We start from the raw sequence: 72,089 nt of genomic DNA, 5'->3' as shown, positions 1-72,089 counted from the left end.
TTGAAAAGGTTGGTTCTTGGAGGATCTAGAAAGGTATTTGGGTATCTAGGAGTTGAGATAACACACTATAACTTCTTTACTACTTGTATGTCATATACATGAGTTTGCATGTTTGTAAGGGGTGGAAGAGCATATGAGGGTTTGGGTTCTTGATTTGTTGATATGGACGTTTCTAGTGTTAAATTGGTGTAAAAATGATGTATAATTACCCCTAATGACTTTTATAATATTTAATAATAAACTTAGACCTTAAAACAAGTGTTTCAGATGAGTTTGGGGTGGTTCCCGAGCAAAACATTGTGTTTCTGGTAATGATATCAATTTTGGAAGAATTGGTATTAGTCATATTCTGGGTGAAAACTAAGTTTTCTGAATGTTGATATCGATACTGGATGAACTGGTATCAGTATGGGTCTCTTAGTATCGATACTGAAGGTTGTAGTATCGATACTGGAAGCTCGGTATCGATATCAGATGCTTGGTATCGATATCGGTGGACTGGTATCCATACCGGAGGGTTGACATCCATACCGAAATTTGGTATCAATATCTAAAGTGATTGAGTAACTTAAAGATGCCAAATAGATGCGGGAGTGAGGGGTTTAATATCGATTGAGATCGTGCATTTACCTTGAGTGTGGGAGATTACTAAAATGCCCTTAGGGGCTAAAATTACCAAATTACCCTTAAGGGTCTAAGTGAATGAAATAACTCATACGAGTAAAAGTTTGAGTTACATTCGAGTTTAATAAGGTTATGAGACATTTAGCTCAATAATAATAATGTGCTCATCATAGAGTAACATCAAGATTTTTGGTTGGGTAGTATCGATACTCTATTTATAGAGTATCAATAATGTTTGTCAGGTGTTGATACCTAAAGATGAGATATCAACACCATCGTTGAATTATAAATTTCAATAGCCAAAATTGGTATCAGTACTCGAGGAGTATCAATATCGATTAAAGAAGAAGTATTGATACTCCACATATAGGTATCGATATTGTAAGGCTTTTTTAAATTTCAGTAGCTTGATTTGGTATCGATACCAAGGGTGGGTACTAATACTAAGGGGTCAATATCGATACTGAAGGGGATTTAGTGTAACACCCTCAACCCGTATCCGACCCGGATCTGAGTCCGATGTGTCACATTGACTTTTCAAAAAGTTTTCTTTACAAATTGGTAAAAGTTTAAATCCATAATTCAGGAAGATAAACAATTTTCATTAATTAAAACATTTTATTTTACAAAACCTATCAGAGCATATTCAATACAATTCTCTTAGTACATGCCAGCTAAATATAACAAGGTACACTTGATTAATATTCTTTTCTGATCTGAACTTCATAAAGGAGTGGCTGACCTGTCTCGCTCCTTTTAGCTTCTCTTCTCGATTTTCAGAACCTACGTGTGAAATAATCACACGCTAAGTCTAGGACTTAGTGAGGCATAAAAACACATCTAATGTAATTTATATTCACTAACCATGCATGACTATTTTATGCTATCATAATCGTGCAACTCATATACTTTTCATGTAACAAATACATACATACATACATGTCATCATTTATGTTTCTATCATAGTCATACACTATTATCATTCATATTTCTTATCTCTTGTTCGTATAGTCTCTTATGTTCATATCATTTATCTTATAACTCATTTTTATAACAGATGCAATAACTCATAACACACATATATCATTTCATACAATTCATATCACACATCATATATATTACATACATTGTATTCAGGGTTATCTCTTTATTAGCCCATGTACACATATGAGAACTAAAGATATGCGAGTACATTGAGGTTATGCGCATATGCTGTCACCCCACTGAGTGGCATGTGAAATATGTCCTGAAGGAACTATGCATGTGTCCCGAAGGACCTATCCATATGTTCCGAAGAACATATGTAACTGTCCATATGTCCCAAAGGACATAGGTAATCCTGTCCATATATCCCGAAAGATATAGGTAAATTGTCCATATGTCTCGAAAGACATAGGTAACCCTCGACTCTTGGCATGTCAACTATACCTCTAGATCTCATTTCACATAACATGAGCATTCTCTTTCATATCATTTCCCATATTCATATAGACATATGATTCACTTTCACGTATCACATATACTTTCTCTTTCATATATCTCATGTCTTGTGATCATGTAAGCTCATTACATATTTTCATATGATTTCACATTCATATGTCACATATCACATATATTTATACTCATAGGGTTCAATATCATTGTACTTAGTTCAGTTTTTCATATTATCACACATACATATAAATCTTTCTTATATCTCTTATCTTATAGTTTGATATCATCATTTATACTCAAGTCTCCTCACTAATATACTATTCTCATATTACTCTATAGTATAATCTTATTTAACTCATCTCACTTCTCATTTAGTCATATAATTCTCTTATATCGATTCCTGTAATTGATCACATATATTATGTAACATGTATGTTCACCTATCATATGTTCATACAGCTCCTAATGTCTTTATCATATAACTTATTTCATATTCTTATATGATCATATAGATCATTTGTACTGTTTACATGATTTATCACACTAACATGTATTTATACAAATAACTTACATAATAACATGTCATCACATATACTCATGCACACATATAAGTCATAACAACACATACTTATATCTATGAATTCATGCATTTTACTATTGGAAATAGACTTCTCGCAAGTCTTATTTCCCATTAAACATCATATACTAAATAATGTGCACTCACCTGTCCTCACTAGTCAATATCGTTCTCTTATCTTTTCTTCGATGCCCAATACTTGTCGACTGATATGGACTTGCTTTCGATTGATATCTACATAATCATACATTATACATATCAGTATTCCTCTTGGCATACTCAAATCTTTCATTTCTTAAACTAAAGAAAAGACGGAATTCATTTTCTATCTAAAGTAGGTATCGGTACACTCTATAGGGTATTGATACATCCCTTAACTGGTGTATCGATACATACCCTAGGTATCGATACCCAAATTATATTCGATAATTTCCATTTCAAGGGGGTATCAATACACTCTTTAAGGTATCGATACCCTTTAAACGTCTTCCTAGATTTTACTCTTGAGGTATCGGTTCCTGTTGAATGGGTACCGATACACCCTTGTCCAGAAATCAATTTTAAGCCCGAAAATCACTTCATTTCCACTCAAATACTTTATATTTCATCTCCTTTCATATTCCTAATTCACATGCACATGCTCAAACTCATTAATACCCATTTCTCACATCTCTAATATCAAAATCCTACAATCTACATGGATTTCAAGAATTATACAAATTTACCCACTTGTTCTGAATTTACTTCTATCACTCCATATCTCTTAATTTAACCATTGACAAGTCAAATTTAGCCTCCAATTTAACTTATCAACTCTTCTTCAAAATTTCATTTAAAAACTCCTTAATCTTAATCTCTCCTAACTGTTTCATTCTTTGTTTTGAAGCTAACTTAAGCCTTCCTTAGGCTTAATTAGCTCTCAATAATCATAAACCCAACTTGAATTCAAGGAATAATTAACTAACCAAAGAACTCACCTTATCAAGCTTGGTTCCACGTTTGGAAGAAAGAAGAAGATGAAGAGAATTCTGGAACTCCTCTTTTTCCCTTATACTCACCCCACGTGTAACATATATATCCCATAAAAAATTATCTTGGTGGTCAAATAACCATTTTGCCCCTTTAATCTTTTCATATTTACCAATCAATCCTCTTGAATAAAATTCTCAATTAAGTCCTTAAATTTTTAACTTGTTTCGAAATCAAGCACATAGTTTTTCAAATTTATAATTTAGCCACAAGCCCTGTTTGGGATGTTACAAATGTCCCATTCTTTAAGAAAATTCATCCTCGAATTTTCACTGCATTTATAGGTGAAGATAATGTTTACACATATCCTATTCATATTCTCAGGTGACCTTCTCACCTTAATCTTCATCATAGACGATTAAAACATACACTTTGCATAATCCAATAATCTCTCGTATCACCCGACGTACCTTTCTTATTTCTAGTCAAACTTATAATCTATACCTTAACATAACCTTTATCATATCTGATCCTTTAAACTTCAGCCTTTTATTTCCTTATTCCATTATTCATTCAAAAAACAAAATCTCATTATACACAAATTATATATTTTCTTTCATGCTAACATACTATTTTCCTATCACTTATACTCATCTCTGATTATTGATCTTTATTACCTCTTCATAACTTTGATAATCAACTTCACTTATATAGAATCTCATTCTTTACCATCTCTTGTACTTGTATTTTCATTCCTCAAAGCTCCCTTTAAAATATATAAATACTTATCTCATTGCCTACATCATATCTATATGATCAAAATACACAACCACATCCAAATTCATATCATACTTGATTAACTTAACTTTATCTTTCCTTCAAATCTTATAACTCTATCACCTTTACTATTACAGTTAGTTAATAGCAACTGTTCAATCTAGGGCACAAGCCCTAATCAACCAATCATATACATCATTTTTAGTTCGAATTATCCCAACAATAGCTTACTTAACTTATCAAATCCACATTTATTCTCATACACCATGTAGTTTTCATTGTTCAAACTTAACATTCTGACTTCCTTTGTCTTATAAACTGATCACTGATGTATCCATTCTTAAACTCTTCTTATCAATCTTAGCTTTACTCAAACAAACAAATTCTCACTTCCTTCACTATACCACATTACTATGATCTAAATATAAAACTGTATCCATATCCACTTCATATTTGGTTATCTTAACCTGACAATATCTTAAAATCTTATAACTCCAATACATTTTCATCCAATAATCTTGTTCACGCTAACTCTTTCCATCTAAAATACAAACCCTTATCATATACACACTCTTACTTATACACCGTACTATCCCTTTGTTACAAATTCATAACTCTGGTTTCATTGATCTTATAAACTTGTCAATGATGCATCTTGAACTCTTATACAAAATCTAACCACACCCTTTGATCTTTTAACTTTCTTATGGTGACGCTTGTTCACCATATTCTATCATATCCACGAAATAACAAAAATACTCTACATCACTTTTCTGATTCAAAATAATAAAGATCTTCTATCACTATTCTGATATGATTTCAACTTTTCGAAATCAATCTTTATTCTTACAAGGCACTTCCTGAGGTGACCACTCTTCATCCTGTCTGGCCAGGGCAGGTGAATTGCTACCACCATCAGGTTCATCTCTCATTTTTCTTCAGAAATTCTCATAATCAAATTTCTACTATATCATACTAATCTTATTCTATTAGCAAGACAACATACTCCTTATTCTATAAGATCATAAATTTTCTACTTTAAGTTAGCCTGTACACATTTCAAAACTCATTTAACTTCAGTTTAAGCCTAGTATCGGCTAAATATTAGCTCCGATACCATTAAATGTAATACCCTCAACTCGTATCCGACCCTGATTTGAATCCGAGGTCTCACATTAACTTTTCAAAAAGTTTTCTTTACAAATTGGTAAAAGTTTAAATCCATAATTCAGGAAGATAAACAATTTTCATTAATTAAAACATTTGTTTTTACAAAACTTATCAGATCATATTCAATACAATTCTCTTAGTACATGCCAACTAAATATAACAAGGTACACATGATTAATATTTTTTTCTGATCTAAACTTCATAAAGGAGTGACTGACCTGTCTTGTTCCTCTTAGCTTCACTTCTCGATTTCTGGAACCTATGTGTGAAACAATCACACGCTAAGTCTAGGACTTAGTGAGGCATAAAAACACATCTAATGTAATTTATATTCACTAACCATGTATGACTATTTTATGCTATCATAATTGTGCAACTCATATACTTTTCATGTAACAAATACATACATACATACATGTCATCATTTATGTTTCTATCATACTCATACACTATTATCATTCATATTTCTTATCTCTTTTCTGTATAGTCTCTTATGTTCATATCATATATCTTATAACTCATTCTTATAACAGATACAATAACTCATAACATACATATATCATTTTATACAATTCATATCACACATCATATATATATTATATACATTATATTCAGGGTTATCTCTTTATTAGCCCATGTACACATATGAGAACTAAAGATAAGTGAGTACATTGAGGTTGTGCACATATGCTGTCACCACAACTCGCATAAGGGTCAACTGAGTGGCATGTGAAATATGTCCCGAAGGACCTATGCATGTGTCTCGAAGGACCTATGCATGTGTCCCGAATGACCTATCCATATGTTTCGAAGAACATAGGTAACTGTCCATATGTCCCAAAGGACATAGGTAATCCTATCCATATGTCCTGAAGGACATAGGTAAACTATTCATATGTCTCGAAAGACATAGGTAACCCTCGACTCTTGGCATGTCAACTGTACCTCTAGATCTCATTTCACATAACATGTGCATTCTCTTTCATATCATTTATCATATTCATATAGACATATGATTCACTTTCACGTATCACATATACTTTCTCTTTCATATATCTCATGTCTTGTTATCATGTAAGCTCATTACTTATTTTCATATGATTTCACATTCATATGTCATATATAATATATATTTATACTCATAGGGTTCAATATCATTGTATTTAATTCACTTTTCCATATTATCACACATGCATATAAATCTTCCTTATATCTCTTATCTTATAGTTTGATATCATCATTTATACTCAAGTCTCCTCACTAATATACTGTTCTCATATTACTCTATAGTCTAATCTTATTTAACTCATCTCACTTCTCATTTAGTCATATAATTCTCTTATATTGATTCCTGTAATTGATCACATATATTGTGTAACATGTATGGTCACCTATCATATGTTCATACAACTCCTTATGTCCCTATCATATAACTTATTTCATATTCTTATATGATCATATAGATCATTTGTACTGTTTACATGATTTATCACACCAACATGTATTTATACAAATAATGTAACTTACATAATAACATGTCATCACATATACTTATGCACACATATAAATCATAACAACAATACTTTTATCTATGAATTCATGCATTTTACTATTGGAAATAGTCTTGTCGCAAGTCTTATTTCCCATTAAACATCATATACTAAATAATGTGCACTCAACTGTCCTCACTAGTCAATATCATTCTCTTATCTTTTCTTCGATGCCCAAAACTTGTCGACTGATCTGGACTTGCTTTCGATTGATATCTACATAATCATACATTATACATATCAGTATTCCGCTTGGCATACTCAAATTTTTCATTTCTTAAACTAAAGAAAAGGCGAAATTCATTTTCTATCTAAAGTAGGTATCAGTACACTCTATAGGTATCGATACATCCCTCAACTAGTGTATCAATACACACCCTAGGTATCGATACCCAAATTACATTCGATAATTTCCGTTTCAAGGGGGTAACTCCTTAAGGTATCGATACCCTTTAAACGTCTTTCCAGATTTTACTCTTGATGTATCAGTACTTGTTGAATGGGTACCGATACACCCATGTGCATAAATCAATTTTAAGCCCGAAAATCACTTCATTTCCACTCAAATACTTTATATTTCATTTCATATTCCTAATTCACGTACACATGCCCAAACTCATTAATACCCATTTCTCACATCTCTAATCTCAAAATCCTATCATCTACATGGATTTCAAGAATCATACAAATTTTCCCACTTGTTCTAAATTTACTTCTATCACTTCAAATCTCTTAATTTAACCATTGACAAGTCAAATTTATCCTCCAATTTAACTTATAAACTCTTCTTCAAAATTTCATTTAAATTTTAATCTCATAACTCTTTCATTCTTTGTTTTAAAGCTAACTTAAGCGTTCCTTGGGCTTAATTAGCACTCAATAATCATAAACCCAACTTGAATTCAAGGAATAATTAACTAACCAAAGAACTCACATTATCAAGCTTGGTTCCACGTTTGGAAGAAAGAAGAAGATGAAGAGAATTATGGAACTCCTCTTTTTCCCTTATACCCACCTCACGTGTAACATATATATCCCATAAAAAATTATCTTGGTGGTCAAATGACCATTTTTCCCTTTAATATTTTCATATTTACCAATCAATCCTCTTGAATAAAATTCTCAATTAAGTCCTTAAACTTTTAACTTGTTTCAAAATCAAGCACATAGTTTTCCAAATTTATAATTTAGTCATAAGCCCTGATTTAGGATGTTACATTTAGTATTAGTACCATCGTACTAATTTGGATAGAAACCTAATCTTGAGTTAAGGATTCGGGAAAGGGTCTAAGATAACCAAAACCTCTAAATTAATCTTAGAAGTGAAAACATTGAATAAATCATGTGATAATAATAATAGCCTTATGAAGTAAGATTCTTTTAGACTTATACCTTTGTTTGATACTTAAGAAACAACAAGATCACTCAAATTACTTGTATATTATGATAACATGCAAGTCGCCCTTTGATTCAAGGGTGAATCGAGGGAAGATATGATAAGAGCGATTAGAGAGTCGTTATCGATTAACCAACCCCCGAGTAAAGTGTTGGGCTAGTAATAATAATATACAAATGTGTATAGATGAATATTAATTACCTTAAGGGCATAAAAACTAAAATATTTATTATCCCTTACATAACGTTCTAGATGAGAGATCGAGTGAGATGGTAATGGGTAAGAGGATGACCTCATCCATTGTGATGAACTAAGTGAGTAGTCGAGCTACCTTGACTACCCTTGTGTGATATTGAATGGGGTGATTGGCCTATGGGAACCCTTATATGTTTGCGTCTATACGATGATCGTCTTATTTTGATATATCCAAGTTAATTCTTATGCACTTAAAAGCACTAGTTGGACGCAGGCTTCGATGTCATGTGACCTCGAAGGTGTCCCAAGTACTTTGAGAAGTAGACTACCATGACGTAGGCTTCGATGCTATGTGACTCCATAGTTATCCTAGGTATTGGGAAATAAAGGCCTTTATATATGAAGATTCTAATGATGTGACCTGAATCTTATCTATGGTACCTTGGGTAGGATAGAGGGGTGTGAGTCCTGAGATGCTATATGACCCTCCGACTACACCATTATATCTACCCTTGTTTGTGTGTGTGATGAATGTGTGTTGTATATGATGATGCAAAATTGCACAATATTATGGTTAGAGACCCAATATACATATACCCATGGCGAGGCCCTTAGCGGTAGACTAAGGGAAGTATAAGACTTATACCATTTTGATAGTGGATATACTTTTAGATAGATGACTAGGTACCATCGATGACATTGTTAGTATTTCTTCCTTGATTATACTAGTTAGTATGCTTATGTTATGAGTACATGTTGTATAGTAAAGGTATTGTGTAGTGAGGGGCTTGTGAGTTCAACGTTCGGAATGTGTTTCAGTTCACAGATTATAGGTCACATGAAGTGCGATGGAATAACGATATCATTGGAGGAGTCCTAGCGGAGTACCATTTTGATAGTTTTAGATAGATGACTAGGTACCATCTATGACATTGTTAGTATTGCTTCCTTGACTATACTAGTTAGTATGCTTATGTTATGAGTACATGTCGTATAGTAAAGGTATCGTATGGTGCGGGGCTTGTGAGCTCAGCGTTCGGAATGTGTTTCCGTTCACAGATTATAGGTCACGTTAAGTGCGATGGAATAACAATATCATCGGAGGAGTCTCAGCGGAGTACCAGAGTACAATGATGATGACTTAGTTAACCTCTAGAGGTAATGATTTGAAACGAGTCGACTTGTAATGTTTTAATTATTTATTTTATTTATCAAGTTTTTAAATTTGTGTCCACTTTTGTAAATTGTTATGTTTTACATCTTGTGTTAATATTTTAAAAGTGTGTATGATGTTATTATAAAAAAAATTAATCGATTCGATAATTCCGTGTGGTACTTGAATCTATTAGATTTGAGTGTTATATCAATCATTGAACTGAACGAGAAAGAAAATATAAACATAAAATTTAATATCAAATCAATATAAATTTTATCTATTTACATTACAACAGAACTACTAAGCTTTTTAAGAGGTGAATTTTTAAAAGAATGGATAAAATAATTTTATTAAAATATATTACAGAAAATAGTTTTCTATTCATTAAACTAGTGTAATTTCTTGAAGAAAAGAATGATATAATTGGAGTCGATGACATTAAACTCAGTCAAGAATCCAATTATATTTACATGACAAACACTTATAATAGTTCATATCCCACCATTCATAATCTTTAACAAATAGTCCATTAACATACAAAACCCTTTGAACAAAAATATATGAATACTAAACCCTGCTTTTTCTGCTTCTGTGCATAACATATATAATGTTCTACCTTTGCCTCCGGATCAGCAAGACAGAGAACAGGCGGGGGGTGCTTTAGCTCTCCACGGCAAGGCTTGAAGCTGTCTTACCAGCATAAACCACTGCTTCTTCCTCTCTTTGACGTGATCCGAGAATACGGTTCTTTTTAGAATCCAGGTTCATCGTTATGTCACGGATAACAGTAGGACTGGGATGAAGAAGAAACGACGAACTAGGAAGAGCCTCAAAGGTAGAACAAGGAGAGTAAAATGGTGATGGTTCTCATCAAGCAGTTTCTCCGGAGAAAAATATTAACGCATGAAGCTGCACTGAAAGGTCAAGAATATAGCACAAGTTTCCCAACTTGATCGAATGGATGGATTGATAACGATACGCAAATTGCAATGCAACATGAAATTCTTACCTGTTAGAAGTCAGTTTTATTCCTTTACGGACTCTGCTGAACTGGAAATGGATTCGGGTTAAGTTCAGAATGGTGTCTTGTTAAACCGATTAGTAATCAAACAATTAGAAGTCAGCAGCAACAGAAGGGGGAAGTATTCTTATCTATCATGGACATTATCTATTAGATGCTTAAACAACCGACCATTTGAGCCTTTTATAAATCGGTGCTCTAATAACATGCTCGCAGAGGGTCTCTCTGCCGGATTTCTTTGGAAGCAGCAATGTAGGAAATCCTTCCCCTCGGGTGATAATGTTTCAGGTGTCGGAGGAGTATCCCTCATCACTTTAAACATAGCTGCAGCCTGCGTTAACAGTGACAATTTTGAGAAATTGGCAATGTCTTTTACTTGAAAACAAACTATACCGAGCAATTGAACCGTGTTGGTGCCGCTGAGACAATTAGTACAAACTTTACATTAGCAGCTTACCCCTTCATATTCACTCCACGGTGCTTTACCAGTGTACATTTCGATAATCGTGCAACCCAAGCTCCAAATATCAACTGCTAGAGCAAGTTCAGAAGAACGATTATTGTTCTGCATAACGGCTTGCAAGAGCTGCAGTTAAATGAACAATGTCAGCATGTTTAAATTACAGACCACTGTATCGAAATAGATTCGAGATGGTACCTCCGGAGCCATCCAATATGGGCTTCCCTTCAAAGATAGATTAGCTCTTTGTCCACTAAGCTGTGCATCAAACGTATCCAAAGTTATTTGATCGGAATCAGAATAAAAACAACTAACAGAAGTTACACCAAGCTAATCTACTCCAATTTATCATAATCCATCACTATTCATAAAAACAACTAACAAAAGTTACACCAATCTAATCTACTCGGATACGACTTTACAAGCCTTACTTGTGACTAGTACATATCCAAAGATAATGAAAACTTTACGGAACTTACATGTTTGGACATCCCAAAGTCAGCAAGCTTCACAACTCCAGATGCATCAACAAGCAAATTAGCTCCTTTAATATCTCTAAACAACATATAAACATCATATTAAGCCACCGATAACTCATGCAAGAATAATAAGATGCACTCGATTCTATTCTGTAACTGACTATTTTAGTGTGCATGTCAAGCCTTATTTTAACCCAGAAATCACTATATACCTGTGAATCGTCTTTGTGCTGTGCAGGTAAGCCAACCCTGAAAGAATATGGCGGGTAAAATTGCGAACAACAGATTCGGTTATGGCACCGTAGTGATCACGAACGTATTTATTAATTGAACCAGGATGAACATACTCCAAATATATATAGAACTTATCTTCAACCTGTGTATGAACAATCTGAATTCTTAATAGAAGTTACTGAGATAATAAGTCAGGCAAGAAGAAAGAGTAAAACCGTAAAAATTCAATTGGCATGTTGCTTACTATTTTACTACCATAGTACTGAACTATATTCGGATGCCTGAGCTGGCTAAGAACCTTAATCTCCTGCAATGAAAGAAAGTAGTTACGATGACCGTGGAAGAAATAAACAAGAAATGTTATATTTGCTGCAGACAGAAAAACCTGCTCTAGTTGTTTTATACACTCTGCAGATTTCGGGTCATCGGGAAATATCTCAACTTCCTTCATTGCACATAAAGCTCCAGTTTGTCTGTCCAAGACAAGAAGCCCCTTTAGTGTTTAGATAGCAAGAGCAAAGGAAACAAAGATACAGAGAACTTGAATACCTGTTACTGGCAACATAAACACTTCCGAATGTACCACGCCCAATAAGCTTGCCTTTTTTCCATTGACAATTAATCCGCAGCGGGTCTGGATTAGATGTAACTTGGGGGGGAATGGAAGCTGATGTTGAAGTCATTACTGCTCCTGGAGGACGAGGTAATGGATGGACATTGCTGCTCTGAGATGGTGAGCTGTCGAGTGAAATCCTTTGTTTTATCGGTGAAGGAGGTCCACTATGCCTTTGATGAGGACTTCTATTTGGTGGAGTATGAAATGGAGTATTATCAATGCTATATGCACCCAAATCATAATATCCCAGGGGAAAATGCCCTGGAACGTCTAAAGTTGGCATCTCCGGAGCAGACCAAGCATGGTTACCACCTGCAGGAGTCATGAAGTGTAGAAACCTGTTACTTGGATTCTTTCCAGTTGGGCTAATAACGGCACCGCTTAACGGGCTCCCAGGGGCACTACTAATCGAGACATTAGCACGAAAGTCATGCTCGAAGCTGTCCCCTCTAATCAGTTCTTGGTATAGTATTTTCTCAGATGATCTTCTTCTGGCACAATCCGCCCTCTTCGATGAGCCACGAGTAGCAAACCTGCTGCAATCAGAGAAATCAAGGAACTCTCAAATCTCAATTATAACAAAAACCAGCAAAATGCTTATCAGAATGTCTGCAATGACTATCAGAAATAAGCTTTAAGTTTAGATTTTCAGACCGTCAATACAAAACGACTGCATTTCACGAATAAATTCTCCTCAAACTCATAATTTGCTTGTTGAACATCCTATTATCAGCAAAAAGTTGGAATTTCAATCCCCTTAAACATATAATAATCAATTTTTCTTCATTTTAACATAAAATTAACGAATATTTGCAGAATCTTATATAAATTCCTAAAACCGCAACAAAATTTTAATCAAAACTAATATGTGAGAAGAAGAAAGTAAGCAAATTCACCTTGAATTGGCCGACAACCGTGGCTCAGCTTCCTTTTCTTTATCTCTACCCTCTAATCCCTTGCCAGACCCAACATCTTTCGGCGACAACCTTTGCTCCCAATCTCCTTCGGGAACCGGAACCGGAAGCGGGAGCGGCAACGGCACCGCCACTGCCACTGCAGGCGTTGGTATCCTCGCAGACGAACTCGGCGACAAAGATGGAGTATGGTAACAGCTGGGCTGCACCGACACCTGCACTTCCTTCGTCGGAGCAACGCCCTGATCCCTGACACGCCGCAGCTCCTTCGCCCTCGTCAGCCTAGATAAGCGAAACCCAAAACTGAAACGATGCTTGTTAGAATTACTATCATTATCTTTACAAGGTTTCTTGGGAGAGGTGGCCGAAGAAGAAGACGAGGAAGAAGAAGAAATACTCCGAAGCCAACGCATGGCTAAAAGATCATTCTAAACACAAGAAAAATCAGATTCTCAATTCCAATGATAAAGGATTCGAAATGGGAGTTTCGATAAAAAAAAACTAAAGGACAGAAAATCCCTAGGTTTGAGAAAGAACAAAGATTCTGGTTTTTAATTCCGTATGTCAGCAACTCCGTTTCCCCTACGTTCTGTCTGAAAAAACGTAACACCACCACAGTTCACAACAGAATTTAATACCCTTTTGTCGTTTCTTTTTTGCAATAATATTTTACTTAATTTATATATGTTAAAAAAAGCTGCATTAACGAATTCATGATTAGTAATGTGAATTTCGTGGTTTTAGATTCTATAATTAAGTAGAAAAACGAAATCAACAATTTGCATAGATTAGTTTACTCACGATGGCGACATTTTTGGGTTAAGATTTTTATATTAAAAAATATAATTTAAATTTTAAAAAATTAAATAAAATGTCAACTTATAATATACCGTTTCTGATAATTAAATAAACTGATCGGTTTTTTATGATATTGTTTTGAAGATTAGGTTATAATTTCTAGGGTGAATACACGGGTGACCATTAAACTATTGTCCATTTTTATTTTGATCACAAATATTTCGATTTGATCTATCATACTACCTAGCTATTTGAATGTTTTAGTCAAGCCACCCGTCGTTAATTTTTAACGTAGATAGTAACGTGACAGTTAACAAGATTCTTATAATTATATATTTGATCTTTAATATTTACATATTCTATCAATTTAGTCACTATTTTAATTCAATTAAGTAAATTCAATCATTCAATCCAGAGGTGCTACGAGTCACCAGATTATTATGACATGTTTTCAAGTGACAGGTGTCACTATATGATTGGAGGGTTAATTTAATTAATTTTCATTAAATAAATTTTTTCACCAATTAGGCGGTGACACATGTCCCCACATTTATAAAAGAAAACAAATTAGAATAGAAGTGTTAGTTGGGGATTCGAACCACGGACCAAGTGGCACCTCTTGATTGGATGATTTATTTTTAAAATTAAATTAGACCAAATATATAAGTATACTATAAGTGGCCATAAATTCCAATTGAGAACTGCCCACATCTATCCTCAGTGCAACCATAAACCAAACAAGGATAACAAAACACATTTACACACACTGCATGCTACACTTAAAGTAACCAATACCAGTAATCTTAGTTCACTAGCAGAAAAAGCGCCGCAAACACTATCAAAGCCACTCGTACCAATCGGAACAAGCATTTATACCCGTACTTGCTTGCTTACATATTATCAACGCTACCGTGCAAAATTTAACTTCCACTAAATGCAGACCGTCTCGACCCCAGCTTCGCTTAAAAAGTTCTTACTAGAACTGAGCAACGACAACCAGGTGTCCAGAGATAATGAGGACGCTCCCATGGGTCATGCTTAAGCTGAAAGGGTATAAACATGACCGCTACTGACCAGAAACTCCGCAACTCGTCTCGAGACCAATTGAAACTGACGAAAGCAATCAGCTGCAGAAAGAGAATGATCCAGACAGAGGAAAGCACTAATTCTGGCAGCATCTATGTAACAGAATCATAATACAAGATATAATCCACTTGACAGCATCATAAACACATCCAGGACCATCCTTTAGCTGCAGAATAAAAACGACAATTAGGGCGCCCAGCTTGACACCCCACCTTCACGATTTACCTCCTCCTTCTGCAGATCTGTGACACTGAATACGATAGCCTGAAACAATTTTCATGACACCACCTAGCTACACAGTTTTTACACCCCAAGTCATCCAAGTTTCAGCACCTGCACGATCACATGGAGCATCCTAAACCAGATGAGCTCATATCCTCGTTCTTGAATTGACCCAACGACACACACACTCACCCCTGTTATATCATAACGCAATCCCAGGCCATATCCAGTAAACCTTAGCTTAACTTGGATCAGACTGGAATAAAGGACCATGCCCATCAATCTGAACATATAAAAATTTCCTAGGCTTAACCACCAACATCAATTCGAGAAAGGAGATTTGCTTTAAATTGCATTCTACCATTAGATTTGTTTGAAATTGTGACCCAAAATTTATTTAGTAGGATCTTAAAAGTTCATAATGTGTCATGTTCTGCGAAAATAAATTAAAAGAAAAATAAAGATATATGGTGGATATAAAAACTCTCGGACTCTTATTTTTACAATTCATATTATTTTTTAAGGTTTTAATGTCCCGACAACTATAAATATATACTTAAGTCTCGTTTGATGTGGCTTTTAAAAAACACATTTAGCTAAAAAAACTGTTTTAATCGTAAAATCAATGTCAAATATGTAAAAATAAAACAAATTGTGGTTTCAAATCTTAGCTTTTTCATTTTCAACTTAACATTTGGAAGCAAATTATAATTTTATACTTACTAATTCGTGGGTTCCACTCAATTATGTATTTACATTTTATTTTAATAATTTAATACTAATATCCTTAAAAAATAATTTATTACTTAATAATTTATTTACTTAAAAGTAAATAAAATTTAAAGTTTATATATTAAAATATTAATAGTGAGTTATTATAAAATATTTTTTTATTTGTATTTTTATATATTTATTTTAGTTTAAATTGATATAATTCATGTGTAATAATTTTTTAATTTATTATAGTTTAAATTGATATGATTCATATATAAGTGCAAGAATAATTCTTGTGCGTTCAGCGAGCGGCAATGAGCACCGATAAATTAAATTATAAAACGATAATATTATAAGGTACTTAACATATAATTATATTTTAGTTAAAAATGTAATTGTAATTTTAAATAAATCATAAATTTTAATTAAATTGTTTTAAAATATTTTTTGTATAATTAGTTCAAATAGTAATCCCTAATTACATCACAACTTTTTTTTTTAAAAAAAAGTTGTGATTTTCTCATCACTACCGCCACCGCTACGGTTTCGTCTTCCTCCTTCGATTGAATCGTTGTCGTTCATCCCTCCCGACGTGGTCATCATTCACCGTTATTTGTGCAACCAACCCATTGAGGTAAGCTAGAATAATTTTATTTTGATTCAAACTTGGTGTTTCATCCAAGCCGTCACTGGAGGGTGGTGTCTGACTGGCTGTCGGTGCCTTTACCGACAATGGCCGTGGTTGTCGGTGTGAGAGTTCCCCCTCTCATTGTTTTTCCCAATCCTAAATTTCCTAAACCCTAACCTTAATTCTAAAATTCCTCTAATTGTATAACCTGAATTCTATTAAGATTTGAAGAGGCTTAATTGAACAGTCGAAAATGTGCAAAGGGGGTTAATTGGCAATACTTTAATTAGGGAGTAAGGAGAGCAAAAGATAGAAAAATTTGACACAAGAATTTATAGTGGTTCGACTTATCAACCAAGTCTACCTTAGCTGCTTACTAAGGATTTTCTAACAAATTTACTAATTTGTTCTTTCTTTTTCAAGGATAAAGAGATAACCTTTACAACTCCCTATCTTTTGAATTGGTTAAGATAGAACCAAAACCCCTTTATAAAAGGTAAAAAGAAGTAAACAAATAAATCTCTCAAAGGTAGGGTGTTTACAAGAATTTAGCTCACACAAACACAATATTTACAAGAGAAATGAAAATAAGAATGAAAAACTTCTCTTGTGTTTGATTGCTTGGATAGGTGTTTCTAACCCTTGTTCAAGTGTCCTCAACTTGTATTTATATGTTGGAATGTTGTTGTGGCTATTTCTAGCCGTTGGGAGTGTTTTAGAGCCGTTGGGGATCAAATTTCGTGCAAAATAAAGCTGCCTATAACAGAGGGTGTCGATACTCCTAAAGGAAGTATCAATACTACCTTTGTTATATTTAAATCAACTAGTTGTTACTAGCCGTTGGGGCCTGATGGTATTTGTTGAGTTAATTGATCGATGAAATTAGCCAAAACGGGGTTGAATTGACAATTAAAAATTTCGGTGGAAGCTATGTAGAAAATTGAAAGTAATTGCGCAGCGATTTAGAGTGGTTCGAATTTCTCAACCAAAGTCTACGTCCACTACCTTAGCTATCCACACTAAGGATTTTCCAACAAATTCACTAATTTGTTCTTTCTTTTGAGGACAAAGAGTAACCTTACAATTCCCTCAAGAATTATACCCCAATTCTTGAGCACACTCTTTTTCAAAGAGAAATACAAATTTGCAAACTTACAAGGAAATCCTCACAAGGTAGATTGTTTGCACAATTCTAGAACAAGATAAGAACAGTCAAAGATAATTACATTTGAGCACAAATTGTGTTCTTGAAAGCAAAATGAATATTGAAAGGAAATTTGGCTTGAATTGCTCAAACTTGAGGTTTGATGCTTTCTCTTTGATTCTCTCTTGATTCTAGTTGCTTGTTGTTTCTTGTTGTTGATCAATGGCTTCTAAGCTTGTTTAAATACACCTTCAAATGATTATAAACGTTGGGGATGATTAGTGGAGTCAATAGAGTCGTTTAAGTGTGAAAACAATTAATTAAAGCAGTTGGGAGCGTCAGTGCATCGATGCATACCCTAGGTGCATCAGTGTAAAATTCAAATATTTTGACCGTTGGACTCTCAGTGCATCGGTGCACTAAGAGTGCATCGATGCATAAAATGCATTCGATGTTTTGAAAAAGCCTGAGTGCATCGATGCATGGTCTTGTGCATCGATGCATCAAATGCATTCGATGTTTTCATAAAATCCTCAGTGCATCGATGCATGGTATGTGCATCGATGCATGAAATGCATTCGATGTTCAATTTAATTCATGGTGCATCGATGCATGGATTGGTGCATCGGTGCATCACTTTGAAAAAATGATTTTAGGCTTGATTTTGGTTCAAAATACTTTGTGAAAATTGTTTCAAAAATATATTAAGTATAAAACACAATTTTACACATTTAGTAAGGTTTGAATTTGAACTTGAAAGTCTTGGAGTAATAATTTTGATATTCAATTAATTAAATCGAATATACTTAGAAAATCTTTTGTAAAATCTTAAAATTTATTTAAACTTAATTTGTTATATCGAAATATCAAAATGTTTTCAACAATCTCCCCCTTTTTGATATAACAAAAACAATCCAAAACAAACAATCCAAAAACATCAAAACAATCCAAGATTGAAATACTAAGAAAGCATGGAGAAAAGTTCTAATCCTTCAAGAGTGAGCGCGTCCATACGTTCACGCATCTCCCGCTGAAACTCAGTAATCTGAGACTCCATGGAAGCAAACCGCAGATCAAACGACTCCAAGAAAGATCGAAAATATGTTGGCATTTGATCTTCTTGTCGTGCTGGTTCCGGTGCAGGCTCATCTTCTGGTACGTGATCGTCGATATCTTGCATAAGTTGTTAAAACTCAGGATCATCGTCAGCAGCCGGTGCCGGAGGAGGAGGAGGAGCACGAGAAGAACTAGGAGCAGCTCGTGAAGAGCTAGCTCCCGGGGTTTGCTTACCGGGTCGAAATACCCAAAGACCGGTTTCCTCGTCTTGTTTCCAATCCACTTTCTTCAAGGAAGTAAGATTGATTTGGTTTTGGAGTGGGATATGATTGTCGAGAGAGACGTCTAGACCAAGTTTGATAAAGAGGTTACTAAGAAGACATCCATAAACTAATGTTTCGACATGTTTTGAAGGAACAATGTTTATGACATCAACTAGTTGACTGAAGATAATGTGGGGTAGATTGATTTTGATTTTATTCTTGAGACAGTGCATCCACCACAAATCCCTAATACGAAGAGTGGAGTACCTACATCCGGATGGTCTAAACCACCAAGAGATCATCAAATAAAGAAAACGATCGTGATTAGATCGTAGAGTACTAACACTAGCGTTTGGAACATAGGGATAATCTACAGTTTCATTCTCATTATATAACCCATCATCATCTAATCCAAAACGTGAAGCTATAATCGCGGGGTCAATATTAATATATATTGGCCTAAAAGATATGATCTAATGGCTATAGTCCCACATTGAGTTTCGTTTTGAATACATACAGCATTGAAATAGAAACTGCGGACAAAATATTGATAAACGATAGGTTTGAGTTGAAACATTTTATCAAACTTCCAAGCTTTAAGAATCGGAAGGTATTCAAAGTTAATATCTATCATAGCTTGAAGAGAAGGAATACGCTCTTCCCGGATTCTATAAGTTTGAAAACAATTTATGTACCTAGAGTACAATTCGTCTCTACGACGCTCAGGCATGTTAAAACAATATCCTAATAGAGATGTAGGTGGAGGAGGAACAAGATTAGGAGGTTGGTTTGAAAGAGAACGACTCGACGAAGTCCTAGGGCGTTTGGGATTAGACATGGTTTAGGAATCGGAAAAAGGAATATAACCTGCAATTTGAAACACATGTATGCAATTTAATCAATCCCAAAACTCAATTGAGTCCTCAATAATTCAAGGTTCGCTAAATCAGATCCTAATGGGAAAGGTTTTGAAAACTATTTGAAAATAATCATAATATGTATAGTTTTCATGAAAACAACATAATTAAATCAAAAACATCAAATTAAATTCAGATTTTCGATATAATAATTTTTTTATTTCAAAAAATTCAGAAAAATCTTTGAAAATTTGTTAGTTTTTGATAAAATTAGTTGTAAAAACTAGTTTCTAATCATCAAATGTTCATTGCCCTATATAATGTTCATCCTAGAACTAATTAAAACTAGTCATAAGATCAAAAATCAATAAAATAGAAGTTTTTGAAATATTACCTTGAAAATTTCGGATTTGAGAGGAATGTGATGTTGTTTTGCATGATTTGATGATTAAAGCAGGATTAGGAGTTGAAAAGCTCGAAGATTCTGACAAAAATTTGTTGATTTTGAGCAAAAGGAGGATTTAGAGAGTAAGAGGGGCGTACGACTGATGAGGATATAGTTTTAGGGTTTGAAACAAAATGAGAAAATAAGCCTTTTAAACCCAAAACCCGACGGATGCATCGATGCATGACCCCATGCATCGATGCACATTCAAGGCATGTATCGGTGCATCAACATGATGAATTGATGCACACTCAAAGGGATGCATCGATGCACTGTTAAGTGTATCGATGCATGAAGCACAAAAATGTCAAAACTCTGTTTCAAACACTTAAAATGCTAAATTAATTAGCTCTAGTGGTATTGGTGACTCATATAATGAAAATTAATCATGTTCAATCAATCAAATTAATCCTTAAATTTCTTTTGAACATAAAATTAATTTTCATCAAGCAACATAAACTCCCCCTAACTAATAGCAAAGAATGCAACCAAAAATTATTATTATAAGCATTTTTCATTTATACTTAAAAGTGCTAAAATTATTTTAAACACTAAGTGAAGATAGGTCAGTTAAACCCAATTCTCTCCTAAGTGTCCAAAATCTTTCTTTGTCTAAAGGTTTTGTAAAGATATCCTCTAATTGGTGCAAAGTATCAACAAATTCTAGAACTACATCTTCCTTAGCGACATGATCTCTAATGAAGTAATGTCTAATTTCAATATGCTTAGTTCTAGAGTGTTGGATGAGATTTTTAGTGAGACAAATAACACTAGTATTGTCACACTTGATAGGAATGGTACCTACTTCAATTCCATAATCAAAAAGTTGTTGTTTCATCCATAAAACTTGTGCACAACAACTACCGGTTGAAATATATTCTGCTTCAGTGGTAGATAATGCGACACAATTTTGTTTCTTTGAAAACCAAGAAATCATCATATTTCCAAGGAATTGGAAAATACAGGAGGTGCTTTTCCTATCTAATTTGCATCCTCCATAATCCGCATCAGAAAAGGCATGCAAGCTAAAGCTAGAGTCTCTAGGATAGCAAAATCCTAAACTATGAGTGTCCTTAAGATATCTAAAGATCCTCTTAACAGCTAGTAAATGTGATTCCTTAGGGCATGATTGAAATCTACCATATAAGCAAACACTAAACATAATGTACAGTCTACTTGCAGTTAGATAAAGCAATTAACCAATCATTGACCTATATAATTTAACATCCACACATTTACCTCCTTCATCTATGTCAAGCTTTGTCGATGAGCTCATTGGAGTGTTATGTGGTTTCCAATTTTCTAGTCCAAACTTCTTGAGCATATCTTTAACGTACTTAGCTTGATTGATGAAGATGTCATCTTTTCTTTGCTTGATTTGGAGTCTCAAGAAAAATGAGAGCTCCCCCATCATGCTCATCTCGAATTCACTTTGCATTAGCTTAGAAAATTCTTGGCAAAGAACATCATTAGTAGAACCAAATATTATATCATCAACATAAATTTGAACTACTAATAAATCTTTACATTTATGCTTTAAAAACAATGTAGTATCAACCTTCCCTTTTGAAAAACCTTTTTTCAATTAAAAAATTTGACAATCTTTCATATCAAGCTATAGGAGCTTGTTTTAAACCATAAAGTGCTTTTGTCAATTTAAGAACATGATTTGGAAATTTTAAATCTTCAAAACCTGGAGGTTGTTCCACATACACTTCTTCCTTTATAAAACCATTTAAATTCACTTTTAACATCCATTTGATATAATTTAAATTCATGAAAACATACAAATGCTAATAACATTCTAATTGTTTCCATCCTAGCTATGGGAGCATATGTTTCATCATAGTCTATGCCTTCTTCTTGAGTATAGCCTTGAGCAACAAGTCTAGCCTTGTTTCTTACTATATTACCACTCTCATCAAGCTTATTCCTAAATACCCATCTAGTACCTACAATAGATTTATTACTAGGCCTTTCAACTAATGTCCATACTTTACTTCTCTCAAATTGATTTAACTCTTCTTGCATAGCCATAATCCAATGTTCATCATTTAATGCTTCTTTAATATTCTTATGCTCTATGCATGAGATAAATGCAACATAATTACAAATATTTCTAAGAGAAGATCGAGTTGATACCCCTTTGGATGAATCACCTATAATCTCACAATTGTACTCTCTTGGGTAAGATACTTCTCTTTCTTCAATGATTGGATTCTCGAGATGATCTTGAGTTTCCTCATCTTTCGTTTCTTCTTTTGATGATGGTTCTCCAACGTCATGTTCACCGTCATTTATATTTATAATACCTACATCATCATTCAAACAAGAATCCTTCATCGGAAGGGGATTATCATAAAAAAACAACATGTATAGACTCTTCTACAACTAAAGTTCTTTTATTAAATACTCGATCAGCTTTAGAATTTAAGGAATAACCCAGAAAAATTCCTTCTTCACTTTTAGCATCAAATTTGCCAAGGTTATCTTTATCGTTGTTTAAAACAAAACACTTACATCCAAAAGGATAAAAATAGATAATGTTAGGCTTTTTATTTTTGAAAAGTTCATATGGAGTTTTCTTTAAAATAGTCCTAATCATTACTCGATTAATAACATGACAGGCAGTATTTGTGGCTTCCGCCCAAAAATATTTTGGCAAATTGTTTTCACAAAGCATGGTTCTAGCCATTTCTTCTAAAGTTCGATTTTTCCTCTCAACAACTCCATTTTGTTGAGGGGTTCTAGGTGCTGAAAAATTATGGCTAATACCATTAGAATTACAAAAATCAGTAAATCCAAAATTTTCAAATTTAGTTCCATGATCATTTCTAATACTAGTTATAGAGTAATATTTTTCATTTTGGATTACTTTTGAAAACGTGATGAATTTTTTCTAATGCTTCATCTTTAGTACTTAAGAATAGAACTCAAGTATATCTAGAATAGTCATCTACCAAGACAAATGCATATTGTTTTCCACCCAAGCTAGTAGTCCTAGTTGGCCCAAAAAGATCTATATGGATCAATTGTAATACTCTATTAGTTGATACATTGTTAATGGATTTAAAAGAAACTCACTTCTGTTTTCCTTTAGCACAAGTATCACAGATTTTATCATTATCAAGTTTAAGCTTAGGCAAGCCTCGAACTAAATTTCCTTGAATTAGCCGTTGCAAAACACTCATACTAGCATGTCCTAGTCTCCTATTCCATAACCAACTATAATGCTCATCCTTAGCAACTAGGCATAAATTAGTCATATCAATGGAATCTAAATGCACCATATAAATGTTTCCTATTCTATGACCAACAAGCATAATCAAAGTAGATACAATGTCAATCAATTTTGCAAACACTTAGTTCAAAAATAAGACATTGTATTTTTTTTCAAATTCACCTATTCAGATTATGCTTTAATTCATTCACATATAAAACATTATGCAATGTTGATTATTGAGATTAAGAGCACATGCATAAAGTTTTTGAAAATGTTATGCATTAAAACTTTATAATATTTAAACAAAAATCTATGCATAAACATTAAGAAAAATTTAAGGTCAAAATTTTGCAAAACCAAAGTTCTTGAAAAATCGATATCAATTGTTAAAGAGATATCAATTATATTTTAAAAACAATTTTGACCAAAAATTAATATGATGAATTAGAGTTTATAAAACATTGTCAAAAATTACTATGTTCATCATACAATATTTTTCAACATACATGAGATAAAACATAATTATTCAATATTTAAAACCTCATGCATGCATAAACTAAATGAGCAACCAAATAGAATAATTATATTAAGTTTAGAGTTACCCATTTCTTTTTCGTGTGTGGCAAGAGCATCTTGAATATCATTATCTTCATCATCATTGCTCTCACACACCTACAAGAGACATTTAAGTAGATTTTGGTATCCAAATTGCTTTGGATCTGTGAATGTTAGTTTCAGTGCCCCTTGTTCCTTTTGAAACCCATACTTGTCTAATTTTAAACCTTTTTCCTTTCTTTAAAGGATAAGTATGTTCCTTATGACAATGATAATGACAATGTGAACATTATTGTGAATTATTTAAAATGATCTCTTTTTCTTTTGTTAAGCATTCAAGCTTAACTTTTTAAAATTCTTTTTCAATATTTTCAAATTTCATTTTTGAAAGTTCTAAATCCTTCTTCAAGAGTTCATTTTGATTTTCAAAATCCATTTTCATTTCTAGAAGAAGTTTGTTTAATTTGAAATTTTCTTTTTCAAAGTTTTCAGATTTTAGTTTTGAAAGCTCTAACTCCTTTTTCAACATTTTATTTTGTTTTCCAAGTCTGTTTTAGCTTTCAAAAGAAGATCATTTTTAGCTATAAGTTTAGAAATCAAATTCCTATATTTGGAGTTCATGGTCTCAAACTCCGAAAATAATTCATCATAAGCATCTTGTAACTCATTAAAAGATTTTGAATTTAATTTATTTGAGTTAGAAGATACCTTTGGCTCTGTGAGAGCTAATAGAGACATCACCTTTATTGGTTCTTCTTCTTCCTTGTCTCCATAGATCTCCTCAAGCTTATCCCACATTTCCTTGGCACTTGAACAAGAAGAAACTCCTTCATATTCATTAAGATTAATTGCACAACATAACATTTGCATAGCCTTTGTGTTTTGTTGAGCTTTCTTCTGTTCTTGATCACTCCACTTCTTTGCCTTCTTTGTAGGAGAGAAATATCCTTTCTAGATTATCATCCAAGCTTCCATATCAATTGCTTGGATAAATATCATCATAAACCTCTTCCAACGATGATAATTTGTCCCGTTGAATTGTGGAGGCACGTCAATTGGTCTGGACTCTTCTATGGAGAATGAACCGGAAGTGGACGCCATCTTTATCGATTTAACTCTTCCCGAATCGATTCAAGAGGTGGTTAAACCTTCAAATGAGTGAGGCTCTGATACCAATTATTGAGTTAATCGATCGACGAATATGGCCAAGAGGGGGTAAATTGGCAAATAAAAATTTTAGTGGAAGCTATGTAGAAAATTGAAAGAAAAATAAAGATATATAGTGGATATAAAACCTCTCGGACTCTTATTTTTACAATTCATATTATTTTTTAAGGTTTTAATATCTCGACAACTATAAATATATACTTAAGTCTCGTTTGATGTGGCTTTTAAAAAAACATTTAGCTAAAAAAATTTGTTTTAACCGTAAAATTAATGTCAAATATGTAAAAATAAAACAAATTGTGGTTTCAAATCTTAGCTTTTTCATTTTCAACTTAACATTTGGAAGCAAATTATAATTTTACACTTACTAATTCGTGGGCTCTACTCAATTATGTATTTACATTTTATTTTAATAATTTAATACTAATATCCTTAAAAAATAATTTATTACTTAATAATTTATTTACTTAAAAGTAAATAAAATTTAAAGTTTATATATTAAAATATTAATAGTGAGTTATTATAAAATATTTTTTATTTGTATTTTTATATATTTATTATAGTTTAAATTGATATAATTCATGTGTAATAATTTTTTAATTTATTATAGTTTAAATTGACATGATTCATATATAAGTGCAAGAATAATTCTTGTGCGTTCAGCGAGCGGCAATGAGCACCGATAAATTAAATTATAAAACGATAATATTATAAGATACTTAACATATAATTATATTTTAGTTAAAAATGTAATTGTAATTTTAAATAAATCATAATTTTTAATTAAATTGTTTTAAAATATTTTTTGTATAATTAGTTCAAATAGTAATCCCTAATTACATCACAACTTTTTTTTTTAAAAAAAGTTGTGATTTTCTCATCACCGCCGCCACCGCTACGGTTTCGTCTTCCTCCTTCGATTGAATCGTTGTCGTTCATCCCTCCCGACGTGGTCATCATTCACCGTTATTTGTGCAACCAACCCATTGAGGTAAGCTAGAATAATTTTATTTTGATTCAAACTTGGTGTTTCATCCAAGCCGTCACCGGAGGGTAGTGTCTGACTGGCTGTCAGTGCCTTCACCGACAATGGCCGTGGTTGTCGGTGTGAGAGTTCCCCCTCTCATTGTTTTTCCCAATCCTAAATTTCCTAAACCCTAACCCTAATTCTAAAATTCCTCTAATTATATAACCTGAATTCTATTAGGATTTGAAGAGGCTTAATTGAATAGCCGAAAATGTGCAAAGGGGGTTAATTGACAATACTTTAATTAGGGAGTAAGGAGAGTAAAAGATAGAAAAATTTGACACAAGAATTTATAGTGGTTCGACTTATCAACCAAGTCTATCTTAGCTCCTTACTAAGGATTTTCTAACAAATTCACTAATTTGTTCTTTCTTTTTCAAGGATAAAGAGATAACCTTTACAACTCCCTATCTTTTGAATTGGCTAAGATAGAACCAAAACCCCTTTACAAAAGGTAAAAATAAGTAAACAAATAAACCTCTCAAAGGTAGGGTGTTTACAAGAATTTAGCTCACACAAACATAATATTTACAAGAGAAATGAAAATAAGAATGAAAAACTCTTCTCTTGTGTTTGATTGCTTGGATAGGTGTTTCTAACCCTTGTTCAAGTGTCCTCAACTTGTATTTATATGTTGGAATGTTGTTGTGGCCATTTCTAGCCGTTGGGAGTGTTTTAGAGCGTTGGGGATCAAATTTCGTGCAAAATAAAGCTGCCTATAACAGAGGGTGTCGATACTCCTAAAGGAAGTATCGATACTACCTTTGTTATATTTAAATCAACTAGTTACTAGCCGTTGGGGCCTGATGGTATTTTTTGAGTTAATCGATCGATGAAATTAGCTAAAATGGGGTTGAATTGACAATTAAAAATTTCAGTGGATGCTATGCAGAAAATTGAAAGTAATTGCGCAGCGATTTAGAGTGGTTCGACTTTCTCAACCAAAGTCTACATCCACTACCTTAGCTATCCACACTAAGGATTTTCCAACAAATTCAATAATTTGTTCTTTCTTTTTAGGACAAAGAGTAACCTTACAATTCCCTCAAGAATTATACCCCAATTCTTGAGCACACTCTTTTTCAAAGAGAAATACAAATTTGCAAACTTACAAGGAAATCCTCACAAGGTAGATTGTTTGCATAATTCTAGAACAAGATAAGAACACTCAAAGATAATTACATTTGAGCACAAATTGTGTTCTTGAAAGCAAAATGAATATTGAAAGGAAATTTGGCTTGAATTGCTCAAACTTGAGGTTTGATGCTTTCTCTTTGATTCTCTCTTGATTCTAGTTGCTTGTTGTTTCTTGTTGTTGATCAATGGCTTCTAAGCTTTTTTAAATACACCTTCAAATGATTACAAATGTTGGGGATGATTAGTGGAATCAATAGAGCCGTTTAAGTGTGAAAACAATTAATTAAAGTAGTTGGGAGCGTCAGTGCATCGATGCATACCCTAGGTGCATCAGTGTAAAATTCAAATATTTTGACCGTTGGACTCTCAGTGCATCGGTGCACTAAGAGTGCATCGATGCATAAAATGCATTCGATGTTTTGAAAAAGCCTGAGTGCATAAAATTGAAAGTAATTGCGCAGCGATTTAGAGTGGTTCGACTGTCTCAACCAAAGTCTACGTCCATTACCTTAGCTATCCACACTAAGGATTTTCCAACAAATTAACTAATTTGTTCTTTCTTTTGAGGTCAAAGAGTAACCTTACAACTCCCTCAAGAATTATACCCCAATTCTTGAGCACACTCTTTTTCAAAGAGAAATACAAATTTGCAAACTTAAAAGGAAATCCTCACAAGGTAGATTGTTTTCACAATTCTAGAACAAGATAAGAACACTCAAAGAAAATTACAATTGAGCACAAATTGTGTTCTTGAAAGCAAAATGAATATTGAAAGGAAATTTGGCTTGAATTGCACAAACTTGATGTTTGATGCTTTCTCTCTTGTTTCTCTATGATTTCTTCTTTCTTGTTGTTGATCAATGGCTTCTAAGCTTGTTTAAATACACCTTCAAATGATTCTGAATGTTGGGGATGATTAGTGGAGTCAATAGAGCCATTTAAGTGTGAAAACAATTAATTAAAGCAGTTGGGAGCGTCAGTGCATCGATGCATACCCTAGGTACATCGGTGCATCAGTGTAAAATTCAAATATTTTGACCGTTGGACTCTTAGTGCATCGGTGCATGGTATGTGCATCGATGCATGAAATACATTCGATGTTCAATTTAATTCATGGTGCATCGATGCATGGATTGGTGCATCACTCTGAAAAATTGATTTTAGGCTTGATTTTGGTTCAAAATACTTTGTGAAAATTGGTTCAAAAATATATTAAGTATAAAACACAATTTTACACATTTAGTAAGGTTTGAATTTGAACTTGAAAGACTTGGAGTAATAATTTGATATTCGATTAATTATATTGAATATACTTAGAAAATATTTTGTTAAATCTTAAAATTTATTTAAACTTAATTTGTTATATTGAAACATCAAAATGTTTTCAACAGTATTGATACTATGCTCATGGTATCGATACTATTTTTGCATTCTGGAATTTGAGCAATACTGGTAATATCAATACTACATAGTGAGTATCGACACTTCCCTTACCTTTGGTATCGGTACCATATGAACAATATAGGTACTGTTCATGAGGTATCGATACTGTAAGAACATTATCGGTACTACTTGTTCAGAAAAACGTTTTGTGCTCAATTCCACTTATAAATGGACTTTGAATTATTTTTGAAAACTTTGGAAAACTTTGAATAAATTCAATTCAAGTCCAAAAATATTTTGCCTTAATTGTTATATCAAAATATAGTTCAACAATATTTTTGTTTTCCATATAAATATGCCATCACCATTTCTGCATCATCATCTTGCACTTCCTCTTGTTTGATTTATATAGATAGTTGTACAAATCCTTCGGTAGAAATCCAACATTCTTAATTGAACCAATTTCATTCACGAAATTTCTCATCATCTTACTTGTTCCAATCCTAGGGTTGAGCATCGTTGGGATTTTCGAAGCTTGAATCAACAACCGGAACGATTTGCAAAGAGGGGTCAGAACGATTTTGTGTTTAGGGAGTAAGGAGATTGAAAGATAGAGAATTGCACAGCGATTTATAGTGGTTCGACTTTCTCAACCAAAGTCTACGTCCACTACCTTAGCTCCTCACCAATGATTTTCCAACAAATTCACTAATTTGTTCTTTCTTTTGAGGACAAAGAGATAACCTTATAACTCCTTAGTTTTTCCGGGCTAAATTAGAATCTTTCCCTAGCTTTTACACGGGATAAGCTAGAACCTTTCCCCTTTACAAAAAGATAAAAGATGTAAACAAGAAAACCTCTCTAAGGTAGGTGTTTACAAGATTGAACTCACAAGAACAAAATATTTACAAGAGAAAGATGAAATATGAATGAAAAACTCTTTCTTGTGTTTGATTGCTTGGATAGTTGTTCTCTTACTTCTTCAAGTATCCTTAGCTTGTATTTATACATTGGAATGTGTTTGATTTCGTATATAACTGTTAGGGATGTTTTGGAGCCGTTTGGGGATGATTTTTCTACTCAAAAAGGCTGCCCATAACATGGTGCATCGGTGCACTATCAAGGTGCATCGATACCTCTTCATTAAATTCAAATAAACTAGCCGTTACTAGCCGTTGCAGTCTTGGTGCATGGATGCACAGCAGGATGCATCGATGCATAGAAGGATGCTTCGATGCACTAATTGCATTCGAAATGGAGTGCATGGATGCACTACATGGTGCATCGATACACTAGTGGCAGATGCATGGATGCACTGCAAGGGTACATGGATGCACTTTGACACCCTTTAGCATTTTTGGTCAAATCCAAATTTAATATACTTTGAATTATTTTTGAAACCTTTTTAAAACCTTGAATAAATTCAATTCAAGTCCAAAAACATTTTGCCTTTAAATTTGTTATATCGAAACATAATTCAACAATCTCCCCCTTTTTAACAAAACATTTGAAAAATTATTTTTGGCAAAACTCCCCCTTAATAAAATGTTTAATGAAAAAGATACCAATTGTTAACAAAATGATATCAATTGTTTGAAAATATATGAAAATGTTAAGCTCCCCCTTTTTCATTAAGAAATTGAATTTTTCAAACCAAAACTTCTCCCCCTTTTTGTTATATAAAAAATAATTCAATCTTTGAAGTTCAAAATAACTTTGGAGAGTAAGTAGTAATTTTGAAATTTTAAAAATCATTTGAAAAATCAAAACTCCCCCTCAATAAATGCATTCCAAACAAAATTAAGCTTTTAGGATCATGACACTTAAACAAAATTGAATTTCAACAAAGAACAACAAACATGTTAGTAGTGCATGAAATTCAATATATCCAAGTTTAAAATACTTTATGCAATATTAATTATTGAAATTAAGTGCATATGCATAAAGTTTTCCAAAAATGTTATGCATTTGAAAATTTTGATATCAATTGTTAGAGAGATATCATTTTCATTTAAATCACATGCATAAACATTTAAATTTAGGTAAAAATAATTAAAATTTGTAAAATCAAAGTTTTTGAAAAATTGATATCAATTGTTAGAGAGATATCATTTGTATTAAAACCAATTTTGACCAAAATTTTATTATGATGAACCAAAAAAAATCATTAAAATTTTAAAATGTTCATCATAACCATTTTTTTAAACATACATGAGATTAAAAACAATGTATAATCATTTAAAATCAGAACTCATGCATGCATAAATCTTATGAGCAACCAAATAACTAAAATTAAAAACATTAAGCTTAGAGGTTACCCATTCCTTTTCATGTGTGGCTTAGAGCATCTTGAATATCGTCATCTTCATCACCATTGCTCTCACACACCTACAAGAGACATTCATTTCGATTTTGGTATCCAAATTTCTTTGGATCCTTGGACATTAGTTTCAATTCCCCTTGTTCCCTTAGGAACCCATACTTGTCTAATTTTAAAATGTTTTCCTTTCTTTAAAGGACAAGTATGTTCCAAATGACCATAAAAATGACAATGTGAGCATTTTGCCATTTTTAAACATAATAGGTTATTTAATTCTTTTTCTTTTGTTAAGCCTTCAAGCTTAACTCCTAACTCAAAATTTCTTTTTTTAAATCATTTATTTTGATTTTTGAAAGCTCTCAATTATTTTTCAAAATTTCATTTTGATTTTCAAAATCAACTTTTGCTTTCAAAATCAAATTATCTTTAATTTTGAGTTTTAAAATTAATTTCGTATATTTGGAATTCATGGTCTCAAATCCCAAATACAACCTATTATAAGCATCTTGTTACTCATCAAAAGTAAATGAATTAAATTCATTTGAGTTAGAAGATACCTCGAATTCTTCTTGAGTGGTCATGAGGCATAGGTTGACTACTTCATCTTCATCATTGGAATCATCTTCATCACTCCAAGATGCAATAAATGCATTCTTACCCTTTTTCTTTAGAAGATGACATTCATACTTAACATGCCCCTTTCTTTGACAATTGAAACATATCGGGGACTCTTCTTCTTGGTTGATTCATGTTTCACTTCCTTGGAAATCATGAATCTCTTAAGTTCCTTCAAGAGCTTGGCCATCTCTTCTTCTTGTTCGTCATCGTCTTCATCCACCTCATCACTTGAATCTTGATAGCTTTCATTGGTGGATTTGAAGGCAATGCCTACCTCATTTTTCTTTTTGTTTTTCTTCTATTCCCTTTCTTCATCTTCCTTCACCATCATCTCATGAGTGAGAAGGGAACAATTAGCTCGTCGAGAGTGAGAGACTTTAAGTTTCTTGCTTCGATAATGATCGTCTTCTTCGATTGCCACTCATTTGGAATAGAGTAGATCATCTTCCTCACAAGCTTCTCATTAGGGATTACTTCTCCATATCCCTTGAGACCATTGACAATCACAGAAAATCTATCCGTCATAGCTTTGATGTCTTCATCGGGTTTCATCTTAAAGTTCTCATAGCTATGGTTGAGAAGACTTTTCTTTGATTCCCTCACTTCGTCGGTTCCTTCATGAGTGACTTGGAGCTTATCCCAAATCTCTTTGGCACTAGAACAAGATGAGATTCTTCCATATTCATTTGGCCCTAAAGCACATAATAGAATATGTATAGCTTTAGAGTTAAACTGGAAATTTTTCTGCTCTTCTCTACTCCAATCATTGTACTTGCCGGGTGGAGAGGATTAACCGTCCATGATTGAGTTCCAAGCTCCTAGATTGTAGGATTGAATAAAGTACATCATCTTATTCTTCCAATGTGCATAATTTGCTCCATTGAAGAAGTGTGGTTTATTGACCGATTGTGAATCCATAATAGGATATTCTTCAAGATAATAAGCACCGGAGGAAAAAGTCATTTCTTTGTCGGTTGCGTCGGAAATTGGTAGAGCTTCTTCGAGGATCATCTCAAGGTGGTTAAACCTGAACGAGTTAGGCTATGATACCAATTATTGGGATTTTCAAAAGCTCGAATCGACAACCGGAACGATTTGCAAAGAGGGGTCGGAATGATTTTGTGTTTAGGGAGTAAGGAGATTGAAAGATAGAGAATTGCACAACGATTTATAGTGGTTCGACTTTCTCAACCAAAGTCTACGTCCACTACCTTAGCTCCTCATCAAGGATTTTCCAATAAATTCACTAATTTGTTCTTTCTTTTGAGGATAAAGAGATAACCTTACAACTCCCTAGTTTTTTCGGGCTAAACTAGAACTTTTCCCTAGCTTTTTCACGGGATAAGCTAGAACATTTCCCCTTTCACAAAAGGATAAAAAATATAAACAAGAAAACCTCTCTAAGGTAGGTGTTTATAAGATTTAGCTCACAAGAACAAAATATTTACAAGAGAAAGATGAAATATGAATAAAAAACTCTTCTCTTGTGTTTGATTGTTTGGATAGTTGTTCTCTTACTTTTTCAAGTGTCCTTAGCTTGTATTTATATTGGAATGTGTTTGATGTCGTATATAACCATTGGGGATGTTTTAGAGCCGTTTGGGGATGGTTTTTCTACTCAAAAAGACTTCCCATAACATGGTGCATCGGTGCACTATCAAGGTGCATCGGTGCACTATCAAGGTGCATCGATACCCCTTCATTAAATTCAAATAAATTAGCCGTTACTAGCCGTTGCAGCCTTGGTGCATGGATGCACAACATGATGCATCAATGCACAGCAGGATGCATCGATGCACTAATTGCATTCGAAATGGAGTGCATGGATGCACTACATGGTGCATCGATGAACTAGTGGCAGATGCATGGATGCACTTTGACACCCTTTAGTATTTTTGGTCAAATCCGAATTTAATGGACTTTGAATTATTTTTGAAACCTTTTTAAAACCTTGAATAAATTCAATTTAAGTCCAAAAACATTTTGCCTTTAAATTTTTTATATCGAAACATAATTCAACAAGCATGCTCTTAATCTTAATTCGGTCTAACCCACTAATTTTTCAGAATGACCTACAAAATAAGGCATTAAAGAACATTTAGTGTGTAACAAATTTACTTTAGAATGAATTACATACCATATATAAACAACATGTATTGGCTGAACCATTTCATGGTTATGTTCAATGTGGAATTTCACAACTTTCCAAAATTGAAAAGTTCATCCAATTTGAATATAATAAATGCTCACACCCAAATTGAATGTTCGATTTTTGGACATGTTTTCTGTTTCAAAGGTTATTCCACCTATCCTCTCTATATCCCTCCTTACAACACACAATTTTCCTTGCAATTATGTGACCACCATTTCGACTTTTCACTGTCTGGTCGACTCGAACTCCAAAACCTTTCGCCTTTGCATATGTATGATATAATTCAACGCAATCATCTAAAGTCTTCCACTTCAACAAATTCATATCATTCTCATCGTAATCTTTTAATTACTTTCCAATCTTATCCCATATGCGTTCATCAATGAATTTGTCAATTTTCTTCTCATCATCTATATAATTGTCATCATCAATTGGATTATCGGTTTCTTCTTCTTCAGTATGAGTTTCACAATCTGATTCACTGTTGCATTCATCTTTTTCCTGATTATGGCCATTTTTTATCTTGATTAACACCATCTAACTTTGTAATTTGAATTTTTTTTATCTTCATTATCAACCATCTTGAAAAAAATATTTATCTACACAGACATAATCAAAACCAACATTATTATAATGGTTAATGACATCAAAACTGCAATCTAAAGAGTCAAACCAAACGAATCAAGCATACCGTACAGATACGGTATATGAGTGTATCGGTACACAAAGACATATTCAGAAAAATAGAAAAGAATTGGGGTACTGATACACTACAAGTACTGATACATGGCTGCTCGAGTATCGGTACACTGGTAGTGTGTACCGGTACACCCTTTACGATTGAAAAACAGGAATCAGGAATTGGTTTGAAAAAAACCAGTTTCAACGTAAAAATCAAGGTTAAATTGTTCTAATTGGGATTCTAGGAAGGGAATTTTGGAAATCAATTAATGAATTTGAGTTATACAGTTGGAGGAATTTTAAAATTAGGGTTAGGGTTTAGGAAATTTAGGATCGGGGAAAACAATGAGATGGGGAACTCCCACACTGGCAACCATGGCCACAACCAGTGAAGGCGCAAACAACCGGTCAGCTACCACCCCTCCGGTGACGGCTTGGACGAAACACCAAGTTTGAATCAAAGTAAAATTATTCTAGCTTACCTCAACGGGTTGGTTGCGCAAATGGCGGTGAACGGTGTCCACGTCGAGAAGGATGAACGACAACGATTCATTTTAAGGAGGAAGACGAAACAGGCGGTGGCGGCGATGAGAAAATCATAACTTTTTTTAAATAGGGTTTTGTAATTAGGGATTACTATTTGAACTAATTATAAAAAAATAAAAAAATAATTCAATTAAAAATTGTGATTTATTTAAAATTACAATTACATTTTTAACTAAAATATAATTATATGTTAAGTACCTAATAATATTATCGTTTTACAATTTAATTTATTGGTGCTCATCGCAGCTCACCAAGCACTGTAGAATTTTTGAAGTGTAAATATAGTTTACATGTTATATTTTTAATTTATAACATAATGTCTATAATGGACATTTTGTTTTTTTCAAACTCACTTTTTAACAACAATGTCATACAAATAAATTTTAAATTGCACTTTTATACAACACTTTCAAAAATTCCTTTCTACGACATTTTTAAAAGTCACTTTTCAAAAGCTATATCAAACTCACACTTGAGTTTTTATGTTTACATAATGATTTTGTATCTATGGGGGTGTATTTAGAGTTGGTTATAATTTTCTCTTGAGATCTCTTTTATATTTTGATATAGTTATTTTTTTCTCTCAGCTCATGAATTTTTAAAAAAATATTTTTCACCTAAAATTTGTATGCTCATTTTTTTCTTCTTCTTATTGTTTCACCATTGATTGTTTTTACTATTATCCGTAACAAGATTAATTATTCTAAAATACGGACGGCATCATTAATTTAAATAATATAATTGAACACATTCAATGTATGAAGTATTGTTTGTATGAATAAATAGTGTCATAATTTATCTTACAACATTTTGTATTACTGTGGAATCCTCAACGTTTAGCTTGTCTGAGATTTCTGTAAATTTGTGTAATCATGCACTTTATGGTGGTGATGAGAAAGGCACTGTGGAGTATGATATAAAGAGTAGGATAATGGATCACTTGAACATTCCTGAACATGAATATGGCCTTGTGTTTACTGTAAGTAGGGGCTCTGCCTTTGCTGGCCGATTCATATCCATTTCAAACGAATAAAAAATTGTTGACAATGTTTGATTACGAGAGTCAATCCGTAAATTGGATGGTTCAGAGTGCCAGGAAAAAGGGTGCAAAAGTTTACAGTTCTTGGTTTAAATGGCCAACTCTTAAACTTTGTTCCACTGATTTGAGAAAGCGGTTTTCGAATAAAAAGAGGAGGAAGAAGGATAGTGCTACTGGTCTTTTCGTTTTCCCGGTGCAGTCTAGAGTAACAGGGTCTAAGTATGCTTACCAGTGGATGGCATTGGCTCAGCAGAACAATTGGCACGTCTTGCTCGATGCTGGTTCATTGGGTCCCAAAGACATGGATTCACTCGGCCTGTCGTTGTTTCGTCTGGATTTCATTATCACATCATTCTATAGAGTGTTTGGATATGATCCATCTGGATTTGGATGCCTTCTTATAAAAAAATCAGTTTTGGGAATCCTTCAGAACCAGTCTGGATCGACTGGTTCTGGAATGGTGATGAGTACCCTCTCTATCTGAGTGATTTGGTAGATGATCTTGATGGGTTGGGTGGAATCGAGGAAAATTAAGTTGGTATGAATTATGATAAGCCCTCAGAAAACCATCCAGGAATGCAGCTGCCTGCTTTTTCTGATGCGTTCACATCTGCTCAAGTTCGGGATGTATTTGAGACGGAAATGGATCAAGATAATAGTACTGACAGAGATGGTACAAGCACCATATTTGAAGAAAGCGAGAGTATTTCTGTTGGGGAAGTGATAAAAGCCCCATCCAGTGAAGATGAGTCATTGGACAACTCATTCTGGATTGATTTGGGTCAGAGTCCGTTGGGGTCTGACAGTGCAGGTCATTTGAATAAGCAAAAAATATCCTCCCCGTTGCCACCGTTTTGGTTTAATGGCAGGAAGAACCACAAGCAGCTCTCTCCAAAGCCAACATCAACAATACATAGCAGCCCTATATATGATTATAAAGATCTTCACCTTGGGCGTGATGATCAGCATGTGTTATCATTTGATGCTGCCGTTCGATCTGTTTCACAGGAACTGGACTGCGGGAAGGAGATCCTGGGCGAAGCACAATTTGCAGGAACTCATAAGAAGGCTTCAGATTGTTCACATCTTCTGGAAATCCAGGAAGAACGGGATACCAGCAAATCACTGGCTGCGGAGTCTGTACTAATTCCTGTCTTTCGGAATAATGGCTTAGCAAATGGCTCAATGTCGGAAATTACCTCGGAGATTAAAGACAGTGCCATTAGAAGATAAACAGAAGGTGAATTTAGGTTACTGGGGAGGAGGGAAGGAAATAAGTATAATGGTGGTAGATTTTTTGGGTTAGAAGATGGACATCCTAGTAGGGGAAGAAGGGTCTCCTTTAGCATAGAGGATAGTCGAAAAGGGAACACGAGTTGTACTTTGGAGCCAGGAGAAGCATCTGGGATCAGCCTTGATAACGAAGAATACACCAGCGATGGAGAATATGGTGATGGACAAGATTGGGACAGGAGGGAGCCGGAGATATCTTGTCGGCATCTTGATCACATTTACATGTTAGGGCTCAATAAAACCACTCTTAGATTACGATTTTTGATTATTTGGCTTGTAACCTCGTTACTGCAGCTCAGATTACCTAATTCAGATGGAGATGGAAGGGCGAATCTTGTTCACATATATGGCCCAAAAATAAAGTGTGAAAGGGGTGCAGCAGTGGCTTTCAATGTGAGGGATCGAAACCGGGGACTCATTAATCCGGAGATTGTACGGAGTTGGCTGAAAGAGAAGGTATCTCTCTTGGTATAGGTATCCTCAGTCACATACGAATATTAGATAGTCCCCGACGAGTGGTTTCAAACCTTGAGGATACAACGCTGTGCAGACCGATGGAAAATGGTCGACATAACAGGAAAAGTGGGTTCGTTAGAGTTGAAGTCGTTACAGCATCATTCGGCTTCCTTACTAATTTCAAGGATGTCTATAAGTTGTGGGACTTTGTGGCAAAGTTCCTTAACCCGGAATTCATCAGAGAGGGTACACTTCCAACAGTCGCAGAAGAAGAATCTGAGACATAACTTCTGAAATTTAGCAATTCAAAATCATTTGCTAAATAATCCGGGAGTCTGACCGGAAGATTCAGAAGTCCCTGGAGAGGATTTGGAGGTACTCATATATGCATTCCATGCTCATGTCAACTCATGTTTATCGTTGCTTGAATTTTTCTCATTTGGGCTTGCTCTAGTACAGCTAGTTTCAGAAATATGTACCATTTTGGATGTTACTGTAACCTCAAAGCAGTGTACAAGAACAGAACTATTACCACTTAATCTATGTTCGATTTGTTCTACGGTTTTTTATATGTATTTGGTAGGTTATTGGTGAATCAAATCCTATACCTACATCGATATATGTTTCGGATATTTGCATTTCAAGGAAAATGAAGAGCTGGTGTAACATAGCTTAGAATTCTGCTCTAGGTTGATACACATTTCAATTTTCCTTTGTAGAAAGAGAACGCTAAATTTATCATCTGCAGTTCAATTTTGATTTGTGAATTTGTTGTAGAAAGACAAACTTTAGAGTGGTTTTCCGGCTGGACTTCGTCTATGTTATGTTTTGGTGTCAAATTACAGTGCATGGAAGTGTTGGGAAATCTCCAGGGCAGGTGCTGGTGAGTAGAACAGATTTGTTTCGTACAGGGAAAGGATTGCAGATGTCGTAAGACCTGAAGCGATCTGCTAATTTCAGGGAAAGGATTGCAGATGTAATTCAAATCAAGACTCAAATCGATCGATGGCATCCTTCACTGATTGCTGTATGATGCAAAGCCACACCAAGAAATTGGATGTATTAATCAAAATTTAAGGCTAACCAATTCAAGAGCCTGATAGATTCTCTTTTCTAACAAGTAATTATCAAAGATTGGGCCATATCCATTTACTTCTGTTTCCCATTTTTCTGGAAAAACAAAAAAAAAAACGAATGCTTTAGTGGGTTTTCTTAATTCAAATTTGATGCTACGAATATGAAAATATTTACAGTGGAGAAGGGAAAAAGATCATATCTTGCCACTAAAATTAGCACTTTATATTTCATTAAACAATTGGCTGCCTTTGGAGCCAACGTTGAACCTTTTGGGTAAAAAGCAGAATCCAAATCAGTAAATACAAACAAATCAAGGTCAAGATTAAAATGAGATGATTTTGAATTTAAGTTGAGAGTAAGTGATCCAACCGCAATATACGATCCTTATCCGATAAGGATTTGAAATCAAAATTCAATCTTTGCAATTACTTTCTTCCATGCCAAAATGGTTTTAAAAAAAACTTTATTTTCCATAGAGATCATTCCTTTTGGATAGTTGGATGAATTACTGACACAGAGGGTGAGCGATGTAATTCATCTGCATGCCAAATGAGAATACTTGGTTGACTGATCTCTCTCTCTCTCTCTCTCTCTCTCTCTCTCTCACCAAACAAAACAAGGAAATTCATTGATAGTTGGACCACTTTTGAAGAAGACAATAGCTTGGAACTTGTTTGACTTCACTTTTCAAAGCTGTGCTCACTGTTAATTTCCTCAACAATGGCTTCTCATCTCCATCAACCGCACCATTTCTTTAAGGTAGTTCTTGAAGATGCTGCTCGGAGTGGCAAACTTGTAAGTCTCCGTGTCTTCTTTCTGAAAGATTTTTATTTTGTCTAAGTTCAATGAGAATCTGGGCTTTTGCCATTTGCTAATGTCTGCAGTTTGGTCAAACAGGGGATTCCTGCTAAATTTGCAAGAGATTATGGGGATTCTCTATCAAACCCAGTGTTCATTAAGGTCCCAAGTGGAAAAATCTGGGAATTAGAATTGGTAAAATGTGGTGGCAAAATGTGGTTTCGAAATGGTTGGCTAAACTTTGCAAAGCACTACTCGGTGGAGCCTGGACATTTCTTGGTTTTAAGATATGAAGGGGGTTCCCATTTCCATGTCATCATTTCGATCGAACTGCAACGGAGATCGAATATCCAGATGTTGAGCAAGAAGTGAAGGTTGAAGAGTCCGACAACGACGATGAGCTTGTAAACATCGTAAATGGAATCGGTAATGGCTCGAGAGACAAGCCGGGGCTGCAATGTCCTCGGCCTCATAAGATGATGAGACCAAATGTTCCCAAGGTCAAACCTGTGCCTGCAGGGTCTTCGGCTGGAACGAGTGCAACGATATCGAGTACGGTTTGCAGGGCGAGATCTGATGAAAAATATATGGCTTTACAAACAGTTAGCCGTGCCTTCAAGTCCACAAATCCATTCTTTTTGGTTTTCATGCAACCAAGTTATGTAGGTCCTATTACCAACCATAGATGTTCAGTGGTAAGTTAGTAAAACTATGCTAGATTTCAATGTTGCCACTGTGTTAGTGTTATTTTTTTCTAAGTTTATCTTGTGTTTTATGCTACATTTGTGCAGGGAATACCAAAAGAGTTTTCCAGATTATATCTCAAGGACAATGGCGATGTTGTTCTCTGTGATTCTGATGGGAAAACTTGGGCAGCTGAGTACATGTCGACATTTGGAAGTAATGGACGGGCATATGTGAGACTCTGTAAAGGATGGGGTGATTTCGTACGAGATAAGAACATACAAGTTGGTGATGTTTGTGCCTTCGAGTTAATTAATGGCAAAGAAATCTCATTCAAAGTTTTTATTTTCGAATGTAAGAAGTCATATTTTCATGGACCACAAGCTTTTACTGATGTTCCTCCCTGTCCGGAACAAAAATGTAAAACCGAAACCTCGTCATCAACTGATCGACAATGCCAGCAGCCACTGGAGGGCGGTGAAACAGCTTTCGGAAGCACATTGATAGCCCAGGAAACAGCTCTTCAGAAAGCTCTGGCTTTCACTTCTGAGAATCCTTACTTTGTTGTTGTGTTACGAGCATCATTTATGAACCATTCATTGGTTAGTTTTTCTTCATTTAAACGCGGCATGAGTGTGGGAATCCAGCCTTCAAACTAACTGTTAGGCATTTTGTTTTTGTGCCAGCGTATACCGAAACCCTTTTCCAGGATACATTTCGAGAGCTCCGTCACCAACATCAATGTAAACCTATGTCTTTCGAACGGGAAATCATGGCCGGCAATGCTTCATCAGAGAAGCAACATAGGAAGTCCAAAAGTAAGAATACATGATGGATGGAGGACATTCGTCGATGAAAACAATTTACAAGTTGGTGATGTATGTGTCCTAGAGATGACAAATCATGACACTGAAATCTCCTTCGAAGTACACATATTCCAGGCCATTGCAGATGCAAAAGGTGCGTTTTAAATTACGTTACTCGGACTCCGAATGTAAATATCGAACACGGATTAACTTATACAGGCTAATGCTTCTGGTGCAGGACCTTTATGCTGGACTCCACAGCGTCATAAAGCCGATATAGATATGGCATCAACCTCAAGGTCTCCATTGTTCAAAAGAGTTGTGCTGCCAGTACACCTAAAGGAAAAACGTTTGGTGAGCTTTTTAAGTTATATGTTGCAGTCCATTATTTTACGCCCTTAGCCCCACAATAACAGTACGCTGGAAAACTGGTTTGTGCAGGAAATACCGTTTGCGATTTTTGAGCGATATTTAACTCCGGATAGCGAGATGGTGAGACTTAAGGTTGAAGATAGATGTTGGCCTGTGAAGATAATGAGCAACCGGCGATGTCGGCGAGCTAAACTCACGAGGGGTTGGATCGAATTTGCAAGGGATAACTTACTGAAAGAAGGAGACGTATGTGTGTACGAGGTAGATACAATGGTTCATGGCTTGTTTAATGTATCCATTTCCAGGTCTTGTCATTGAACTTGTAACGAATTCTTTATTATATGATTAGGGAATCGAACCTGGGCTCCTTTTCATTCTATTTTAGTTTGGAGCAATTATAAATGGAAAAAGTGTGAATTTTAATATATATAAAAAATTGAAACTTTTAGAAAAACAATCACCTCCTCAGCTCTTCATTCGATCCATCTCAGCACGAAATGAAACCTAAAGTAAAACCAAACCCAATAGATTACCGTGGGAATAGGGATTTATAAACGTTTATGTGAGCTTTGTTACTATAATATTACAAAGACAAATTGGGCTTTATATTTACTATTTCAATATTATATCTCGGGATGGACTTAGGCAGGGCAGGTTGTTCCTCTAAAAATTTAAAACTATTATAAATTTTAGATTTTATTTATATATTTTTATTGAAAATTTGTTTTCGCCTATAAGATTTTATAAGTTTAAGTTCGTCCCCTCTAAAGTTTTATAAATTCAAGTTCGTCACCATAACATAAAATATTGCGCCAGTCTCTGATTACATCAATGTGTAGACGTGTAAAGTTAACGTGACATGTTGATAGTAAGTTATTCTAGTTTGACTCGGTTAATATTTTAATTGAATGGATTTGACTTAAAATTGTATTTGATTCGAGTTTGTAACGAATCAAAAAGAGTTGCTTGATATCCGACTTAAAAAGTTCACGAATAACTAGAAAAAAAATAAATTAAATTATTAATAATATTAATATTAATATTTTTTAAATACAAAAAAACTTTCATGTACTTAAGGTTCATATTTGAATTCGAGTTTGAATTGAACTAATCTCGAGTTTGAGTTTTAATCTAGCTAAGTCTAAAATTATTTTAGGTTCAAATTTTTTGAGCTCGAGTCGAGTTTTAATTTTTTATTTCGAGTCAAACTTAAAAATTTTAAGCTCATAAGCTTTCGAATCGAGTTGAACTTTAATTTTTTTTATTTCAAATTCTAGTTAAACTTAACAATTTTTAGTTTGAGAGATTTTAAGCCGAGTTGAGTTCGATTTTTTAAATTGAATTAAATTCAATAATATTCGTACCCGATTAACTCCTTTAGATGCCTACCGTAAAGAGGGAATCAAAATTTGATATTTGTATAAGGAAAAATCAAAATGTATGACTTTGTTAGCATAATTATGGACCCACCAAAGAAAATATAATATTTACAAGTCAGTGTTTCCACAAGCTACACATTGTCATGCATGACTTGGTCAATCAATATACTTACGGTTGTTATACCCTAAATTGCACGTTTTGGGGAATTTTCCTTTGTCCCAAGGAACCGCATGCGAAACGTACAAATGTTGTCTACTAGGAATGTCTCAGGAACGGCGGGTTAATATACGTGTTATCGGATATATTAAAAGATATTTAACAAATTCGGTTTGGCGCTACCGGAAATATTGACTAATAATAATAGTAGGTTTAAGTCATGAAGAAATATTAAAAATTTGTGCAACCGGCAAACTTAACTTGTCGGTTCGTGTCGATCCAAATTAAAAATGTATAGATCCACAACGATATAACAGGTAAAACTATGACAAAATCAGTATTGAAATGATAAAACCGATAAAGCGGTACCGAATATATTTAAAGTGTCGGTACTTTAATATAAGGATCGACACTTCGTAAATTTAAAAGAGAAGCAGTTTTAGCGCTTATAAAGTGTTGATACTTTCAAAAAATATATCGATCAACAACGATATAACAGGTAAAAATATGATAAAACTGGTATCAAAATGATGAAACCGGTAAAACGCTACCGGATATATTGAAAGTGTCGAAACTTTATATAAAGATCGACACTTTGTGAATTTAAAAGAGAAGCAGTTTTAGCGCCAATAAAGTGTCGATACTTTAAAAAAAATATCGATCAAACAACGATATAACAGGTAAAAATATGATAAAACCGGTATCAAAATGATAAAACCGGTAAAATGATACCGGATATATTAAAAGTGTCGATACTTTCGTAAGTACGTGTAATAAATTATCTACACTTTCAAAGAAATACGTAATTATCCTTTCGAAAGTATCGACACTTTTGTATTTGTATCGATTAAATATAAATAACATAATCGATGAAAATATAAAGGTCATAGCTAAATATCCTCTGAAAATAGATAAAACGGACGAGTTTTTGAAATCGAAGCGTAATTGTTGCTGCATTTCAGAAGGCGTTTCTAAAGCGAAGTTTGTTTGTTTGTTGCTGCAGTCGAATCAAAAAGTATGTTGTCGAAACCTTAATTTTTTATTATTACAGTAATTGCGATAGGGTTTTTATGTGTTGTTTTGGGTTTTGGAGTAAAGAAGCATTTGGGACCGATTGCAGGTAGAAAGTGATATTCAAGGAAAAATATAAATGTAGATAGTTTTATTAAATATTATAGGTAGAAAATGATATTATAGGTTGTATAAATGTCCGACACATTTTGTAGTGGCCATTCAAATTCTTTTGAAGAAAACCGTTTTACCACAAGAGTAGTTATCTATATTTGTATATTGAATAAAGTGTATGTAACAAAATAATTTGATTTGCGTAAACTGATATACAAAGGCCAGGAAAAATGGAGTCAATGGGTTGAAAAATTGTTGGTGGCACATATGACTTTGAAATTGAGGCCGAGACTCAAAAGCAACCAAAGGGTGGATATATGTACTTCTAGTAAGTATCAATGTCTTTTTGTTATTATTGTTGAAATGGTAATTGAATTAAAGTATCGATAAACTTTAAATTGATTACAAATTTTAAATGTTGACAGTATGGCCGAATGCAAAAGGATGAAGGAAGATGGCACACAGAGCGGTTCGGTATGTAAAATGAAATTGACATTGAGTATTATTTAGTGTTAATGTATTGATTAAGAAACGTTTATGTTTAATATTAGGTGACAAAATATGTGAGGTCCAAATGGAATTCGATGAGTGATGCTGAAAAGGAACCTTACATCACACAGTCAAGGAATGATAGTAAAGAATACAAAGAACGGAGGAAAGCACATGAAAATAAGGTATTCATTAAACTTGTAAATACATTGATACAAAATATATAAGAACTATAACATTATATATTGTTAAAAAATGTAGGAAGTGTCGACAAGATGCAACATTAAAAGGGTGAATTCATTAATTAAACACCTTAAGGAGAATGATCAGTTGAATGTGCTGGGAGAAATAGGTTTTGGATCGTTGGTAGGAGTAAGGGATCGACCTATTCGGAGGGAATTGTGTCGATCCTTGATGGCGCAATTTGATGTCAGACAATGTATTGCTAAGTATGGTGATTTTTCATTTCCTCTCGGGATCCCATGTGCTGCAGCTGTATTGGGGGTAGAAAATGAAGGCAAAAGTGTTGTAGAAGTCTGTAAGAGTAAGGACTGGAAAGCACTTGCCTCCAAATATGGTTTGAAGCAGAAGGTGACATATGCTGAAATTGAAGAGGAAATAAAAAGTGGATCTTACGGGGGGATGAGCTGAAGGCCAGAGTTCTATTATACCTTGTCGGTATCTTTCTTTGTCCAACGGGTGATACGTCAACGAACAATGAATATATGAAGCTCGTTTGCAATGAAGGCTTGAAGGGTGAATATATCCATTCGAGATTGATTGAATTAATAATCACCTTTAAAAATGGCAGCCAGAGATACCTCAAAGGGTGCATAGCAATCTTACAGGTAAATGAGTTGAATAACTTTTTTGTGTTTTTATATAAAATGATAGTATAGTTATTATATAAAAATATAAATTTTATTATAAATGCAGGTTGCACTGTTCGATTTTTGGTCGGGCTGTGAGGCAGTGTCGGCTTATGAAAGAATCGGAGTGGCACGCATCCGTGCATGGGGGAATGAAGAGGTGGTTAGAGTGATGGTGAAGTTGAAGTTAGATAGAGCAAAAGCAAGAAAGGGTAATAAATGTAATTAAATAATATTAAGAATATAATCAATGTCTTAATATTGTAATTTAATTTTGAAGGTTATTGGCAATGATGTAGAGGAGAAGAAATGAGAGATGGTTGTATTGGGGGATGACGGTGAGGGGGCGACGGTGAGGGAAAACAGAGTAACTTCACATTTTGATGTCTGAATTGGTTGATATAAAAAAAATCCAATTTTATATCATGCAAAGACAATCAAGAGTCAAAGAGAAACTTGATAGAGTCGAAGATACACTTGAGAGGCATAAGGGGGTAGTGGAAGGAAAAATAGATGGAGTGGTGAAAGAAGTAAAGGTGTTGAGGGGTGAAGTGGTGAAAGAAGTTGAGGTGTTAAAGGGTGATCTTAAGATGGTGACGGGTGAAAAATTTGAGGGAGTGGTGAAGGAGGTTGTGGAATTGAGGAGTGAACTTACGGGGGTGAAGGGGGTGGTTGATAACTACTTGGATGAAGGAGATCAATTGAAGGGTGAAATAAAAGAGATGAAGAGCTATGTAGAAAAAAATACGATAAACTGAAAAAATATGAAGAAGAAAAGAGGGAGGAGGAAGAAGAAGAGATGGAAGAAAAGAGGGAGGATGAAGAAGAAGAGATGGAAGAAATGAGGAGGAAGGAAGTCGATGTCATTTATACACCGGAGAGTGTTATGGCAACAGATTTGGATTCGGAATGTCCTGCACCCCAGAAGAAGAAGCAGAAGGTAAGTTGAACAAAATAAAACTTAATTTGATCTTTATTATGTTGTTGTGACAAAAATTTGTATGCAAAATTATAGGTTGAAAATGCGGATATTCCAAGCGGAATTGATGACATCGAAGCTGCAATTTGTGATTATTTATGGAATAGTGAGTTAGAATCGGGGTAAGTGAAATATATTGCTTGTGAGTGATATTTAAATATTTCATGAGAACATATTAATCCTAATGATTCATACAGATATTCTGTAATCTCAATGGGAAATCAATTCGCTACTGTATACGACGTTGCAACGTTGAAGCCTATGGAATGGGTTGGCGGTGTGGTAAGTAGAAAGTATAAAATGTTAAAACTTATTGAATATGTTCTGATTGTGTAATTAATTTTGTTAGGTTATTGATTTGCTCGCTGGACAGTATGCTACAATTCTCAAAAGTCACTCCGGAGGATTGGCTACCTTTCATACCACTTAGCGGTGAGTTAAATTAATAAATGGAGATAAGTAGTGTTATAGACAGTAAATTAATAATGTTTGTTGCGTAATTGCAGCATCAGACGTTAGATGCCAACAGGAAAGAAAGTGTTGAGAGTATTGCTACCTTCTGGGGTCCCATATTGGATAACTATATGAAATTCACTGACTGTGAGAAGGTAAGACACCATACCAATTGCAAATGTTGTTTTCGGATATAGAATGTTGAATTTTGTCAAATTGGGTGTGTTGCAGATCATGATCACAATAAACTACCATAATTCACATTGGTATCTGTTGGTATTGGATATGGTAGATCGTGTTGCAACAATATATGATAGTATGTTTACATCTGAAGCAGCTAAACAGAGAGTGAAGGATGCTAAGAGATTGGTATGTATGTATGTATGTATGAAAGGACATTATGTAAATTATAATGCATAACTTTTTTGGATCATAACTTCTTTTTTAATGCAGATTAAAATATTATATTTTTATAATAAGAAACGCATTTGGGTTGAATACTGTAGATCTCTAGGAAAGTTTCCCTTGAAAAATTTCAAATTTATGGAGCATAAGAAGAATAAGCAATTGAATGGGTATGAGATGTTATCATAAATAGAAAGTTTAATTTATGCAGGATTCATCATAATTGACATGTGTGGTTTTCAAATTTTATAATAGACATGATTGTGGCATGTATGTGATGATGTGGATGGAATCGATCGGTTCTACAGGGGCAACTGGTGATTTTGTAAGTGGAAAGAAAAAATTCGTTTGTGGTAAAATTGTTAAATGTCGTAGATTGAATGTTGTAGTTTACGATACTTAACGTTCTGACAATTTGAATATAGGTTGTTGGAGAGTGGATCGATCGCGAATATTAAACAATCTCGTAAGCCACAATCAAAATCAACGAAGACAGAAGATAACAAAAGCTGCCATGAGACATAAGAATAACAAAAGGATGCAATGATGTAAATGTAAGGTTAATTTTGTATTAGATTTATAATTTTGTATACGATTTATAATTTTGTATGTGAATGTAATTATGAATGAGATGAGAAAAGTTAGCAGTAGGTTGTTGTATAGGACATGTTTCTTATACACATTAAGAGTCATGTTGATACTTACTATATATGGAGATTGTTGTCTGTATTATACCAAATGTCATCATAATTGTCATCATGTGCGAGACTGAATGGCCATTCCATATTGAAGGTATGTACAATAACTACAAAATTAACTTTAAAGCAAAAGGTAAATTTACAATATGGCAAACAGGGTGCAACCATAAAGTGTCGATCCATATATAAAAGGTGTCGATCCCAGAAACATCGAAACCCATAAGTATAATGTAATAGGTAATTTTTCAATCTAACCGGTATAAGTATACCGAATTTATGAGAGAATAGGTGTAATATATGTATCGACACTTTTTAATTTTGTGTCGATACTATTGGTCCATAATGAATGGAAAACAGGGTGCAACCATAAAGTGTCGATCCATATATAAAAGGTGTCGATCCCAGAAACATCGAAACCCATAAGTATAATGTAATAGGTAATTTTTCAATCTAACTGGTATAAGTATACCGGATTTATGAGAGAATATGTGTAATATATGTATCGACACTTTTTAATTTTGTGTCGATACTATTGGTCCAGAATGAATGGCAAACAGGGTGCAACCATAAAGTGTCGATCCATATATAAAAGGTGTCGATCCCAGAAACATCGAAACCCATAAGTATAATGTAATAGGTAATTTTTCAATATAACCGGTATAAGTATACCAGATTTATGAGAGAATAGGTGTAATATATGTATCGACACTTTTTAATTTTGTGTCGATACTATTTTAAATATCGAGTGTTTTCCCCCGTTCATTATATTATATATAGTATACAAACTCTAAATTGACAAACCCTAAACTTTTACTAAAGGCAAGCAGGCAGAAGAGAACTCTTCCTATCCGAATAATACTAACGTTATCATAACAGTGACGATAGATATTCAGGTAAATATATCGATATTTTATGGGTTTGATTGATTTCTATATTAGAGTTTTTTTCCTGAATGTTTGTGTTCCAATTGTAATAGCATCCAACCAAAATGGCTCCAAAACGTCAGCGTCAGAAGGGCGGTCTTTCTCAAAGCTCTTCTCAACCCAGTTCTTCTCAACCACAACCTCCTTCTGAAACAAACGATTCTTCTGAGGAAATCAAGTCCTTTGAAACTCTGAACTTTAGATTCGATATGGAGAAACAAAGATGGCAGACGAGTTTTAAAGTAATGAAGATTCGTCCCGAACGTGTCATTGACCTGGGTTTCTTGTTTGATGATAAATATGCATTTAGTTTTAAATCCATATTTAAATCTTGGGGTTGGCTTGAATTCCTTGGTGTAGAACCAAAATATTACCCCAACCTAGTTAGAGTCTTCTACAGCAATGCTTCCTTACAGCACGAACCTAATAAGACTAATATAATAGGAATTAATACACATGTCACGGGGAAGGATATATATATATCTCCGGAAACTATTGCGGAGGGTTTAGGTGTAGCGAATAAAGGGGATTCAGATGAAAATGATGTAGATTGGTCTACAATTAAACAGGTTGCTAGAAATAGCCCAATTTACCTAGATGTATAGTCGAGAGTGTTTCACAAAATGCTCACATGGTATATCCGGCTTAGTGGGGGAAAACATTCAACGCTTCGAGACAGCGATTATTGGTGGATAGCAAAGTATAAATCCAAATCCAAAACGGCTCCAAACATTGCTAAACTCATATTTAATACAATTGTATATATGGTCACAAAGGGAGTAACAATTTCAACTTCACTACCATATGGATGTGTCATCACCCATCTGTTGAAGAAGAAAGAAGTTGATTTTTCGCATGACGCCCCTGTTCGATTAACCCTCAAGATTGACATGTTATTATTAAAAAAGCGGGATATGATTTTGTTGAAAACTCGGTTGGAAACGTGTCAAGGAGGTCGGATTAGATCAAGAGAGGGAGGAAATGGACCCCATTAGCCATGAAAAAGAGAAACCAATTGGAGACGCAATAATGGAAGAAGCTCCAGAAGCTCCAGTTGTAGAGGATGTCACAATTAAGACCGTGATGGAATACATGGTCAATTTTTGGGAGCATATTGATTCCCTTATTAGTGGAATGCGAGCCGATATTTCATCATTGCGCGATGAAGTCTCCATGTTGCGTGACGAATTACGTCAACAAAATCAAACGAGTTAGGTAATTCAACCCTAATTCATTATTTATGTTTCTAAGCATTTACACGTTCAGAACTGTATTGTATTTTCTTTTAACAGGTGTGGACAACCAAGCGGTCAATGAAGATGAAGCTGACGATGAAGATGACGATGAAGATGACGATGATGATGATGATGATGATCCAAACAATTATATCGTGTCTGCAACGCCGCCTTCAAGAAAACTTTTAATTTTTTATCTCAATGGTGTCCTTGCCTAATCCCAAGACTTCCTGTAGGTTTTAATTCTATTCTTTTGTATCCATTATTTTAACATATAAGCGTATAACTTTAATCTCATTTTCTTCATGTTGTAGATGTTGTCCTCAGAACAGGATTATTTGAATTTATGAAATTTTGTGTCGACAATTTTGTTGTTGCCCTTTGGTCTTCAAAGATGAGGTTAGAACATGTTTGGATCAATTGAATTACTGTAGTCAAAATCGTTAATATACATTTGAATGTTAACATTCAAACTTGATTACAATCTCAGGCATAACGTCGACCGTGTACTTGAGAAACTACCTTTATTTTCTGAGCATTTTCTATTCGTTTGGGTAAGATGAATGTCATTACAGTTTACTGACTTTTCGTTATCTATGATTCCTACATATTTATGTTCAACTGTTTGTGAACAGGATCAAGCAAAATGCAAAACATACGATAATGTTACCTACTGTAAAGATCTCAATGATGTTTGGAACGCGTGTCCTGATTTTAACGAGCTAAATACACTTTTGGTCGATGATTTAGCGGAAAAAATGATTTATAATCGGTAAGTTGCATTTATGCAATATGTTTTTCCAGTTGAACAGGTGTTCAGACATTGATTATTTTAACAACTTATGTGTTTATATAGAAATACAATTACATATGTCCACATACCTTTTACGATGCTTCCCATTCGAACGACAATGCTCTAGGTATGACATTCAATTTATTCATGCTTATGCGAATTTAGTTAATTGTTAGTAAAAATTTCACCTCATTAGTTTGATAATTGAAATTATTTATTTATGTCCTCAAAAAAAGGCGGAAACATACGAGAGTATTTGGAAAATTTGTTGAAGGCCCCTAATGTTCCGACTTCGTTAGAAATAACCCTTTTTCATCGGATTAATTTCGTTTGTCGGTACATTATTTGAACATTGTTGTGTATGTATCTTTTGGTTTGATTATATTGTATGTATATTTTCATTAATTATTCCATATTTGCTTCTCTGTATACATATACATTTGAGGATTGTTGAAATATCAATACTAGTTATTAATGTATTTTACATCTGCTTGCAAACGTATCCAAACTTAAAGTCTCACATAAAGTGTCGATCAATATATAAAAAGTAACGACCCCAAAAACATCGAAACCGATAATTATATTGTAATGGGTAAATTTTCATTATACCCAAAAAAATATCAGCATAAAGTGTTGATACCTTTTCAAAAAGTGTCGATTGAAAAAACATCGGAACCCATAATTATAATGTAATAGGTAATTTTGTAATATAATCGGTATAGATATACCGGTTTTATGAGAGAATAGGTATACAATCTATATCGACACTTTTTAATATTGTGTCGCTACTTTATGTCCAGAATGGATGAAAAAAGTGTCGATACCTTTTCAAAAAGTGTCGATTGAAAAAACATCGGAACCCACAATTATAATGTAATAGGTATTTTTTAATATAACCGGTATAAATATACCGGTTTTATGAGAGAATAGGTCTACAACCTATATCGACACTTTTTAATATTGTGTCCATACTTTTAAGTAAAACGGTTTTTCTTCCTTCATTCAATATTTATATGTACATCTTATACACAATAGGAGATGGAGTCATGTTGATACTTATGATATATGGAGATCGTTGTCATTCCATTCCGTCTTCGAAAAAATCAGTTTATGTAGGCTGTATGCTTGTACTCAAACTGAGCTTGACTTGATGACATGTTAGTTTGTTATGTCCCTCACCGTTGTAGTACCCACATCGCCTAATTTTATTCTCGACCTTGTTCTTCGGCACTTCTTTTCGCTTGTGTTGTTTTCGTTGAGGGTCACAAACATTGTTTACTACAATGCTCTGGTTGACTGAATCATTCAAACCAAACGAGTTTTCTAATTCTTCTATTAGTTTTTTCATCTCATCTCTTGCGGTTTTGAAAGAATCGTCTGTCTTTGATGCAATGTAGCATAACCTACTTGACGTTGAACGTAGAGCAGCGAACCATGCCATCTGCATCACTTCTGGAGACACATTCATGTCAACATAACTGGGTGCAGAAGCCTTCGCATCATTAGTCCACCTACTTTGAATCAAAGTCCCGGGAAAATATGTGTAATCCAAGTGCTTCAAAATATGAAGTTGATGGCGACACGGAAGTCCAACGGTCTCGAATTTTTTGCATGAGCAAATTAGAGTTTTTGTACGAGAATCAAAACTAATTTCAAATTTCCTATTTTTTTCTGCGTACTTTGACAAAATATAATATTGACATTCATCTGATAAGGACTTAATCTCTGCCTCAATCCGGTACAATGTCTCCCGTATAAGTTCATCTTGGAACGCACGAAAAGATTCACGGGTAAAAATCGCAACGGCATGGCTTTCAAGGTCGACCAGTTTTGTGATCTGGAAGGGCTTCGTATAGGAACTTAAGTAATCCGCTTTCAACTCGTTCATACGCATTCTACTAATTCCATCTTCAATTGCACGAACAACATCTAAATATGTCTTCTTGTGTTTCAGTGCAATCGCTAGTGAAGCATTCATAGACTCGCACCTTTGTGTTGAGCGAATATTGGCAAAGAAATGACCGGATAGGTATGCTTGTGCCCATAAGTGTCGTGTATTTCCCTTTTCAATCACCCATGGATGCTTTTGGACGTTGAATTCTGAAACAACCGAATGCCATTGAATATCAAATTCCTCGGTTGTCCACCAGGAAGCCATGCATTTTGAGAATGCTGCTGTAAACTTTGGGTCACCAATGTTAGCTTGTGCATTGCGAGAAAGATGCCAAGATTGATCAACATTATGTACTTCATGGCATTCCTCGGTTGGCTTAACATTGTCTACATCAGTATGATCCATGGCAAAAATTTTATTGTGCAAGTTCAGTGGTCCCGGAGTTGATGGAGATGTAAGTAAAGGTTCATTTTGAACATGTTGCAGTCGTGCTACTTTCAATAGGATGTGGTATTGGTAATGGTAGTTAAAGGGTGTGTACAACATTAAATTCGCAGTACATATTTAGGTATGTACAATAACTACCTAAATATGTGTCAATACATTTTCTACCTAAACATATTGTTAAATTTAAATTCTAAATAATATTTATAAAATATCAAAACAATCAAATAATTTTTTGTGTAAATGAAATTATTAAATTAATATTGTTAGTGGAAAACATGAAACACTATTAAAAAAATTGAAAGTGTCGATAATTTATTATACGTATCAACACTTTTGGAATTTAAAAGAGAAGAGTTATAGCGCCAATAAAGTGTCGATACTTTAAAAATGTATCGATCCATAACAATATAACATGTAAAAATATGACAAAACCGGTCTCGAAATGACAAAAAGGTAAAGCGCTACCGGTTATGTTGAAAGTGTCGATAATTTATTATAAGTATCGACTTTTGGAATTAATAAGAGAAGAAGTTATAGCGCCAATAACGTGTCAATACTTTATAAAAATGTATCGATCCATAATAATATAACATGAAAAAATATGATAAAACCGGTCTCGAAATGATAAAACAGGTAAAGCGCTACTGGTTATGTTGAAAGTGTCGATAATTTATTATAAGTATCGACACTTTTGGAATTTAAAAGAGAAGAAGTTATAGCGCCAATAAAGTGTCGATACTTTATAAAAATGTATCGATCCATAACAATCTAACAGGTAATAATATGACAAAACCGGTCTCGAAATGACAAAATAGGTAAAGCACTACCGGTTATGTTGAAAGTGTCGATAATTTATTATAAGTATCGACACTTTTGGAATTTAAAAGAGAAGAAGTTATAGCGCCAATAAAGTGTCGATACTTTATAAAAATGTATCGATCCATAACAATATAACAGGTAAAAATATGAAAAAATCGGTCTCGAAATGACAAAACAGGTAAAGCGCTACCGGATATGTTGAAAGTGTCGATAATTTATTATAAGTATCGACACTTTTGGAATTAATAAGAGAAGAAGTTATAGTGCCAATAAAGTGTCGATACTTTATAAAAATGTATCGATCCATAATAATATAACATGTAAAAATATGATAAAACCGGTCTATAAATGACAAAAGGTGAACGCATATAGTATCGATACATTTATAAAAAGTATCGATCCAAAAAATATCGAAACCGATAATTATAATGTAATAGGTAAATTTGCAATGTTACCGGTATAAATATACCGATTTACTTATAAAATATGTCAATATAAGCGCTGTCTATTACATTATATAAGCGCTACCTAATATGTTATTGTACTTAATAATATTTCCGGTTAAATACCTATTTTATTATATAAGCGCTATATATTACATTATATAAGCGTTACCTAATATTATTGTACTTGATAATATTTTCGGTTAAATAATATAACATAACCGATCTAAATTTTAACCGGTCACTTATTTAACCGATCACGCCGTATATTAGTCGTTTTTAAGCGTCGCACATCAGAACTACCATGTCTACTAAGTGTGGGCCCTCATACAAATGAGTATATCTACACATATGTTGATCGTCGTCTAATAATAAATATTCAAATGGCTAAATACCCAAATAAGTGCTCAAACTATACCCTTTATGTTAAATAAGTGCTTACATTTTTTAGGGCCAAGTGTCTAATGTTACAAACATTTTCATTTTATGTGCTCGGGCCGTAACCGACCTTAGTTTCTCCCATTAAGTGACACATGTCACAAAATAGTAATTTTAAAAATGATTTTTTAAAAAAATATTAAAAATATTATTATATTTATAAAAAAACCTTAACTTTTCTTATATTATAAAATATCCCCAAAATCCCAAATCCTAACCTTAATCCGTCGTCGTCGCCCTCTCCGGCCACGACCTCCACCACCGACGTAGTCCTTGCCATCATCCTAGTTATACGTCGTCGTAGTTGTTGTCGATTCATCGTCGAAATTGTGTGGGATCGTGATTTTATCTTTGGGTTCGCGGGATTTAAAACGTCGATTTGTCATCGTCGATCGTCAACCGGTCAATATTTCATAGGGTTTTTGGTCGCTCGGGTGAGGGGAGGTCGGGTGGAGCTTCTTCGACAGCAAAGGGAGAATTGATTTTGGTTTAAGGGTTGAAATGAAGGTTTTTAAAGTTCAAGGGTTATTTCAAAATTTGTGTTTTATTTTTTAAAAAATATATAATTTTTTTTAATTTTATATAAAAAAATTTAAATTACCTGGTTGTGACACGTGTCACTTAACGGATAAAACTAACGCCGTTAAAGGTTTGGGCACCTAAAATGCTAACGTTTGTAATGTTAGGCACCTACATGACCCCAAAAACATGTAGACACTTATTTGATACAAAATGTATAGCTTGGACACTTATTTGGACATTAAGTCTATCCAAATTAACATATACCTAAAATTCAAGGGCTCCCTTACACAGGGTGTGCAAATTATTGTAAAGGGGTTCTTAATCTCGAACTTATTTTTCTGAAATAATAAATGATTAATTTCATTAACTTAAAAAACTTCACTTAAATTTCATTAACTTAAAGGGATCCACTTGCATTGTTTTTCCCAAAAATAATTTTATTTGTTAACAAGATTCGAACTTAGGATCAACAAAGTCATGAGCCCAATGATTAAACCACTGCTCTATACATATTTGTTAGGCTTCTTAATAGCAACAAATGATAGATATACTCTATTTCGGGTTTACTATTTTTTGAGGCCCTACGCCGTCGTACATTGTGCGTCGGCTCAGCCACGCCCCTGCCCTTACAAACTCTCTAGTTGGGTCATTGCATGCCTTGTATTTAGTATGAGAAATATGAAGCTTATTGGAAATTTAACATATCAAAGTTTTTTTTGTTGTCCTCCAGTTTTAAGGTTTAGCCCCAATTGATCTGGACTGACGCGGTGATTAGTCAAGTATTTTGTTTAATTATTGGGACATTATTTATTTTTTATTAGTTTACGATGATTATAAGATAATATTTAATAGATGTATACACATTCTATAAACACAATTATTCAAATCTATAACTTCTAGAGAATATAATACTCCATTTTACTATGCTTGATGGGTGTGGTTTTTATTTAAAGAGTATCGTTTTGTAATCAAGGCGTAAATGGACCCTTAATAGCACGAGATAGAAAATTAGCTAACCTTATTCCCATATGTAATGGGGTAAGGGGGAGGTAGGGTAGTAGGTTGCCCCCAACGCCAGGTTGAGAACAACTTCTGTAGAAGACCTCCGTTATGAATTGCCCTCAGTAGGACTCGATCCCACGACCACAAGACGTTTACTCACGAGCTAGATGGGAAATTCTAATAGCTAGATAGAAGATATGATCAATTTCCATACACCTCGCATGGTTGGTTGTGGGGAAATTAGGTGTGAAAAGATGGAAAATTCTACTTTAATTCGCCAAACTTGTAAACATTGTCGTTGAAAATTTAGTAGAAGTAGATGACCGGAAAGTCCTCTTAATTTTATCTGAAATAAACAAAATTCACATATGCATGAGCCCCCGTCATGCACGGTTAATATTATATAAAACAAAGACCCTAAAAGGGCCAGAAATGGTTTAATTGTGACGAAGTGAGCGGGGGCTGCATTTGGTCAAACATTGCAGCCATTTTTAAATACCTTTGCTTTAACCACCAAACAAATAATAATAATACTTCTAATCTTGAGTATTTATAAACAAAATTATATTATTCTTTATATCATTGGGTCAAATATCAGTGAACCATTAGACAAATATTTTTTTTAAATTAATGAGGATGCTTTGGATTTTCTCTCAACCCTAAATTATTGCTTAAAACTAATAAATTCACTTAAAAGATCAAACAAAACCAAAACATAACATTCATGGTGATTATAAAAAATAATTCAGTAACTAAAATAAAATTAAAGTAATAATTAGATGACTAAATATGTAATTTACCTTAAAACTATCTCGTTTTCTTAAATAGGTTCTGTTTAAGCACAATATTCCACTAAATAAGTCTATTTTATATAATATTTTATTTAAAACTTTATTAAAAAAAATCAGTAGGAATCATTTTCTTTTTTTATTAAAGAAAAAAAGTATAACAGATGCCTGCGGCCATTGAAGAAGAACAAGCAAAGACGTGAAGTTCATAAATATTCTCAACTAATCCAAATTTACGAAATTTTTATAAACGAAAAAAGAAAATCCCAATTTACAAACTCCTTCACCTTTCTTTGTATTTAGCATTTATTGACCGTTGATTACTCTGTTTCTCTTAATGGAGCTCCTTGTTTGATTTCTTCTTCTTCTTCTTCGGGAAGCTGATGATTGTTCTATTTTCTTCTTGGATAATCCAAAATGATAATGTTTCAAGCAAAATTACCTTTTTCAATAGCAATAACACTTCTTTTTCTTGTCTCCCAAACAAAATCTGTTCACTCTGAGAACAATACGTGCCATGACTCCTGCGAAACAAGTGATTTCACAAGAACCTTACCGTTTCCATTCGGATTCTCATCGGGTTGCCCGATCCGACTCAACTGCAACCGAACCGGGGTAACTATCGGAAACTTCGATGTCCACAACGTAACATCCAGAGACATCGTCGTTCACCTTCCCTCCAAATGCGACCGACGGCTCACTTCGATCTCCGCTTTGTTCACCGAAAACTATGCCGTTTCGACCACCAGTAGTCTTCTTCTACAAAACTGTTCGAAACCCATTTCAGCTCCTTGTGAAATAAGGCCGAGGTTTCTAGACCCATTACTCAATCTCGACCCTTGCCTTGCTAACAGCGACAACATAACTTGCTTCGCCGGCAACCAGAGCGAGCGGTTGCTGAGTTTCGAGGAAGTTAATCAAACGGAGTGCCGTTTCTTTCTATCGTCGACTTCGTTTGTGGTTGACTCGGCGAGGAACTCGTCGTTTTCTTTGGAATTCGGACGGGTTAACTTGGGATGGTGGATTAAAGGGCCCTGTGATTGTGATGGAAATGCTAGCTGTAAGTTGGTCAAAAGAGGTAACAGTACGCTGGGGTTTAACTGCTTGTGCAACGAAGGGTTTGAAGGAGATGGGTTCCGAGCTGGCGCTGGCTGCCGGAGAGGTGAGTCAACTCAACTGGGTCAATAGTTTTGTTCTAATTCATTAGATACGTGTCGATGTGTATTTTGATACGAAGATCAAACAATTCTACTTTACGGCAGCCTAATAAAGGAATGATAAAATGAACATGATCTAAAACACTATAAAAATTGTAACAATTATTGAGCAAATCTTAAAATGTAATTTTTTTAATATTTCTGATTGAACTTAAAAATGTTAGGAAGATGGTTAATCGAAAATTTTATAAAGAAAGTTTTCAACTCAAAAATATTAATAAAAAGTTAACATTTTAATTTGTGTCCAATCAAAAGTGTTATAAATTTTATAATATTTTCGATTGTGGCCTTAAATTGGTTTGCCTTTCCATAGACTATCCCGAAAATTAGGTTATAATTTTATAAAACTTTTTAAATTACATAAATGAAACAGAAGTTTTAAATGCATCTTTTGTTCTGATGATGTTGGCTTACATTTAATTGGATAAATTCACTAACTCCTCTACAATTTACCAGTTTCCAAATGCAATGCTTCAGAATGCAGCAACTCACCAGTTTCTAAATGCAATGTTTCAAAGTACGTGTCCGGCAAATGCGGGGGAACTACAAGAGTCTTTGTTCTTATTGGAGGTAATCAAGTTTCCATCATTCTTCTTATAGTTCCTGTCCATGCATATCTGGATTCGATATAATCCTCTAAATACATAGAGATCTTCGAAAAAAATGAAATCAGTTCATACCCGAATTCGATTAACATATGAACCATGTTGTATTTGTGTTGTTAGGGCTCGCGGGTGGGGCTTTGCTGATGGGTGCTGTGTCTCTTCTATGTTGCTATGTACGAAGGCGAACTATTTCGATGAACAAACTGATGAACGCAAAGCGTCTTGTAAGCGAAGCAGCCAACAATTCTAGTGTTCCTTTCTATGACTACAGAGAAATCGAAAAAGCTACAAATGGTTTCTCTGATGAACATAGACTTGGGACTGGAGCCTATGGTGCAGTTTATTCAGGGAAACTCCAAAATGTTGATTGGGTTGCCATAAAAAGGTTCAGGTTCAGAGACCCTGCTAGCATTGATCAAGTGATGAATGAGATCAAGCTTCTTTCGTCGGTCAGTCACCCGAATCTCGTACGTCTCTTAGGTTGCTGCATCGAGGAGGGCGAACCCATCCTGGTTTACGAATTTATGCCGAATGGAACTTTATTCCAGCATCTGCAACGAGAGAGGGGTCAAGGACTTCCATGGACAGTAAGGCTTACCATTGCTGCTGAAACTGCCAAGGCTATTGCATATCTACACTCTGTGAATCCCCTATTTTTCATAGAGATATAAAGTCCAGCAATATACTATTGGATCATAACTATATATCAAAGGTGGCCGATTTTGGTCTTTCAAGGCTTGGGATGACCGAATCATCCCACATCTCGACTGCTCCGCAAGGAACACCTGGTTATCTTGATCCGGAGTACCATCAGTATTTCCATCTTTCGGATAAAAGCGATGTTTATAGTTTCGGGGTTGTTCTTGTGGAGATAATAACTGCATTGAAAGTGGTTGACTTCTCCCGTTCACATTGCGAAGTAAACTTGGCTGCTCTCGCTAATGATCGGATAAAAAGAGGCTGTATCGATGAGATAATCGATCCATATCTCGATCCACATAGGGATGCTTGGACACTGTCATCAATTCATAATGTGGCTGAGCTAGCATTTAGATGCCTTGCTTTCCATGGTGACATGAGGCCCGCCATGTCTGAAGTCGCTGAAGAGCTAGAACACATCCGGCTCACTGCTTGGGTTCCTGGCCTATGCATCGAATCACCATCGGGTTCCTCTTCTCCATCATCGGATGATGAGAGCGCAAAATCTTTAAGTACAAAGACGGTCAAGTCGTCGTCGTCGGTGATCGGAAGTTGGAAATTGATCATGAAGCAAAGGAGAGGAGATTATAGTTCCCCTGTTTCAGTCCAAGATGATCGTCTAAGCGGACGAAGTTCACCTTCAACAAATAGTTTGTTGGCGAATGCATCTCTGCGAGAATGAGACCCCACGTCAAATGTTTATTTTTTATTTAGTACTTGCTCTTTTATCAATTTTGTGAATACCTTTTTCCCATAATTATAATATTTTCTGCACTATATTGATCATTTTTGTTCTTTCTAAAAGAAGAGAAAGAAACTTGCAAGCAATGTTGAAGCCGGATATTGTTTAAAGCAATTGGTAAAGTGATTGTTTAGCATATACTTGTTTAATCTTATATGATTAAGACATTTTATGAATAATTTGAATTAAGATTTCCAATATTTTTGTTAAATTGAAAAAGACGATTTTTCAAGTTGCATTGAGTAATAATTGTACACGTACTGTCAATTGTAGCCTTGCCGAAGATCAAACTATCACCTGGTGTGTAATAACAATAGCTCTCCTAATTAATCTAGCTTAATCACCGAGGAGATAAAACACATGATACACTCCACACATACAAACCCATCTTCAATAACATTACCCCAATAGTACTCCATTCGAGTTGTCTTCCTCGTGTCAAGCTTAATTGGAAAGTGTCATTTTCACGTCATACACAAATGAATAACTTGTTGGAACCTGTTCAACATTTTTTTAAAGATATTGCATAAGCTTATTGGCTTAAATGAGGACAATAAGTGTGTGGTTAACGTACTCAAGAGGGACATCTACTTTAATGCAAAAATTTGGCACATCTTTTCCCATTATATGAAAGAAGCGTACGTCCATGATGATTTTAACACTTCAATGCCGACACTACATATGTAAACTTATCTGCTTTCATGTCTGGTGTGATACAACTATTGATTTCTTCCAAAATAGATCAAGGGTTTGTAGTGGTCCTGGTCCCATCCGTAAATAAAGACTCAAAATATTCCTTTACAATACCACTCAACTCCTCATCACCCTCATAAATAGCACCATTATCATCTACCTATGACGCAGTATGATTTGAATGACGCCTTTGAGTGGAAAACTTTTGAAAAATTAGGTTTACAAATAGAGGAAATTACATTGATGAATTTAATATTTATATTAAATTCAGAGCCCTTTATAAATTAAATAATATTTATTTAATTTGAATAATAAAATGAGTGTATATCTGTTTAATATTTTAAATTTAAAATATATTATTATCTGTTTAAATTTAGATATTAAATTATTACCTTTAAATTTAGATATTAAAAGAGATTTAGATAGAGTAAAACTCTATCGAAATTTCTCTATAAATACTAAGCAAACCTCTCAGTTTTTTCCAATGTTATTAAAATCGGACCGGACTGGCCGGTTCGACCGATTGAACCGTGAACCAGTGGCCTGTCCAGTCTAGTTAACTCCCAAAATCGGTAAAAAAACCGGAAGAACCGGCTGAAAACCGGGAAAACCAAGGTGAACCGGCTGAAAACCGGTTTGAACCGCCGGTTCACTTTTTTTCTTTAAAAAAAATTAAACCAAACAACGTCGTATGTTCAACGAGCCAAGTCAAATTCGAGTATTGCTGAGCTCGACTCGAACTCGAAAACTTTAAAAGTAAGCTCAACTCGACTCAAAAACTCACGAGCTAAAAATTATCAACTCGAAATATAATATTAAAACTTGAAATCAAAAGGCTCGAACTCAAAAAAAAATTTAGAAGTTCGATTGAAGCCTAAAATTTGAGCTCAATTGAAGCGAAAGAATAGTTCGCTTTGTGCTCACCAAAAGGCTCCATGATTTTGAATGTCAAATTATCTTTATTATTTATAGAAGTAAGTTGGGATGCTCTTCTATGTTTCTTAGCCATGTGGGATTGTTTTTTTTAAAACAATTAAACCAAATGACATCATTTGTTATGATTTTTTTAAACCCCAATTTTATTTTTTTGATTATAGTTATATAATTATATTTATTATTTAATATGTTTTACCTTAAATATTATGTTGCAGTTGATTTGAATCATTTTGTTTCACTTGATTTTATGGATTTTAATTTATACATGTTATGACTTGTGATATTTTTATACCTTTTAATATTGTAAACTTAAAAAAAATGTTACATATATATATATTAATATTGCTTTGAATATTATGTAAAATTAAAAAAATATTATTTTATATAAAATCCAGTTCAACCGCGATTGAATCCGGTTGAACCAGTGAACCAGTGAACCAGTACCTTCACCGGTTCAATGTCCGTTCCGGTTTTGAAAACATTGGTTTTTTCACATCTCATAATTCAAGAAGTTTTTTTCTCTTGAAAATATTTTCTCTCCTTTTCAGAAAATATTCTTTTCTCCCTTAGTTTTTCCGGTGATAGTCGAAGGTAAGGAAAGTTCGTGATCTCTAATGTTGTGCTATTGTAGCTAATCATCAAGTTGTTGTATCCTGGAAGGAAGACGACCAAAAGATCTCGAGCACCAAAGAGTGTCTGAAAATATATCTTATAGAAACTGTGTAGCGATATGTCTCAATTGATTCCGATCACAAGATCAAATATAAAGAGTATTTTATTTATTTATGGTTCTTTTTTATTTATAAAAAATTTGATTCTTTTCTTTACTTTTTCTTTTCTCATGTTCCATTATTGTCTTGGATTGTTACTCTCGGATAACAAGCCTCACACAGCATGCTTATAAATTCCATTATATTCTATTGGACTAATAAACAAGGCTCAGTGGCCGAACTACCCTACTAGCTCGGGATGATCCCCTGGCAGACAGGTATGCTGCCTCACCATAACTCATTTTCATTCCAACATTACAAATCCACGTTGTCTAGTTGGATAGAGTATTCAACTTTCACCGGAAAGGCTCGAATTTAAGTTCTGGTGATGGAATTTTCATTTCTAGTTTTATTTTACACCAAGTTCTGCTGTTTTAGCTAAGACATAGATGTTTGATTTCTTTGCATGGAAGCATTTTAAACTGATACAAGACAAGGATAAATACATGACAAATTTCAAGTTTTCAACTGATACCGTGAAGCAATCCATGCAAAAGTTTTGCAAAATGGATAAATTAATAATAAAAAATTAATTCCGATTCCAGGACTTGAACCAGGGGTATCTCAGGTTAATAATTCAGATTAATAATAAAAATTTAATTCCGTTGAACTTCCCTATTCGTTGCATCGGTTTCGTAAATCGTAACCTATTGTTTACGATGTATACATATAATATATATATAAATTCAGATTTCAGCTTCATGAAACCAAGACACACCATACCATCATAAGACCCGAAATAACATTTGCAGGAAGAAAGTGTAGTTGTTTACATTACTTTTTGAAATAAGTACGTCAATTGCATTAGCCCTAAATAAAAGGTATTATCTAGAATCATATCCGAAATAAATTCAAGACAATCATAAATAAAATATAACAGTAAACAAGTAATGAAAGCTAAATAAATAAAAATAACCTGAACAATCTGGAGTGTATCCAAAATAAACAATGAAAAATCTATAACATCCTCAATACCGGGTTAGTGATTAAAGTGTAAGATTTTAAAATTCAATGACCAGATTAAATAAATTGAAAAGTGAAGGAATTAATTAAAAGATGTTGGTTTAGGATGAATTAATAAGTGAATGAGAAGTAAAAGGGTAAAAGGGTCATTGAACAAATAAAAGAAAAAAATAATAATTAGTGGGTATTATAATACCCATGTGAATCATAATTGAGGAGATAAGTTTCCAGCTTATCTTCTTCAACTTCTTCTCTTCTTTCAACCGTGAAGCCTCATAGCCAAGGTGAGTTTGATTTCTTTTGGTTAATTCTTAAAATTTAATTATGGTTTTGGTTAAGGAAGACTTAGGAACATGATAGAGATGAAAATGCCATAGAAACTCAAAGATTTGTAAGTTATGAAGAATTAAAGATAAAAAGAGGATAAGTGAAATTTTGAATAAAGATGTATAAATGAATTTAGAAGTTAAATTTGACTTGTCATAGGTGTGAGTAAGAAGCTATAAGTGTTAGAAATAAGTTTGGATTACATGGAAAAATTTAGTATGATTCTTGAATTCCATCTAGAGGATGGTAATTTGAAGTTAGATTAGTGTTGAAGGAGTATTAATTGTTTTAAGTAGGTGTATGTAAGTTAAGGATATGAAAGTGGTTGAAATATGGAAATGAAACATGTGTCTCTATGAGTATGGGGAAGTAAGTGATGTGCTTACATGATTACAAGATAGGAAATAGGACATGAGATATATAAAGAAAAAGTATATGTGAATATTTGTGAACAAGATATGACATAAGTAGTTACATGAACATCTGTGAAATAATAAAAACTATTATACATGTTATATGATATGAGAACTATAGGTATAGTTGACATGCTAAGAGTCGAGGATTATCTATGTCTTTCGGGACATATGGATAGGATTACCTATGTCTTTCGGGACATATGGACAAGATTACCTATGTCTTTCGGGACATATGGACAGTTACCTATGTTCTTAGGAACATATGGATAGGTCCTCCGGGACATAGATTTCATATGTCACTTAGTGGATTTTATATGAGATATGGTGACAACATAAGTGTACATAACCTCATCGTACTCGTATACCTTGAGTTTTCAATAGTGTGCATGGGCTTATAAAAGATGTAAAGAGTGTGTACAGGTTTACATGATAAAATATTATTATTGTTTATGCTGATTCTTATATGACAGTATGAATTTATAATGTAATATGTATAATTGTTATTAGATACTTGATTAAATGTTTATAATTATAGAAATTCTTTATTATATGTTTATGCCTCACTAAGTCTATGACTTAACGTGTAAGTGTTTTACACGTAAGTACTGAAAAGCAGAGAGATTCATTATAAGCTCAGTAGAACAACATATCTCCGCTTGAAGTTCAGATCAGAAGTAGATTAAAGAGTATACATTACTATGTGTTAAATAGGTTGGCATGTAACAAAGTCTTTAAATTAAGTATTTATGTTCTGATCAAGTTTTGTAATGTTTTAAACGTATTTATGTAAATGTATAGTAATGAACGATTAAATTTTTACGAGTTTTACGAACGTTTTACGAAAGCCACTGTAGCAGTCCATCAATTTTGCTTTGAGTGCATCAGTGCACTGTAGTACTGTTTATGGTACTGTTCAGTACTGTTCATACGGTACTGTTCATACCATATTTTACTGTTCATGAAAACGTATTTTTTCGAATTGGTTTTAATAAACATAATTTAACAATATATGATTATATTTTATTAATATAAGTTCAAATATTCTGTTATTTTATATGAATATTGTTTTAAAAAGTCAATGTGACATCTCAGATTCGTATTCGGGTCGGATACGGATTGGGGTGTTACAAAATCAATCCCTCTTTAATCACAATCTCATCATATCATCACAAGATGAACTGAGGGAGTACAAATGACTAATCGTCAAACAGAAGCCGTGACCCATATAAAAGAAAACATGACCAAGAGATGACATCATGAGAAGAGCGAGACCATAAATTGAATAGACAATAGAATATCTAGTCTGCACGGTAAACTCATAGTGAACGAAGAAATCAATATCTTTCTAAAAAAACACTAACCAACACATATATCCGGAAACCATAATAATATCATATACAAGTGAAAGAAGAAATCGGACATCAAGAAAGCAAATAACCAAGGATGTTCATAGAAACAGAGACTAAGAAGCAAATCAATGGAAGAAACCTGTACTGAAATTTTAAAGATGTCGATAGTTATGCTATCCTTTATTAAGGAAAGAATCTAGAAAAAAAATATTATTATAAATACGTTAAAATACAATTGAAAAATAATAAAATCGAACAACAATATACTAAGAAAAAACATAAACGGCAGGGAGGTGGTCGGACAAAGCAATCACCGCTGCCTTGGGCGTGAAAACTGTTTGTAACTTCTGTATACGAAATGTTAACTGATGCAGAAAATTTGGTGATTGTTAACCACAGCAGAGAATTTGGTTTGTTCACATTCTTTTGGATTTTTTTCATCAATTCATGGTGAAAAATTCAAAATCTCCATGCTTGTAAGATAATATCGTAGTGAAATATTTTTTTTTTATTCTTTATGTTTCTCTACCAAAGAAAATTGGGTTTAAGTTTGTACAAAATTGTGTTGCATTTAGAAGCAGGGTAAGATCTCAAAAAGGAATTTATCTTCTAGCCTCTTTACAATTTTATTCTTTTTTAACTTTGAACATCATGAATGCGGTTTTCTTGGATGAAGGCAGTGGAGGATTGTAACTTTTTCCCTCCTCCAAATTTTAATTCCAAAACCATGAGAACAGCCTAGATCTCTGGATGTCATCACCTTGATTTCGAGAGAGATCATTCGTATTATCGAACCAAACACCAATGAGTACTTGACACGTGACAATTCACGAGAGATTTCGATTAGGTGTAAATATGTTAAACATGGGTCGATCAAAGCTATTCTTTTCAATATAGCCGTCTCGGAAATCAAACTCCGACACCCTTTCATCTCTTTACATCTTTACAAGAAATTTGGATCAGTAGACATCTGGATTGGCCTCGTTACCAAGTTCAGATATTTGGTGCGTAACCCAAATTTTTAAGCATAATACTTCCGGTAAGAAAGTTGTCCAAGTGTGTGGACATATGTTCAATATAGACAAGATTCTTAGGTGAAGTACTTGTCGGACATGAAAAAAGATGTTGAACATAATAAAAACGTCATTAGAAGAAGCCAATATACAAAAGATAATAAGCTCAGTGTGCTTCTCACCGGATTACATGAAATTGTAGCAAACATCATAACTCAAATTATACAAAGATTTGATAACCACTCTATGAGTCGAGCTGAGCATACCAGATACCGGTGATCTTCACATCCTTCGGAGTCTTGGCACCCAAGTCGGTGTCCGATGGCTGAAGGCTCTCAAACACACCGATCACTTCACCAGTCTCGGGCTTGCTTTTCGTAACACTCAAAGTGATTTTCCCCGATGAAGAAGCAACACTCTTGTTGTTCTCCTTGGCCAATTCTTCTTCATCTCCTCTTCCACCAGCAGGCAAGGCGACGGCGTTGTCGTAACCGGTGGAACCACCCCTGCCTTTTGGGTCCAAGAAAGATGAACCACGGTAGGAGGGTACAAGGAAGTCTCCACTGAAGCTCTCGGGTTTGCCTGATGCAACCAGTTGCTTGATAGTGAAAAGGAACGGCACACGCTCGCCACCAGGGAGCTGGACCGTGACAGCAGCGTAATCGATCCCATCTTTCTCCTCGAATTTGACAGTTCCGTCAGGGGACACTTCGAAAGGACCCTCGATTTCGTCGAGGGTGTAGGTTAAACGGGTCATGAGCTTGGTGTTTTGGAACTCCGGGGGAGCATTCTTGCTAACGCCCTCCGCTTTGACGGTGAAAGAAGTGGGTTCTAAGCATAATTTCTTGGCGTAGTATTTGCCTGGTTTGAAGACAAATGAGTCGACACCACCGTCGATGGTGGGGCACTGGTTAGCAGTTCCAGTTCCCTTTACTTCCATATACGTTTTGCTCTGGATTTCATCATAGGTTAGCCTCTTTGGAACTCCTTCAGCACTTGCTCCCTTCAAAAATCAAGGCTCCTTTAATCACAAAACGAATTAACCGAATTCCAAAATCAAACGAAAAGCAAAAGGAAGAACTATACCGACACAACAAGAGCAGAAGTAGCAAGAGCAAAACCAGCAATCTTGGTAGCATCAACACACTTTTGAGCCAAGTCTTTAAACTCAGTTTTCAAAGAGCAACTCATCCTAGCACCCACAGGCTGCAAACCAAAGGCCTTAGAAACGCTCGGAGAGGACCTGAGCGGCGGTACGCCAGTCCTAGATGGCACACCAACCTTGGCCGGTTGCATCAGGGTTGCTGCTGCTTGTAGTGAGGCTGTCATGGTTCAGGTTTTTTTTTTTACAAAATTTCTGTATTTTGTGTTGAAGAAAAACTTATATTTGTGGGAATTATTTTGATGTAAAACAAGGGGATAGGATAAGGAGATCTCTTGTGTGGAGGAACCTATATTTTGTGGCAAGTAACAAGATGTAGGATAAGGGGATAGCATAAGGGATGATCCTGTTGGTGGGAATGTATCAAGTGACTGGTTTCAACGATAGCGTTGGGCCAGAGCGAGCTGATGTGGAGATTTGGGGCCACATGAATTTGGTTGGTTCATACTCAGCTTAGGGCTGAACCGGCCAAAAGTCCAAATCACTCATCACTTTAGTATTATGACTTCTTACTCAAGATATAGAAAAAAATACTATTACTAATTACTTCTTAAAATGATACTCATTTTTAATTTTTTTATATAAAAAACTTTTAATAGACATGGAAAATAGAAAGCACTTTCTAAACTCTAATTTTATAATAATTTTTAATTTTAGATTAGTAGTTTATGGTTTAAATTTTAAGTTTTTTATTGTGGACATTTTGAGATATTTAGAGTTTACGGGTTTAGGCATTTATAAATTATTATTTTGGGTTATGTCCAGTTAGGTACAATGGTTTAGGATTTTTACTTGAGTATTTTTTAGGGTTTAAGGCAATGTGATTGTGGTTAACGGTTGAAAAATATTAAAAAATACTATTTTTTTCATCATGGTCTGAATTTTTACAGTGCTCACATCATTTTAAGTTCACTGATCTTCTCTCATATATCCATATCATCATGAATCATGATTGATTTTAGATGATTTGAAAAGTCTTTACATAACATGAGATATGAAATAATTGTATACGAAGTTTAAGCCTCATTCTATTCTTTTCTATCGTCTACTATTGGAACTCTTATTCGTGTACCTTGAACACCTATGAAAGCGGGCATACATGATCAACATATCTTTTATAATCGATATTGACATTTAAACAAATAGTTATGACATGCGGTATAGGTACTTCAAAGCTTGAAAGAAATTACATTTACACTATCTTTCTCATAGATTTAACAAGAAAGAATTTACTTCAATATCTTCGAGAGGTTGTGATATCTTCGTAACACATAATAATTTTTGTGTACGAGAAAAACTTAAAACTAACTTCCCACTCGAGCCCTTGATCATTTAGATGATTCTCAGATGCAATTGACAAGTCATGGATTTCATACTTTTGTATGGGTTTTTAATAGGCTTTGATCTTTGGCGAGACAAAATAATGTTGTATATTTAGACTTCAGTCTCTAATGAGGAGGAAGGATGATGATTTTTGTGTGTTATCGATAATAAGGTGATATTCAAGTATTCTTATGATATTAAGGGTGTGTTTGGTTGGAGGAATGTGAGATTTCGGCTGATGGCTAAACTCACATATAATGCTTTCAAAATAAATAATTCACGATCTAATGCACTCCCTATATTATTTCCTGAAATAGGGTGAAATCAACAGTGTGGCCGTAGGTCGCCATGCCTTCCGGGCGACCTACTACGTCGCCATGGCTTCCCGGGAGCTGCACAGAGATAATGGGTGTCTGCATGTGCCATGCACGTCCCCAAAACCCCAACACAGGTCGCCATGCACGTCCCCAACACCCCAACACAGGTCGCCATGCACTCCCAGCGACCTTGTAGGTCGCCATGCACTCCCAGCGACCTACAAGGTCGCCATGCACTCCCAGCGACCTTGTAGGTCGCCAAGCAGTCCCGGCGACCAAGCTTAGGACCAAACTTATCCCTGCTGGCGACCAAACTTATCCCTGCTGACGACCAAACTTAACCCTGCTCCCTCGTGCATGGGTTGCATCCATAGCTGGGAGATTCCTGCATCCATAGCTGGGAGATTCCTGCATCCATAGCTGGGAGATTGTAGCCAAGCTTTAACCCTCTGTTCCCTCATGCATGCGTTGCATCCATAGCTGGGAGATTCCTGCATCCATAAGCGTTAATTTAGCTGCTAAATGCAACAAATATTGCTGTTGAATTGCAGCCTTTCAACGCTCAATAGTTACACGATTCAATGCTCAATATTATTTGCTTCAACAATCAAATTTAATGACGCTCTCCAACGCTCATTTTCTTTATATAGAGGATATGGGGGTTTAGGGTTTAGGGTAAAAGCAGAAGCAGCACATATAGAAACTTTATCGAGAGAAAGAAAAGGAAGAAGAAGAAAAGAAGATAAAGGCTCAAACATTTTTTCTGAGGTAATTTTTTATTGTTTAATTTAGTTTATTATTTGAAATTATTAGTTTGTTAGCTTAGGGTTTAGGGTAAAACTAAAATTTAGTTAATTAGTTTGTTAGTTTAAGTTATATTATATTAGTTTGTTAGTTTATGATATATATTATATTATATAAAAAATTAGTTAATTAGTTTCTTAGTTTAAGTTATTAAATATAAAAAAATTAATTAATTTGTTAGTATCTTTAAACGTATATTAGGTTGTTTGTTAAAGTTATATTATAAAAAAATTAATTAGTGCTTAATTAGTTGTTAGAAAGGAAAGGAAGAAGGCACAAATACGCGGGTAATTTATTATTTTTTGTTGTCCATTTTTAGTTGTTGTGTATGTGTAAATTAGTTAGTTAGTAAGTTTATATTAGATAATTTGTGCGAGATAATTTCTGTTTAAAAAATATTGTGTTTAAAAATATTTAGTGTTGTTTTAAAAATATTTTGTTTAATTTATATTATATGTGTAAATTAGTAAGGAGTAAAAATTAATTGAATGAAATAATCTGGTCAACGCATTATCTCATGAAATAATTCTTTCGAGAACATTATCTCGACAGTTCTGCCTAACAAATTTGTTTAATATTTTTAAAAAATAAAAAATATTATCAAACTAATCATTATTATTAGTAATAATTACTAAATGATTAGTATCAAATATAAATCATTAAATATTTATAATAAATAATTATTTGTAATCATGACTAAATCATATTATTATCAAATCATTAGATTAATAATAATTATTAAATCATTATTAGTAATATTAGTAATCAATCAATCA

General features: G+C 34.1%; 4 protein-coding genes and 2 pseudogenes across 6 annotated transcripts; 4 read left to right on the top strand and 2 right to left on the bottom strand.

The window, feature by feature from the left end:
* Nucleotides 1-10,335: 10,335 nt before the first annotated feature.
* Nucleotides 10,336-14,144, bottom strand: LOC120212537 (mitogen-activated protein kinase kinase kinase 5-like). Of its 3 annotated transcripts, none has more exons than XR_005524706.1 (10): nucleotides 13,555-14,144; nucleotides 12,592-13,194; nucleotides 12,428-12,515; nucleotides 12,287-12,349; nucleotides 12,021-12,184; nucleotides 11,809-11,884; nucleotides 11,528-11,587; nucleotides 11,327-11,455; nucleotides 10,858-11,200; nucleotides 10,336-10,762 (listed from the first exon to the last, which is right to left on the bottom strand). XR_005524706.1 is itself a non-coding variant. In XM_039210811.1 (9 exons), exons 1-9 carry the CDS (start codon nucleotides 13,983-13,985, stop codon nucleotides 10,997-10,999), a joined length of 1,818 nt encoding a protein of 605 aa, XP_039066742.1. In that variant the 5' UTR covers nucleotides 13,986-14,144; the 3' UTR covers nucleotides 10,336-10,996. The 3 variants fall into 3 exon arrangements, 1 of the variants encoding a protein (XP_039066742.1); XR_005524707.1 differs by having other exon boundaries at nucleotides 10,336-10,757; XM_039210811.1 differs by having other exon boundaries at nucleotides 10,336-11,200.
* A 21,249-nt stretch (nucleotides 14,145-35,393) lies between these two features.
* Nucleotides 35,394-38,778, top strand: LOC120212427 (annotated as a pseudogene).
* Nucleotides 38,779-39,872: 1,094 nt separating this feature from the next.
* On the top strand, nucleotides 39,873-40,629 carry LOC120212426 (B3 domain-containing transcription factor VRN1-like). The gene is made up of 2 exons (XM_039210733.1): nucleotides 39,873-40,254; nucleotides 40,357-40,629. Exons 1-2 carry the CDS (start codon nucleotides 40,180-40,182, stop codon nucleotides 40,627-40,629), a joined length of 348 nt encoding a protein of 115 aa, XP_039066664.1. The 5' UTR covers nucleotides 39,873-40,179.
* An 8-nt stretch (nucleotides 40,630-40,637) lies between these two features.
* Nucleotides 40,638-42,452, top strand: LOC120212348 (B3 domain-containing protein REM6-like). Its single transcript, XM_039210693.1, has 5 exons — nucleotides 40,638-40,952; nucleotides 41,049-41,543; nucleotides 41,628-41,901; nucleotides 41,986-42,101; nucleotides 42,189-42,452. Exons 1-5 carry the CDS (start codon nucleotides 40,734-40,736, stop codon nucleotides 42,435-42,437), a joined length of 1,353 nt encoding a protein of 450 aa, XP_039066624.1. The 5' UTR covers nucleotides 40,638-40,733; the 3' UTR covers nucleotides 42,438-42,452.
* A 15,688-nt stretch (nucleotides 42,453-58,140) lies between these two features.
* On the top strand, nucleotides 58,141-61,246 carry LOC120212536 (annotated as a pseudogene).
* Nucleotides 61,247-67,816: 6,570 nt separating this feature from the next.
* Nucleotides 67,817-69,129, bottom strand: LOC120212535 (oxygen-evolving enhancer protein 1, chloroplastic-like). Its single transcript, XM_039210810.1, has 2 exons — nucleotides 68,794-69,129; nucleotides 67,817-68,710 (listed from the first exon to the last, which is right to left on the bottom strand). The coding sequence occupies exons 1-2, from the start codon at nucleotides 69,034-69,036 to the stop codon at nucleotides 67,952-67,954; spliced, it is 1,002 nt and encodes a 333-aa protein (XP_039066741.1). The 5' UTR covers nucleotides 69,037-69,129; the 3' UTR covers nucleotides 67,817-67,951.
* Between the last annotated feature and the right edge of the window lie 2,960 nt (nucleotides 69,130-72,089).

Source organism: Hibiscus syriacus, unplaced genomic scaffold (assembly GCF_006381635.1).
Source record: "Hibiscus syriacus cultivar Baekdansim isolate YM2019G1 unplaced genomic scaffold, ASM638163v2 tig00110013_pilon, whole genome shotgun sequence".
Classification (NCBI taxonomy): domain Eukaryota; kingdom Viridiplantae; phylum Streptophyta; class Magnoliopsida; order Malvales; family Malvaceae; genus Hibiscus; species Hibiscus syriacus.
This window is presented reverse-complemented; position numbering and strand designations above follow the sequence as displayed.

Bases quoted from the DNA above. Each gene is read 5' to 3' on its own strand.
- LOC120212537 (XM_039210811.1), bottom strand. From the start codon at position 13,985: ATGCGTTGGCTTCGGAGTATTTCTTCTTCTTCCTCGTCTTCTTCTTCG. The intron at 11,885-12,020 runs GTATATAGTGAT...TATGTTGTTTAG, and splicing joins AGCACAAAGACGATTCACAG to AGATATTAAAGGAGCTAATT. The intron at 11,201-11,326 runs GTAAGCTGCTAA...CTGTTAACGCAG, and splicing joins CGTGGAGTGAATATGAAGGG to GCTGCAGCTATGTTTAAAGT.
- LOC120212535 (XM_039210810.1), bottom strand. From the start codon at position 69,036: ATGACAGCCTCACTACAAGCAGCAGCAACCCTGATGCAACCGGCCAAG. The intron at 68,711-68,793 runs GTATAGTTCTTC...TGATTTTTGAAG, and splicing joins CTTCTGCTCTTGTTGTGTCG to GGAGCAAGTGCTGAAGGAGT.
- LOC120212426 (XM_039210733.1), top strand. From the start codon at position 40,180: ATGGCTTCTCATCTCCATCAACCGCACCATTTCTTTAAGGTAGTTCTT. The intron at 40,255-40,356 runs GTAAGTCTCCGT...TTGGTCAAACAG, and splicing joins CTGCTCGGAGTGGCAAACTT to GGGATTCCTGCTAAATTTGC.
- LOC120212348 (XM_039210693.1), top strand. From the start codon at position 40,734: ATGATGAGACCAAATGTTCCCAAGGTCAAACCTGTGCCTGCAGGGTCT. The intron at 40,953-41,048 runs GTAAGTTAGTAA...ACATTTGTGCAG, and splicing joins CCAACCATAGATGTTCAGTG to GGAATACCAAAAGAGTTTTC. The intron at 42,102-42,188 runs GTGAGCTTTTTA...TGGTTTGTGCAG, and splicing joins ACCTAAAGGAAAAACGTTTG to GAAATACCGTTTGCGATTTT.